The sequence below is a fragment of the Aphis gossypii genome, unplaced genomic scaffold (assembly GCF_020184175.1).
Source record: "Aphis gossypii isolate Hap1 unplaced genomic scaffold, ASM2018417v2 Contig00597, whole genome shotgun sequence".
NCBI lineage: Eukaryota > Metazoa > Arthropoda > Insecta > Hemiptera > Aphididae > Aphis > Aphis gossypii.
The window spans coordinates 16,532-88,620 of record NW_026083186.1 but is presented as its reverse complement, the minus strand read 5'-3'; the positions used below and the strand labels follow the sequence as shown (position 1 = coordinate 88,620).

At 25.7% G+C, this 72,089-nt stretch overlaps 7 protein-coding genes, 2 long non-coding RNA genes and 2 pseudogenes across 10 annotated transcripts; 4 read left to right on the top strand and 7 right to left on the bottom strand.

Annotated features, from left to right (window-relative positions):
* Positions 1 to 6,381: 6,381 nt before the first annotated feature.
* Positions 6,382 to 7,498, bottom strand: LOC126554773 (uncharacterized). The gene is made up of 4 exons (XR_007606727.1): positions 7,213 to 7,498; positions 6,944 to 7,108; positions 6,695 to 6,869; positions 6,382 to 6,613 (listed from the first exon to the last, which is right to left on the bottom strand). It is a non-coding gene; the product is annotated as an uncharacterized LOC126554773 (long non-coding RNA).
* Positions 7,499 to 8,634: 1,136 nt separating this feature from the next.
* On the bottom strand, positions 8,635 to 9,954 carry LOC126554771 (uncharacterized; annotated as a pseudogene).
* Positions 9,955 to 27,552: 17,598 nt separating this feature from the next.
* On the top strand, positions 27,553 to 28,127 carry LOC126554774 (uncharacterized). Its single transcript, XR_007606728.1, has 3 exons — positions 27,553 to 27,671; positions 27,764 to 27,923; positions 27,992 to 28,127. It is a non-coding gene; the product is annotated as an uncharacterized LOC126554774 (long non-coding RNA).
* A 228-nt stretch (positions 28,128 to 28,355) lies between these two features.
* LOC126554768 (uncharacterized) lies at positions 28,356 to 33,401 on the bottom strand (annotated as a pseudogene).
* A 104-nt stretch (positions 33,402 to 33,505) lies between these two features.
* On the top strand, positions 33,506 to 44,582 carry LOC114132911 (X-ray repair cross-complementing protein 5-like). The gene is given in 16 exon segments (XM_050209802.1): positions 33,506 to 33,747; positions 35,175 to 35,288; positions 35,381 to 35,613; positions 36,304 to 36,426; positions 37,014 to 37,077; positions 38,053 to 38,187; positions 39,420 to 39,603; positions 39,699 to 39,829; positions 40,574 to 40,606; positions 40,608 to 40,712; positions 40,882 to 41,021; positions 41,086 to 41,307; positions 41,386 to 41,525; positions 41,741 to 41,950; positions 44,125 to 44,255; positions 44,508 to 44,582. Coding segments are annotated over 16 exon segments (2,004 nt in total). The 5' UTR covers positions 33,506 to 33,726; the 3' UTR covers positions 44,526 to 44,582.
* Positions 44,583 to 51,093: 6,511 nt separating this feature from the next.
* LOC126554769 (uncharacterized) lies at positions 51,094 to 54,006 on the bottom strand. Its single transcript, XM_050209804.1, has 2 exons — positions 53,547 to 54,006; positions 51,094 to 53,354 (listed from the first exon to the last, which is right to left on the bottom strand). The coding sequence occupies exon 2, from the start codon at positions 52,912 to 52,914 to the stop codon at positions 52,135 to 52,137; it is 780 nt and encodes a 259-aa protein (XP_050065761.1). The 5' UTR covers positions 52,915 to 53,354; positions 53,547 to 54,006; the 3' UTR covers positions 51,094 to 52,134.
* Positions 54,007 to 54,894: 888 nt separating this feature from the next.
* On the top strand, positions 54,895 to 56,259 carry LOC126554764 (uncharacterized). Its single transcript, XM_050209799.1, has 3 exons — positions 54,895 to 55,511; positions 55,619 to 55,960; positions 56,042 to 56,259. Exons 2-3 carry the CDS (start codon positions 55,630 to 55,632, stop codon positions 56,257 to 56,259), a joined length of 549 nt encoding a protein of 182 aa, XP_050065756.1. The 5' UTR covers positions 54,895 to 55,511; positions 55,619 to 55,629.
* A 144-nt stretch (positions 56,260 to 56,403) lies between these two features.
* LOC126554763 (putative nuclease HARBI1) lies at positions 56,404 to 57,648 on the bottom strand. Its single transcript, XM_050209798.1, has 2 exons — positions 57,598 to 57,648; positions 56,404 to 57,045 (listed from the first exon to the last, which is right to left on the bottom strand). The coding sequence occupies exons 1-2, from the start codon at positions 57,646 to 57,648 to the stop codon at positions 56,404 to 56,406; spliced, it is 693 nt and encodes a 230-aa protein (XP_050065755.1).
* A 2,794-nt stretch (positions 57,649 to 60,442) lies between these two features.
* Positions 60,443 to 61,126, bottom strand: LOC126554770 (uncharacterized). The gene is made up of 3 exons (XM_050209805.1): positions 60,932 to 61,126; positions 60,717 to 60,855; positions 60,443 to 60,654 (listed from the first exon to the last, which is right to left on the bottom strand). The coding sequence occupies exons 1-3, from the start codon at positions 60,971 to 60,973 to the stop codon at positions 60,443 to 60,445; spliced, it is 393 nt and encodes a 130-aa protein (XP_050065762.1). The 5' UTR covers positions 60,974 to 61,126.
* Positions 61,127 to 62,979: 1,853 nt separating this feature from the next.
* Positions 62,980 to 66,809, bottom strand: LOC126554765 (uncharacterized). Its single transcript, XM_050209800.1, has 10 exons — positions 66,661 to 66,809; positions 66,139 to 66,216; positions 65,282 to 65,419; positions 64,980 to 65,189; positions 64,716 to 64,789; positions 64,507 to 64,651; positions 64,314 to 64,440; positions 63,600 to 63,760; positions 63,359 to 63,537; positions 62,980 to 63,293 (listed from the first exon to the last, which is right to left on the bottom strand). Exons 2-10 carry the CDS (start codon positions 66,160 to 66,162, stop codon positions 63,200 to 63,202), a joined length of 1,152 nt encoding a protein of 383 aa, XP_050065757.1. The 5' UTR covers positions 66,163 to 66,216; positions 66,661 to 66,809; the 3' UTR covers positions 62,980 to 63,199.
* A 330-nt stretch (positions 66,810 to 67,139) lies between these two features.
* Positions 67,140 to 68,708, top strand: LOC126554767 (uncharacterized). Of its 2 annotated transcripts, XR_007606725.1 has the most exons (5): positions 67,140 to 67,332; positions 67,423 to 67,530; positions 67,695 to 68,009; positions 68,162 to 68,418; positions 68,480 to 68,708. XR_007606725.1 is itself a non-coding variant. In XM_050209801.1 (4 exons), the coding sequence occupies exons 1-3, from the start codon at positions 67,299 to 67,301 to the stop codon at positions 68,404 to 68,406; spliced, it is 387 nt and encodes a 128-aa protein (XP_050065758.1). In that variant the 5' UTR covers positions 67,140 to 67,298; the 3' UTR covers positions 68,407 to 68,418; positions 68,480 to 68,708. The 2 variants fall into 2 exon arrangements, 1 of the variants encoding a protein (XP_050065758.1); XM_050209801.1 differs by lacking the exon at positions 67,695 to 68,009.
* The last annotated feature ends 3,381 nt before the right edge of the window (positions 68,709 to 72,089 follow it).

The window sequence follows — 72,089 nt, the reverse complement described above, 5'->3', positions numbered from 1 at the left end:
TTTTTGCTTTATTAGTAACAAAATTACCTAAACGTATAGTAGATCCAACTAAACAATTTAGTGAAACTCTTAAATAACCACACCATTTTAGTTACTTCAACTAACTTTATCAGTAGAATAATTATATTTTTTAACTATAAAATTCTGGTTCAGTTTACTATACCATTTAAGTAAATCTAACTAAAAATTAATTACTTCAACTAAATTTCTGCCAACTAAAAATATTTAGTTTATATTTTTTTCCGTGTGGGGGCAAGTGCCACCCCCCTTGGAAAAAAATAATATTAAAAAAAATTTTGGTTGGGGGAACTATATTAAATATTATATCATTTTTTTTCCTATAAAGTGCCCCGACCGTAAATACATGCTGGATCCGCCTTTGACACGAGCCATTATAAGACGAAAATCCGTCACATCATTTTATATACTAATTATATAGTATACATATACTGTTAAACATAAGTGTATACTATATGTATATACTTAATACAGTATAGTATATTATTATATTATACGCCGCGCTGTTTATATTATGAGGTTCCGGAGTTATGGACGTTTTTTCGTGTTATTTGTACTTATTTGTATGCGTTTCGAAAAGTCGTGATTTTAGAATTATCAAGTTTTCGATAGATCCTTTTGAAACTTGGAATTCTGATTGTAATTCGGTCGGTGATCATTATCGGTCCTATTTGATCAAAACGAGTAAGATGAGTATTTTCCGAGTAATCGGATTGTGAATTTTTCATATAATATACGAAAATATTTACGTATTACGTTCAATATCTTATCATATGGTAATTTTGCACTATTTAAACAATAAAATTACAGTGTATGAAATTATGACGTGGGTCTATTGTCATCGGTGTAGATTGATTGTTGTAATCAGATCATCGTTGGTTGTAATGATGGATTTTCACGGAACTCCGTGTAAATAATTTTTCATTTTTCCATCGTTTCATTCGTTTTTCGTCCATTTTTCGTTTGCTTGCGTAGCGAACGAGTGGATTGTCTACTTTTGTCTACATTTTAATTTTTTTGTAGCATTCCCGAAGTCTTTTTTGGTTTTATTTACTACCTGTCCAGTGACTCGAGTTACAGGTAAGTTATACTTCTTTATTATTTTCTCCCTTAATTTTAAGGACAAATTTTTACTCCATATAGTTAGCAGTAAGCTTTTTAAGTGCTGTTTTTTTATAGGCGTAAAAAACGAAATACATTGTTTTTTTTTTCGCGTTCCGTGTCTTATTGTTGTGTATTATAGCTGGTTATTTGTTTTTTTTTCGTACGCGATTTTCCGACGTCTAACCGTCGAGTAATGTCTTATTTTAGTTTCTCCGTTAGGTTTGTACGTGCTGTTTTTCTTTAGGCGTAAAAAACGAAATACATTGTTTGTATTTTCACGTTCCGTGTCTTATTGTAGTGTTTTATACCTGGTTATTTGGTTTTTTACGCGATTTTCCGACGTCTAACCATCGAGTATTGTCTTTTTTTATTGTCTGCCATTTTTTTTTACGGCCGCCCGAATGAAATATACCTGCTTCTTTTTTTTTGTTATCATACGTCGCGATGACTCGTATTTATTAAAGTCTAAAGCTTCGTTTTTCCAAAGTGTTTTACAAACCGCTATCGTATTATTATTGTATTAGTAGTGCAATTAGTTTTTTAAAATTAACTAGGTACCTATATTAACTTATGTTTTGTAGTGTGCAGGGTAACAACCGTACACGCATAGTGGCGTAGAGTCCCGCGATTTATAAAAAATAATTGCAAATACCGTATGACTTTTTTATTTGAGAGGTCTCTTGTCACGACCAGAGACAAGTCCGTACCATATTATATAATATGTACCGTTATTCAAAGTATGCAAAAAATACAACACTAAGTTTTCCATAACTTTTCCTTCAAGTATCTATAGAGAAAACTCGAAGCATCATTATAGGAAAAATTTTTAGTGCGTTTGAATTTTAAATTTTTACGAAATAGCGTAACAATAACGATTTATCCTCAAACGATTTTAAATATTTGTTATTATTCAAAAAGTATAAGTCGTAGATACTTGAAAACTTTACCAGTTATTAAGATTGTCATTTTCTTTACATGATTTAATTTTAAAAATATTTTGACTTTTTTTGAGCTATTTATAGACAACTGAAATTTTCATTTATTCTGAAAAATTTTGTTTGAAGTATCGATAAAATTTTTTGGCCCAATCAAAATAATTGAAAATTTAATACAAAGTTCCTCATAAGGTATTCTTAAAGTGATTTAAAAAATTATAAGAATACATAGGCACAATTTTTTTTTATTAGCATTTGAAGTTCAAATATCGACAAAAATTCGTCACAACCATGAATATTTGTTAACTATTTGGTAGTTAAACATTTATAAATATTTTACTATCAAAAGCTAAGAATTGAAAATTTAATACTATGCTGTCCATAAGTTAAGCTTGGAATAATTCAGGGGCGTCATTTGCGGTACGCGGGGTATACATTAGCGTACCTAAAATTCTAAATTGTAATTTTTGGCCCGCAAGGCACATGCACACGGCCCGCAAGGCACATGCACACGGCCCGCTCGGCCACATCACAAAAAAATAAAAATTATATTTATATTAAAATAATAAATTAATATGTAAATATTATGATAGTTGAAAATTGATTGATTGATCACGTCTTTATAATCACATACAACCGTTGTATGATTATTACCAGTGTTGTGCTTAGATAAAAATAAAATATCTAGATATAGATAGATAAAATAATTTTTATCTATAGTTACCTTAGTATATAAGGCATTACCTCAATATTTAAATTTATAATATTATTTGAAAATTAAAATAACTGTATTTTTATTACGATATTCCAATCAAGTAAAAAATAAAAAAATATTCTCAATTATGCTAAAAAAAGTATCTTGTTACACGCAACTGTATTTAATAAACTCTTTATTTTCACTCCCATTAAACTTAATATAAATAATAAATATAAAACAATACATGTGATTATATGAAGTGATAAATACCTAATTAATAGATAGGTTAAATGTTTTAATATATCCATATTTTCTACGAAGTTGAAGTAAATTCAAATTCACTATAATTATTGAATTTAATAAATAATAATACATCTTTTTACATTTTAAAATTTAATACACCAACTTGTGCTCATACTCATACTCAGTTCTAGTAGTTATAATATTATATTATACCAATTTTAGTTAGAGATAAGTTTTTTAGACTGGAAATTAGTTTTTTTTGGGGTTCTTCCTTCTTGTGTACAAATATAAATATATAAATTATAAATATATAATAAAAATTAATAAATATATAAATAAAATATGTATAATATTCTTTAAAGTAATTAAAAAGACCAGTATATTTATTTAATAATTATAATATGACATAGAAAAAAATGTATTAAAATGTATGTTTAAAAACTGATGTATTAGGTAACTAGTTAAGTAAGGATAATATGTATAATATTATCACAGATTAGATAAAATTATTTTTTATTTTTTTTTTTGTAATCTGTATTCTGTGATAATAGGTAGTGCCTGCCTGAGTATTAAACTACCAAGGTTGTTCAAGTTAACGATTTTTTTTTAACTCGTTAAGTTAGGTTATTTTAAAATAATAAAGTCAACTTGTTAAGTTAAATATTAACTTTGAAATAAAAGTAACATAACTTGGTTTTAAGTTAAAATTTTCTAATTTTCAAAATAAAAAATTCCTGACACATAATATTGTTTATTAGATAGTTTTTCTTTACGCTCATGAAAATTACTGGAGAAATTTAAAATGATACATCAAATTATTAACTAGCTATCAAAAAACTTACTTTTTTAAAAACCTTATTAAAAAGTTTGCATTATTCTTTGGACAAAAATTAACTTAATTTAGATGTTTTTGAATAAAATTTACTTGATGTTAACATGTTAATCTTAAAAAAAAAAAATAACTTATTAAGTTAAAAGTTAATTTGAAAAAAAGGAACGAGTTAATTAACTTAACGTTTAAACTTTTAATTCGTTAATGCCTAGCCTAGTAAACTACAGTAAAAATAACCACAAATTGCTATTGGTTTAATACTATAATACTATTGATTATTTTATGACAAATAAATTAGAAAAAATCAGAATTAATAATTACCATGTCTTTATTAATTTTTTTGAATGAACATCAACAATTTTGGTTTGAATAAAATTTGAGCTTTTCTTACTTCTGACTATTTCAACTTTTGGAATTAATAATGGATGTGAAGCTATAAACAAGTAATTTTAAGATTATTAATTAATAATTATATGTAGGTAATTGTTATAATTATAGGTGGGAACCAAGTACCTAAATCATAAGTATAAAATATTATGATACATTTTGACAATTTGTTCTTAATATTTAGATATACCTTGACTCCTTGTAAATTGTGATATATTATCATTTCTTATTGTTACCAATAAGAAATTAATGTTTAGATTTAAAAGAAATTTGTTTAAAAATCTTACTTTTATATGACTTAACAAGTTGCCACTCGACTAGGTTGACGCACTTAATATGTTTTTATGACAGTTAACACGTCAAGATGCTATTATTTTATCACCATTGATCGACACCAATTTGTAAAATTCAACAAATAAATATTGACATTTTGAATTTTGCTGTACATTTCTGTTGGTGAAACATCTGTACCAGGTATCGGATCATCAACGTTTTCATCCGTTTGAATACCAATACTTGTGGTAATGATTGAATCAAGAAACGATCCATTACAAAATATTTCACCAATAAAATTAAGTCATAGAGAAAACTATAAAAAATATGGAAACAGGAACACTGAACAAGTTGACTGTTGAGGACGAGTGTACGCTACGTACGATACGAGAAGGATATCTCACACCAGTTAACTATTTTGTTGTACAATATTATTAATTATTATGCACCCATACAAATTCGTATAATTGGGGTCTGTTAATAATAATTATTTATAGCACATGATTAGTGATTACATGATCAATGGACATAATTTATAAATACAAGCCTCTTATCATGGCCACGAATGTATGTACAAGAGGTAAAGACAAGTGCGGGGGGTCGCTATGTGTTCTTGAAGTTTTCAGCGCCATCTGTTGACTAAATATTTATTCTTTATACACATTACACTCAATGTCGTTTTCAAATCGAATTTTTTTGTAAAAAATTAATTCAACCTCATATCATAATATGTCTAATATAAAAATAAATTATTTATTATAAATAATATAAAATAGACTTGGTAGTATAGGCTGACAGACCGTCAGGTTCATAATAGTTTTTCACTTTTTCCTATACAATGATTTTACATCATTGAATTCAAATTTAACACATCCATTACAGTAACCCCTCTAGACACTCTTAACTACTTATGTTAATAAATATACTAATATTACCAATTACAATTTTTTATTTTCAGATATTTACAAGTTTCAAACATTTTTTTTTTTATTTGCATTTTTTTAATTTGGTTTATGTTTTTCATATGCGTATATTGTCGCGTTCTCATAATAATATATAGAGATATTATGAACATTAGTACTTCACTTTTATGATGAGTACATGGAAAGTATATTGGATCATAATTATCCAAAAAATGATCAATAGTTAAATCGAAAACATCAATGCTTTCAGAAAATTTCAAAAATGAATTCTCGACATTTGACAATATTTTGAATATGAATTTATTAGGATGAGTTAAACCACTTCTTGATTTCAAGTTTATAAGGGCAGCTTCTGGTTTTTCTGAATAACATCTTTTACCTAAAAACAAACAAAATTCCAACAGTTTATTTAGATAAAATGTATGTATAGACACAGTACCTATTACTGCAGTCCTGCATCTATCACATGTAATAGATTTTGAGAAACTTTTTGTGATATATCCCCACATATATAACAAATTACACAATCTTTTATGTCAGCTTTATAATAATTATGAATGTCTTCATAAAAAACAGTATTTATATCTGTTATTTTTACAGCTAATGAATCCAATTTACTTTCCAATGAGTTAAGCTTTGAAGTACGCTCAGTTGTATTGTCATTAAATACGGTTTTCAGATCATTAATTGTAATTTTGGGTGTTGTATCATCCAAAATCATACAATTACTGGTTTTAGGCGGTTTTAATATTGAATATACAGATAATGTCTTATAAATTTGCAAAAATGTGGTTGAACAGGGGTGGTCATTTGGCCCACTGACCTGTCTAGCCATACCAAAGAATTGCTAGTTAATAATAATATAATTATAATTATATTATAATTATTATAATATAATATAATATAATATATTATATATTATATTATTATTATTATTATTATTATTATTATAATTATAATTACTATTATATTAAAAATTCAGTTCTTATTTTACTTCTAGTCGGTCTTGATTAAATTTAGCAGACAAAACATATTTAAATTTGCATTCCTCCAATAAACATTTTGATAGTTCAATAGTTGACTTGATAGTGACCCTTAAACCATCTGCAGTTGATTTAGTTAAAAATTCATCTTTGGAAATATTTTGTTTATTTAGTTGATCTTCCCAATTATCAAGCCATTTAAGATTATCTTCTAAAATCTAATTAAATAAATAATATAAATTTATAATAAAAACATAACATTCGGGCTATTTATTATAATTAAATTTTATTTAGAAAACCTCAGTCTTTGCTATTTATTTGTATGCCCTCTGCAGGGTGTTTTCGATTTAAAGCATCAAACAATTTGTTAAATCGATCAGTAAATGATTGTGTTTCATAATTATTTTTTAAGCTCTCTATTTTAGCATACTCCCTGTAAAATTCAATTCCTCTGGCCATTGAGTTACTAAAAATCTAAATAAAACATAAATTTATTGACAATAATATTGATAAAACTGTTCAATAAAAATCTATTAAAACATATTCACTTGTGCAGCCAATTTAACATTCATCTTACTAAAACTATCAATTAATATATGTCTATGTGTGATTTTAGGGCACACTTTAGTTGGTGCATCAGAAATATTTTTCAAATCATTGTTATGGACTTCAACGAAATCATTCAATCTAATGTAGTGTTTTTTTGGTGATTCCTATAAATTATTTGAGAGTATTAGGTTTTAAATCATTTTTATAATGCATACAATTATAAGATATTTAGTCTTAAAATTTTGTTGTTGTAGAATCTATTCCGTACATTCTTGAGAAGATGGGGTGCATCAGAGAACACGTAAATATGTATTTTATCGTCCAAAGAATGGTTAAATTTGTTTGAAAGTATCTTTTTCACCACTTATTCCCAGTTCAGACAATAATTTTCTATTACTAGTTTCTCCGTCTGACACTAATCCATCCACCTTAGCACCAGCATTCTCAAGAAGGCAAATCGCTTTTATGACTAACTGAGCCAAAACTGTACCTATGATTATTAAAATGGTTATATTCAATATTTACTAAGTATTTTGAGAAACATTAATAACTTACTATTCAAACTGAAACCGCTTATTCAGTGTAGATACAATTTTGGTGCTCACAATACATTATAATATTTTCATGAAATTAGTTTATTTAATTTAATTTACAATTATAATAATCTCTAGAATACAAACATTTAGCATGCACCATAAATATTAAAATTAAAATTAAATATTAAAAACTATTATAGCGCTCACTGTTCAATGTGTAGTACAACAGAGCTACAATGAATACCCTCTATAATATTAAAAACAAACATAGAACACAACATAGAAATCTATTAACATTTTTGGTTTATTAATTTACTTTTAACAGGGCCTCTTGAAGCAAATATAGCTATCGCTTGTGAAAAATTTGCAGAAAAACTCTGAAAAAGAAATACTAACCCATGGTTAGCTTTTAAACCTGATGTTGGTATCTCACCACCAAAATCTAGACCTTTATAATTCAAATTTTGTGAATCAACAGTTACACTCTCACGAACAAATATTTCGTAAAATAATAATATCCCATGTCTTTGCTCTGGTCTTAGCATTTTAATTTTTTTTTTTTAAATAACTGGAAAAATTGATCATCAAAACCACATAGTTTTCACTAGTTGCAAATGCCTCCTTATTGTCCGCGTGGAAGGTAAAGGTAAAATATCTTGATCTCTTAAAAAAGAATATGTAGCAGATGATCTACAAATAAATAAAGATTAATTTATTAATCCCTAAGCCTACAACTATAATACTGTATGTATTATATAATTTAAACTTGCCGAATTTTTAACAAAACACATAAAAGTATCCAATCTTCAGAATACTTTCGATTTTGTTTTTGTCCATGTTTACTTGTATTTATTATTTCTTTGACTAAAATTTTTTGAGGATTACTTAACTTTTCGGAGTCTAAGATATTTTGTATAGAGTCATTTGATATTGTATTTGTTTTTGTTTGTAGTTCTTCTAATTCAAAGTTGATATCTTTAATAAAAGTCTGTAACCTGCAGATTATGAATCAATACCAGCCTTACAATAAATTCATATAATTTAAATGAAACCTAAAATTATACATCCTAATTATGTATTCAAATAAGTTTGAAAACTTACATAAGTGTAAATGCAATTTATTGAATGTTATATGTTACCTTGAATTTGATTTTTGCAAATTTCTTTTACTACTTTTAATATTTTTTAATATTCTACGCCTGGTTGGTGTTAAGAGTACATCCAATATATGTTGATTTTTTTTCTTTAATCAAAGAATTCTAAAACATTTAGTCAAGTTCTTACAAGCTGTACATTTTTTATTCTCAGTAAAAATTGTACATTTTTGGTGACGCCAGAATTGATTATTATCCAAGATTGCAGTTTTTATCCGAACTCCTAAATATCATATAATCAGCAAATGATCTATCAATTTTTGATTGCATTTTAATGGTAATATCAAAAAGATTAAAGAATAATGTTTACCTGGAAAATCTATTGATCTTGGACCACCTACACAAATTTTTTTTAGATCAAGTATCCTAATTGCTTGAGACAGTTTTCTTAAGGTAATTGGATATTTTAATGTGTTGTTTATTTTTTTAATTTCAGCAGTAAATTGGTGAATATTTACACATATTTCCAATGTTCCTTTAAAAACTGATTGTTTTTCAATTTTTATTTTACAATCATTGAACTGTTGTTTATAAAAAACAATTTCATGATGACTAAAATGTGTTATCCATCCTTCTGGTAATACGGCTTTTTTTAAATGTATTGTTAAGCCATTAATTGTGAATATCTCATTAATCGTATCATAAAGAAATAAAGTTTAAATGTAAAAATTGCTATTATAATGTATACACGAGATTTATTAAATAGCAAAATAATGACTAAAAGCATTACTTCAAATAATTTTAAACGTTTATTCGGAAGCTTTTCATCTAACTCATATGGTTCAATGAATAACTCTCTCCGAACCGATTTATCAACTTGATTACTTGAACACTTAGCATAATTGTGATCAGAATTTGAATTGTTGATGGAAGATAAAATATCATTACTTTTTTCTTGAACAAGAGGAAAAATGGAAGGAACAATCCCCCTTTTCAATCTATTGCGATCACTGTTTCCAAATTTCTATAACATAAAAAAATCAAATAGCTACGTATCAACAAAATTAAATAAAAGTATGTAGGTACATAATAAAGTAATACTTACATTGGGAATATCGTGTGGTACCTAATAGTTATTTAATATTTCATCAGCACGAAAATGTCAGCACATACATTTTTTACAACTGTCTCCTCACAATTAGCATTACTTACTGCTAATTTCCAAGCTAAATAATTGGCTTTTGGAGGTTTAAAAAAGGAAATCGTGGGATTGTTTTTTTTTACTAGTAAATCCTTTAACACTACAACTACGCATTTAAAAAAAATGTTTTAATAATCAATGAATATTACTCCACTACGCTATAGCCTATATTAGTATATTAGACAATGACTGAATAAATTAGTTAAATTGTATTAAATTTATTTAGTCATAATATAGTCATATCATATTAGACCATAATCCGTAGTTTGCTGTTTGCTATTAATGTTATATAACTTAAAATGAACCGCCAATTTAAACCACCGGTAGCGCTGAAAACTTCAAGAACACAGTCTGTTATCAGTGATATTTTTTGGTGGCCGTCCCCCGACCCCCGCTGACCATGTCGTTTCCAGTCGATTAGTATCTTAGACCTTAATTGTCTTAACTCTTAGTCCGTGGTGGTAATCGATAGAGAACGATCATTTTGCATAGGTTTACAGCGTATTATTAGATATTATAATATTGTTATTTTCTTATCGACAATTATTTCTGTATTTTAGTATTTATAAATTATAAACCATCCGCGATCGCCGATCCGTACCACCGCGCAGCAGCCTAGATCGGCCTGCGACAAATAACCAGGTTTTATCGGTATTCGTAATGTGGGCTTGAGATTTCCCGTACCTATTGACCGTACTATAAAATTATAAATAATTTCCATCTCTCATGTATATAATATCCCAACATAAACACTACGCCAAACCCCGTGTAAAAAAACGCTCAGTATAAAAAAAAACCACCTCAAAAAGTTGTGATATCATTTTATAGCTATGTATTTAAACTGGGTACCGCGGCAGTAATGTGCACTAATGCTAAAGCAGTTCCCGCGGCGTCGTCGATTCCAAACAGCAAAAAAAAAAAAAGCTATGTATTTAAACTATATAGGAATAGATATATTATTATCATTTATGAAAATTCACTGCTTATAAATTGAACTTAGCTGATGACATTATTTAAAACTCATAAGAATTCATTTCGTATTGAGTATACACTATACATGTTATCTTTGAAAATGAGACATACTAATTAAGCGTTATATAAATTAATTGTTATAAATTAATGTGTTATAATTTTAAAGTCACCAGCTAAGTTCAATTTATAAGCAGTGAATTTTAACATAAATGATAATAATATATCCATTCCTAATTCCTATATAGTTAAAATACATAGCTATAAAACTATATATTTAATATAATTTATTATATTAATATATAAATAATAATAAAATTTTATGTGCGTTTGAATTTTAAATTTTTACGAAATAGCGTAACGACAACGATTTATCCCAAACGATTTTAAATATTTGTTATTATTCAAAAAGTATAAGTTGTAAATACTTGAAAATTTTACCAGTTATTTAAATTGGCATTTTCATTACATGGTTTAATTTTATCTATTATTACTATTATTACCTATTTTTAAAATTATTAAATATTATATAAAATGCACTACTTACATTTCTTTTTACAATAAATGATGAATTATTATTAGGTAAATTATTAAATATTATAAAGAATTATTTATTATATAGAATAAAGGGTTAAAATGTATGACAGTATTATAATATGATATAACTGATATTAAATTGATAACTTATAATATACTTAGTGTAGGAACTTACATGTGTACCTGTTTTTTACTGTGTAGGAACTTACATATGTACCTGCTTTTTACTGTGTAGGAACTTACATATTATGTACCTTATTTTATCGTGTAGGAACTAATATATGTATCTTGTTTACCTGCTAGGTCTCGTGTAGGAACTTACATTCGCCCGGCACACGCACTGACCGTACGCGCGTGCTTTGTCGTTTCCACTCGGGCGAATAGGTTAGGTTAGGTTAATAGTGTTAACCTCCAGAAGTTTTCATGTATTTTACAAAGCTTTTAGCTCCTGACAGAAGTTTCGTAACGGGCTCCAACAATTTCCTATTACTTTCATCTTCAGCATCTAAAAACTTGGGATCAAAAACATGTCTCAATACGGTATTGAGCATATGAGCACAACAATTTAATCTGTTGTATGCTCCTAATCCACTTGAACTTGTCATGTTTGGTCCTTGGTCGGTTACAAATGTGATTTTTTCCATTAATTCATTAACATTCTGAGACTTTGTAGATTCAAAGCTTGTTAAAAAAGTACTAATTGAATTTTTTATATTTTCTGCCGTTTTTTTCTCTGATATTGGCCATTGACCAGTGTGTAGTATATTTTTTTGCAAAATCCAATTTATATCAATATAATGAACAGTAATAGTGATGTAGTGCCGTTTTTTATATTTATCGGACCACATATCCGTAGTCATAGAACAGCATTTGTCTTGTATAAACGGTATAATATTTTCAAAAAGTGTATTTCTATGATTTTCAGCAATTTTTATTGTGTTTTTTGACACAGTAGTTGGATGTGGCATTAAGTCATTTATATCTACATCCCCATATTGACGACCAACTTTTATTAAAAATTGTCCAAGTTCTTTGAAACCAGATCCATCTATTATAGACAGTGGTCTAATGTCCAAACTACAAAACTTAACTGATTTGTCTATGCATTCAGATTTTAATTTATCAGGAATAGTTTTTAATTTTTTAGAACAAAAGAATCCATACTGCAGGCTTGAGCACCGTATTTGGTATTAACAATTACACATTTATGCCTGCTTAATGTTGATGTGCCACTACTATGGTTGTACTTAAACGGCGCTTTACATTTAGTACATGCAACAAAACCCGTGAATACATTTTCATCATTATTATAAACCACATTTTTAAAAAACTCCCAAACGGCACTTGTACCTTTTTTGTCCATTAAAATACATTCTCCACTCAATATTTTTTTTTATCGTTATTTTTGTTTCAACTTGAGGAAGTATGTCTGCTTCACATTCAGAATTAGATCTCGACTTATCAACTTCCATTTTTTTGAAAATTAAATCTAATTAAAAAATAAATTTCCTCGTAATATTTGAAATCAAAATATAATTATAATTATAATATTATAAGTTTATGAGAGTAAGTTAAGGAATTATACGCCTAACTTTTGCAATATTCTATCTGTATTCACAGTCTTAGGATATTACATATTTTAGTGAATATTTAAGACATATTTTAACATTAGAATTGTGTATATGAAATATTTATAGAAAAATTGGAACTAAAATTGTACAAATGATAAACCTATAATCGTACATAATATTAACTGTAAATATAAAATATTATGTATTACCATTGATAGTACATTAGTACCTAATACCTATCCTATAGGCTATACGTTTGTTTTGTACTTCTATTCACTTAGGTATTCCTATTCTCTCGTTCTCAGATTATATATTTTAATTAGAGTAAGGAGTAAGGACTTGAATGCACTAAAAAAATTATCAAATATGCATTTAAAAACAATATGCACTATAGCACTTGTGCATCAAAAAATTAAAAATATGCATTAAAAACTTTGAGTACCTATTGTATAGGTACTTTGTTATTTGATTTTTTATGTACCAACAATAAATGTTAGTACAAATGAAATAACATGCTTTATTACAACATAGGTCTACTCACTAGCGTCTGTGGCTGTGGTGTGAGTAGAGTTCAGATATGACATATAATATGACATAATAACTAAAATATTACTAAACTATTATAGGTACCTACTACCTACTTATAAAAAACTTTATTAACAATAGTTTTTAGTCAAATTAAATATAACCTATGCAAATAAAACCTATAAAAATATTACTAAATAATAAAATCCTTAAATTTTATTCTATCAATGTAATGTTTAAAATGAAAAGAGTTATAAACTACTAAAAGTAGATAAATTAATTTTAAACCATGTGCACATTTTACAAAAAGGCAATAACGGATAAAACTTATTGAACTCAGTTCTCACTGTAAAAGTGTAAAATGTAAGGTTCATAATCCCAATTGAACTATTATATCTAGTAGCACAAGTAATTTATTAATTCCTTATAATTTAACATTAACAATAAACATACATATTTTTTTTATAATACAATGTATCCAAATTAAATAGACAATTCATTAAATTATTAAGATATTAAAATATTACTAGGTTATAGACTTGGTTTGAAAAATATAAATTTAAAAGTGAATTCATTGTAAACTTTAATTTATTAATTATTAATGTGATATGTGAATATAGTAAGCACTTCTTGAAAAGTGTATCCCATAACTTATCATGAACTGAACCAAACTTACACATTTTATAGTTTTTAATTTAAGTGATAATATATTTCTGAGTATACTGAAAAAGTAAAAAAAAATTTAGAGTACCTATTGTTGATATGATTAATCCCAACAAAAACACTACGCCAAACTCCGTGTAAAAAAACGCTCAGTATAAAAAAAATCCACCTCAAAAAGTTGTGATATCATTTTATAGCTATGTATTTAAACTATATAGGAATAGATATATTATTATAATTTATGTTAAAATTCATTGTTTATAAATTGAACTTAGCTGGTGACATTATTTATAACTCATGAGAATTCATTTCGTATTGAGTATACATGTTATCTTTGAAAATGAGTGATACTAATTAAGTGTTATATAAATTAATTGTTATAAATTACTAATTAAGTGTTATAATTGTAAAGTATATATTATATAGTCTGTGGTAATACTTGTAGCATTATATATATATATTGAAAGAACAATATTGATAAATGATAATATACGCGAGCCGTTACGTATTAACTGAAAACACCGCCACCGCAAGCGCTGTGACAAAGCACGCGGGTACGGTAAGTGTGTGTGTGTATCTCCTCAGTGGGCGGGGAACTTCATGCGGCCCGCAGGCCGCAGGGAATATTATCGAATAACATTTTCTTTTTTTGCCATAAAAATTCATAATATACTTGGCTATAACTCCATTAATAATGTTCAGATCGGATTAAAAAGTGCAGCATGCACTTCTACGGAACATTTCCAATAAGATTGGTGCATTGTCAAACTAAATTATTGTACAAGAAATTAGGTATGCATGGTCAACTATTTTTTTTCGTGATTTCAGATGCTTCCTGTAATTATACCCGGCAGTTGTCGCGCGTTGTGATTGCCGATTCGTTCATTTTAAGGCGTTTATTTTTTTATACTTAGCTCGACCCTGCCGGGTCGTTGGATACTCCATTTAAAATTTTGAAATATAAAAATATCTAAATGTTTAAATTAACTAAGTTTTTAAAACATGCTCCAACATTAGGTATTTTTTCTAGAAATTGAATTATTACACAGAACTAATTTATACTTGGACATATATCAATATACAATTTTTATTATTAATTATTTACGGACTTTGTGAATTATCTAGATGGCTCTAAATTTTATCTAGATGAAATTTAGATGTCAATTTTATTTTTTATCTAGATAAGATAAAGATATTAATTATTTTTATCTAAACAACCTATCTAGAAAAATTTAGTTATGGCACAACACTGGTAGTATATTTACTTAATATACAATGTATTAATAATGGTCTTATGACATAATTTTTCTTCTTAATTTAACCCATATTTATTTTATTTTTTACCAGTATATATACATAATTTTAGAGAATTTGAGAATCAAAAGTCAAATAAAAGGAAAAATTATTCTTACAAATATTTAATATTTCAATTTTACTAGATCTAATACTTACAAATTTCTGAACATATTATGTACCTACCTATAACCTATAGGTATATTTAAATAAAACACACACCATAATTTTATAGTACTGTATATATTTAATTAGTACAATATTAAACCATATACAGGGTGATTCATTTAAGTGGGTACACTAATTATCTCGAAAATTATTTGAATTTTTTTTTTTTTTTTTTTAACTTCCATGTTTATGTTTTTCTATAACCGTTATTTTAATAATATTTAAATTTTTTTCACTCTTATACTTATTGGTGAAACCACTATTAACTTTTGTTTTTCAAATGCTAACATATAATAAAAAAGTCATGAATTAATAATCCCATTTTTATTTTTCGTTGATTCGTTTGCGAGATACAGCTCCTCAAAGTATTGGTGGTTTTCAAAATGTTTTGAATAATTATTGTAAAGACCAGGAGCTAGTCATAAATTTGATATCGTAGAAACCAATAGGTATCAAAATAAATAACAATTAAATAATGATTACTATTGTACTTTGAACCCTAATTATGTATCAACTTATCGACTAATTGGACATACCGAATTACCCAAGAATGATAAATGAAAAACTGGAAATATATTATGACAAATTTATTTTAATCACAATTTCACAGATAATTATTTAAAAATTAAAATGGTTAAAATTTCAAGATTTAAGCATGAACTAAGATATCTTAGTTCATGCATTTAAGATAGTCCTATCAATTATCTTAATTCTTAAATAATTTTGATCTGTGATATTGTGAATGATATGAATGTTTTATGATAATAGTAGAAAATGGAATAAAATAATAGGTAGATATTATAATTTTACAGCACGATTTAAGAATTAAATTAATTATTTACCTATCTAAAATCGTGTTATACGGGATTTTATCGATTCCGCCGTTTTAATATCGATTCCGCCGAGCTTTTAGATTCTGAACGAAGTGATGAATGTATTGATTTTACAATGATGTGTGTTTTTTTTTTTTTTTTTGTGTCTGTGTACAGCATAACTAGTCGAAATAATGCTCCAATTTCAAACTATGGGGGTGGTTTCCGATGTAAAAGTGAATATCCTTGGTGCATTATAGAGGTAAAAAGTTAACATTTTCCAACAGTTTTCAAAAAAATCGATTTTTTTTTATGGTTGTAATTCAAAAACTAATCACTGAAAATACTTGAAATTTTCACCAAATGTTAATGTCAGTGGTATCTGTATATAGTATATAGCATTTGTAGTTCAAATTTTGACAAAAATTCGTCAAAATCATGAATATTTGCAAATTATTTGGTAGTTAAAATTCATAAAATTGTTTGTATTTATATCTAACGTTAAAAAATTCAACACTAAGTTTTCCATAAGTTTTGCTTCAAAAAGCTATAGAGAAAATTTTAAGAGTCATTATAGGAAAAATGTTTTGAGCGTTTGAGTTTTAAATTTGTATGAAATCGGAATATTTGTTTCAATATAGAATATATGACAATATTTAATTATAATATATTATAGACTGACAAATCATCTCCGTTCAGAATCGTTTTTCGTATACAATGATACTTATCATTGCATTCAAATTTAATCTACCCTAGTCCGAGGTCCACCCCACCCCCTAATGTACAGCAGAGCGGTACCCACTTGCCGACTTTTTTTATAATGTTTGTATTGTACAAGTATTGTAATTCATTGGTTGAATTAAATATATCAATATAAAAGAGTTTTTAAATTATTAAATAATAATATTTACCAAGTATAACTCTATTTGATTTTAATGTTGAAAATGTTTTTTTTCTTTTGCCCAATGTATGAGAACAACATCAGTAGGTTATCGTCAAACATTTTGTGGTAGTTGTTTATGTTTAATGATAGAAAAAACTGTTGTAAGTTAATCGGGGATTATTATATATTTCTAAATCTTTACTTATTAAATAATTATAACTTAATAGTATTATCTCTCTGATTCCTGTGTCGACTTGATTGTTGCAATCGCAGCTCGTATTCAAGATATAACGTGATATATTGTGATTGATTCATATATTAAAATAATTGCACCTTTTTTTTTAAACTAACTATTTATTTATACTCAACTTTATTTTGTAAACACATGAATTTTATTTTAACAATGTTTCACAATTAAATAATTGTATACGCCTTTTTGTATAAAGATCGGCAAAAACACACACACTGCCTGTCGGCGACTACCAGTCTCCTTATATAATATCTAATTCTTATACAGATAATAGTGTGTGCGTGTGAATATGTGCATTATGCATGAGTTTTATCGTATTTAAAGCTATCAATTATTATAATTATTATACATATGTTATTATTACAATTATTATATATATTATTGTATTTTATTGAATATTATTTATTATACATTTAAAATTTAAGATATATGATGGCTAAGCGCACATCATTACAGTGGTAACCAATAATTTTTAATAATTAAATGAAAAAACCTAAAGTTTTCAAACCGATAACCTTTAATTGTATTTATGTTTTATATATATACTAATGGAATTAAGAGACATTTTGTTAGAAAGTATTTTGGATAAAACTTAATTTTCTATAAGTTATACATTCTAACATTTTTTCGTATCTATTATTGTTTATTAAATAATAATATAATTGATGTTAAAATCACCCTCTTATGTCATATTTTAACATTGTTTCGGCACCAGAAGGGGTAGAGTTAGCGGGTCAACGTTTTATTTATATAAAATTTATATAATTTATTTATCATTTAATGATGTTCATTGCAATATTTAAAATATTTATTTCTAACCTAGATCCTATCATAAAAATGACTAACTTTTTATAAAACATTTAAGATATACATAATAATAATATGTATTTATATAATAGCTATATTTTATAAATCTTATATATTATAATATATTATTATAGATTAAATTACATTATTTATAAATATTTTTGAAAAATCTCAACAATATATTTAAAAAAAATTTTAACAACAATATTAGTAAAATATTTTTTTTTAATGACAATAAAATATATTTTAATCGTTTTCTCAGAAACATTTTCCATTAAAGTTTTTACATACATTTTAAAAATATTATTTTTTAAATGTTTTTTTAGAAATTAAATAAAAATATCTGTAAAATATTAATCTGAAAACATTTTGTCCTTTTGATGAGAAAATGTTTTAAAAATATTGTTATTTTCAAATTGCTGTATGGGTGTTTCACGAGTATAATCATGTTTTTTTATTTATATTTAATTAATTTTAATCATTTATTGTAAGTGTTATAAAAATGTCGTTTTTATCAGCATTTAATATTGCTTCTAATTCGGTTATTGAATAAATACCAATAGGTATTTTCTTAGTACCTATTATTTGAATATTCATCATTATTGTATATTGTAATTTTACTTTCTTTCTCTATATTAATATACTGTTTTAGATATTTTGTCGTTTTGTTCTCATCCAATTTATTTGTCATGGATCAAGGACCTTCAGTAAGTATATTTTATTTATTTTTTCATTGTAATTTCATGTGACTTCATGTATTTTTGTAATTCAGACTAGTGGTGCTAGTGCAGATCAAACTTTCGCCGGACCATCGCACGTAAGTTTATCACGTATATTTGTTATTTTTTGTACTTGATAGTTAATGTGTTATATTTGTGTTTCGAAATTTTTTTTTTGTTTTTGTGATAATTTTTTTATGTATTTTGATTCTTACAATTTTACGTTTTTGTAGGAACCCGAGCGCTCGCCAAGTCCCGGCTGCTTTGAAGATTGTAGTACCCCACTACCACACGTGAGTACACAAATTGTTTAAGTGTTATTTTTTTATTTATTCCGCATCACCGATATGGTAATTTATTTTGGTTATGATATTTGTTATTTTTTTTTAAATATTTGGTCTTTATGATTTTATGATTTTATGTTTATTTATTTATTTCAAGTTGTTTCCAAGGTATTGTTTGATATTTTAAAATTTTTTTAGATTCTGAATTTCTTCAAACCTAACCTAACCTAGCCCCTAGAACAGCCCCTTTTTTGTAGCCATTGTTCGGTTCGTGGATTAGGCTCATAGAGGATACCACGTTAAAAAAAATTATCGACGCAGGAGCGTCAGTGGATTAGGCCTCTTGGGGAAACCACTTAAAAAAACGCATCATTACACTATACCTCTTGGTGATGCGGAAATTAGTGTATTATAATGTGTAGTCATTAATATTTCGATTATGTTATGTATTCGATGTTGATTGTAGCTAGGTGAGACTTCTAAGGCGTTTTACGCTCGGCGTGAAGTATATTGGAGGAAACAGAACATACCTTCAACTTTCAACTTCGACGAACGGGTACATTACCCTATCGGTTCTGGTTTGGCAGATCGTACCAAGCCAGACATCGTGTACAGGAGTGTACCCGTTTACACTCCAGAAGTGCGAAGGTCGTTGAGTGTGGCTGTTGGGACTGCGGCCGCCGTGCGGAGACAAAAGGAGATGGTGGATGTAAGTGCCAGCGTCCCTAAGAAGCCGCGCGTTAGGGAGGTTTTTGTTGACGCTCTGACTGGCAAGCAAATCGGTGAGATTAGTATTTTTATTATTTTTTTTTTTTATAATGATAGACGTTTTTTTGCAGATCCATATGAGCAGGCAACCACCTCCACACTAGTTACATCTGCCTCCCCGCCCCTTGCCTCCCCTCTACCCGTGTCTCCAACAAGTCCTATTCAATCCCAATTTAGTACGCCAATCTATTTTGCTTCCTCCACTGGAAAACTGAACGGGACTTTTGAAACTAGCTGTGTAAAGACACCACCTAGGAAGAAGTTTTCGACCGAAGAGGTTAACATCCTCACGAGCTTGGTGATGACTAAATCTCCAATGTTGTCAAACAGAGAGGATCTATACGCTCTTTTGAGGACACCAGAGTTTCATCATCAACCTCCACGGACCTTAGAGTCCTTAAGAACGAAAATTCGGGATATTAAGAGCGACCTAAAGAAGCGGGGAATGATTTAATTTTTTTTTTTTTTGTAGCCGTTTTTCGGTTCGTGGATTAGGCCTATAGGGGATACCACGTTAAAAAAAACTACCGACGTGGGAACGTCAGTGGATTAGGCCTCTTGGGGAAACCACTTTAAAAAAAACGCGCTGTATCTGATACCCCGTGGGTAGTGTGGAAATTCAGCTAGTACGTGGGCATTGCAGCTGACACTGACAAGACTTAGACAAGACTAGACTTCCAGGGCGGAACACTGCGGTCGTTTAGGTTAGTTTCGCAAACTGTAAAAATAATTAATACAAATTGATGAAAAATATTTGGAAAATTATTTAAATTATTTATACAAAAAAACTACTTTATGATTTGAAAACTTTTAAAATAAACCCATTTAAAATATTGAATTTTATCTTTATAACTTTTTAAAATCACTTAATAAATAAATTGATAAATAAAATATAAATAAATATCTATAACTAAAACTAAATATAGCAATACCTGTCACAGAACTTTTCTTCTGCCACAGAATAGATTGATACAGTGGTGTTTTTGGTGATTGAACCTGATTTGAATCATTTTCATCTTTACTGTAAATATATATATATATATTATGTATAATTTTGTTTAAAATATTGTGATTTAAATAAATGAATAATAATTTTACTTTTTCAAAACATTTTGAGTTGGTACTGCATCATATACTAATTTTTTTTTTGAACCATGTACAAAATAATCCTGTGATTTAAAATGGTTTGAACAAATTTTATCCCACTGGCCAGCACTTGTCAAGTTTAATATACTTAGCCACAAGTTTTTTCTTTGATCTTTGGGAAACCTTTAATGTTGAGAAATAAATATTATAATGTCAAATTAAATTATTAAATTCTTAATTAGCTACTTACGAATGAAAAGACAGTTTATCATTATTTATCGATGATGACCCACAGTACAAACATTTAAAAACCATTTTAAAAAATACAAAAGTATCTACAGAGTACAGTTATAAATATTAAATTACAAGTTATAATAGACAAATATATAAACAACTATAATGACAAGTTCAATAACAAAATATAATTAATTATTTTAATTATTGATAAGCGAAGTATAGGTTAAAATTAATTTTGTGACAAACTCTTAGTTTAAAATGTATTTATTATATCAACTTGTCCAGTGTTTATAATTTATTTGTATATTTTTAAAAATTATTTTTTCTGATTAGTTGGAGTTTAAATGAGATTCACGTTTTATAACATCATTATTATTATATAAAATTATGTTTTACTAGAAGTTCAAACTCTTTGTCAGTATATAAGCCATAGTATAAGTTAAAGACTTTAACTTAACTTAAAGTTATGCTGTTAAAATGTGCTTAAGCTTATATAACGATCCAATAACTTGTTTTACTACTAATTGTTCTATTATCATTAGGTATTAATTGTTTTTGTTCATTTTCTTAGTTGTTAACAATTATTAAATAGGTAATACAAATCTATGTCAGACATTTTCAACACAATCCCTGCTTTCAAAAACAGAGCTCATGTTTAATTAATGTATCTTCTTTAAAATATTTTGATTTTATATCATTACTTATATGAAATACATATTATTATTATTATTATTGTTAATGCAATTTACAATAATTAGTTAATATAACTTGAAAAAGCAAAAAGTTTATGCATTATTTAACTCTATTCATTTCACCACTTTTATTGGATTTAAAAATATACTTCAGATTATGAGAAGTAAACACACATAGCTTTTGGGTACTGCCATCAGACTAGCTAGAGTGCTAGACTAGGTAGTTTATTCACTCAAATAAATACATAATTGTCAATTAGTTTAAAGAATACATAGTTCTATGTATAGTATTTTCAATACATAATAATGTGGGTATCCTTTGCTCCTTGAATAAAATAATAATATATAGACATTATCATCAATATTAAGAGACTATCAATATAACATGTACATGCATATTATGTGAGCAGTGAAATTTACTGCCCCCTTTTCAGAAATATAGGTGTAGGTTAAAATTGTTTAAAATATGAACAATGATTCCCTGTTAGTTTGCTTTTTTACTTTTCAAATTTTTCTAACATTGAATTAATTTTTAGTAAAAATAACCATGATGAGTAGGTATAAACTTATTTAATTTCAATACTTATGCTGAAAAAGTACAACATACTTTATTATATTTATTGAACATAATATATTTTTACAATACTATTGACTTTTTGTTGTTTGCTCTTCAATGTTTTTTCTGTAGCCAACTGCATGCTCCTTTTGCATCTCTATTGATGCGCTTCTTCTAAGTATAGAACTTAAGATTAATTTAAATTTGAAATCAGTGATGAATTGTTTCAATTGTTCAGAATGTAAAATCTCTAGGTAGCACTATCATTTTTGGAGTTGCAACTAAATAATGAATAAGTAATTACTAAAATCAATTCCATACAGATTTAACATATTTACTGAGTTTTTACAATATATTCCAAAATTAAAAAAAAAAACTATCAAGAATTTCAGAATATGACCTCTAGATAACATACTTCACCTCAAATAAGTTCAAATTTTTCAACCAAGAATGCAGTATTCATAAATAAACCGCCTTGAAATACAAATATATAATTATTTAGTATTAATTATTAGTTACTTGATTTTATGTGTAATGCTTGTGCTATGGTTACTGATTTCTTATTGTCTTGTTTTTTGCTTGTGTCTTATCTTAACAAAATAATTAATAATATATTTTTTTAATTACACCACAATTATTTTAAAACTAGATTTTTGTTATAAATGAATAATCATTTATACATGAAATAATAATAATATTAATAATAATTTAAAAAATATTTTATATAATTATGAATTGATATTTTTATAAAATAGACAATAATTTTTAACCATATACCAACAACCAAAATTTGTTATCCGGGACATTTCATTAAGACAATGGGTTGAAAATCAGTTGTGTCCTGGCAAATCTGTGACATATCACTCTAATCTATTAATTATGTTTGATTGTTTTGCCTTGGGTTCAACATTTAGTTAATTTAATATTTAGCATGATGTAAAATAAATTGTCTTTATTGCTGTAGTTTTATAGTATATCATATCAATTTTATATTATTTATATTTATAATTATATAAAATATATAATAATAAAAATATTTATATTTATAATAAAATATATTACATATTTTTTATTCATTATTAAATAATGGATAAATAATATAAAATTGATATGATATAATAACGTATGTAATATATAATAATGTCATCTTCTATTTCAGGAAAATTAACTTACATTGAAAATCAGTTTTCAGTTGAGTTTAATCAAGTACGGAATAATCTCAGGGTAAATGGTTAACATACTTAACTTGTTTTACTTAATTTAAAATATAATATGAATTATTATTTTTATTAGGTGAGAGACGGCATATCAAGATCGGAACGAGTTATTGCCACTCATATTATTGCTCAAAATGTCCAGCGCCTGAATGAACAACAAGACCTCTTGTTTTTTGCGGAATACCGGTCATCGTAATGATGGATACGTTCAAAGGGAAATTGGACCTTATGCGCAGCCATGAAGCCGTTGTAATTTAATTTTATCAATTCTTAATGTATTATATTTAGGTTATAATCATTAATTATTTTATATATATTATTTTGTATACTAAGTTATATTTTTAATTGTTATATAATTTATATAGGTATTGTATTTTCTTTATAATATTACCACAGTAATTATTTATAATATTAATACATAGTAAGTAACTATTTTTATTGTTTTATGTTAAATCATATTTTGTTTTAATTATTTCAAAGTGTTACATTTAATTACTTTTCTAATTTTTATCTCTAGTTATATATTTTATTTTTATTTTATATTATATTTTCCTTTTACTATTACCTAAAGCGATATTAGATATTACGTATATATTTTGTTTTTTTATAATAAAAAAAAATATTTTGTTTTTTAACATTTTTAAATTAATACATTTAATTAATTATTTACTTGCCTGTTGTACACTGTTACATAGGTTGTAACTATTATATACAATTGCATATACAAAATCTATTAGCTGATAAATTTGTCTAGTTTTTCAATATAACTAACTACCTATTTCATCATTAATTAAGTACATACTGAGTTTGAAATTTTCTAAGACTAAGTTAAACTGTTCAATGACTGGTGTTGTAAAACTTTGAATTTTGTGTAATTTTGAATGTGTATGATTCAGTATCCCTTCAAATTCTTCTTTTTTTTGTATTATTTGTATTTACTATACTATAATCAATATTATTCATATTCTCCACACAAAGTTTGTTCCAATATAATATAGCAAAAATCCTTGTGTTATAGTGGTGTGCTTATAGAGTAGGTATACTTCAATAGTATATAAAATCTACAGAATACACAAATGATAACCAATAGCCAATAACTATGAACGACTTACAAAAACCACATCTAAGGAGAACTGTTTAGATTTGAAATTTGTATACTGTACACTGTAGTGAATTTATTATTCAATTAAACAAAACAAAAAATGTAAAATACTTTAAATACTTAAAAATTAAATCAAAAATATCAAAATAGATAATAAATAATTAATAATCATTTTTTCTTTATCATGAAATTAAAAACAATAAAAAAAAAAAAAAAAAAGTCGGCAAGTGGGTACCGCTCTGCTGTACATTAGTGGGTGGGGTGGACCTCGGACTGGGGTAGATTAAATTTGAATGCAATGATAAGTATCATTGTATACGAAAAACGATTCTGAACGGAGATGATTTGTCAGTCTAGAATATATTATAATTAAATATTGTCATATATTCTATTTTGAAACAAATATTCCGATTTCATAAAAATTTAAAACTCAAACGCGCAAAACATTTTTCCTATAATGACACTTAAAATTTTCTCTATAGCTTTTTGAAGCAAAACTTATGGAAAACTTAGTGTTGAATTTTTTAACGTTAGATATAAATACAAACAATTTTATGAATTTTGAACTACAAAATAATTTGCAAATATTCATGATTTTGACGAATTTTTGTCTAAATTTGAACTTCAAATGCTAATAAAATACTCATCCTACTCGTTTTGATCAAAGGACCGATAATGATCACCATACACAACACTATAATTTCTAGTGGTTGGTGAAAAAGGTGGTTTATGTTTTAATGGCCTGAATACAACAAAATTTAAGTTCTTTTATAATAATTGTAAGTTAAACTTATGAAAAACCTTGTATTAAATTTTCAACTCTTAGCTACTTATACAAAAATTTTTATGAAATATATCTACAAAATAATTTGCAAATATTCATGGTTTTGACGAATTTTTGTCAATATTTGAACTTCAAATGCTAATAAAAAAAAATTGTACCTATGTATTCTTATAATTTTTTAATCATTATAATAATAACTTATGAGGAACTTTGCATTAAATTTTCAAGTATTCTGATAGGGCTAAAAAGATTTTATCGACACATAAAAAAACAATTTTCAGAAAAATTGAAAATTTCAGTTGTCTATAAATAGCTCAAAAAAAGTCAAAATATTTTGAAAATTAAATCACGTAAAGAAAACGCTAATCTTAATAACTGGTAAAATTTTCAAGTATCTACGACTTATACTTTTTGAATAATAACAAATATTTAAAATCGTTTGAGGATAAATCGTTATCGTTACGCTATTTCGTAAAAATTTAAAATTCAAACGCACTAAAAATTTTTCCTATAATGATGCTTCGAGTTTTCTCTATCTAAACTTTGAGTAAATTATGTGATTTATGATGATTAATATATTTTATATTAGTTAAACAAAAAATATTATAATTTTTCAATTCAAAAATTTCAAATTTAATTTTTGACGAATTTTCGTCAAAATATTTAAACATTCAAATACGAAGTCAAAAAATCAAACTAATAAAAAAAAGTGCCTATGTATTCTTATAATTTTTAATCACTATAAGAATAACATATGAGGAACTTTGTATTAATTTTAAAGTATTTTGATAGGGCCAAAAAATTTTATCGACACTTCAAAAATTTTTTCAGAAAAATTGAAAATTTCAGTTGCCTATAAATAGCTCAAAAAAATTCAAAATATTTTGAAATTTAAATCACATAAAGAAAACGCGAATCTTAATAACTGGTAAAATTTTCAAGTATCTACGACTTATACTTTTTGAATAATAACAAATATCAAAAATCGTTTGAGGCTAAACTGTTATTTAACGCGGTTTTTGTAAAAATTTAAATTTCAAACACTCATAAAAATTTTTTGTCTGAATCCGGTAGAGTTTTTTTTACAGATATTTGAAGAAAAATGTATGGAGAACCTTGTACCAAATTTCAAAACTTAGTTATAAAAGAAAAAAATTTTATGATTTTTCAACTTCAAAATTACTTGCAAATTTTCGCGTTTTCGTAAAAATTTGAACTAAAAACGCTTATAAAAAAAAATTGTGACTAACGATTTTTAATTTTTTTTAGCTACATTAAAAACAACTCATAAGGAACCTTGTATTAAATTTTCAAAAATTTTTGGTCATCCAAAAATTTTTTATCGACACTTTAAAAAAAATTTCTCAAAAAATTCGAAAACTTCAGTGGTCTATAAATAACTCATAAAAAGTCAAAATTTTTTGAAAATTTAACTATATACGGATACCACTGACATTAACATTTGGTGAAAATTTCAAGTATTTTCAGTGATTAGTTTTTGAATTACAACCATAAAAAAAAATCGATTTGGTCGAAAACTGGTTTTGCGTAAAAATTGCCGTTTTTCCGTCATTTTTTTTTTGTTTTTCTCGATTTTTTTGAAAACTGTTGGAAAATGTTAACTTTTTACCTCTATAATGCACCAAGGATATTCACTTTTACATCGGAAACCACCCCCATTGTTTGAAATTGGAGCATTATTTCGACTAGTTATGCTGTACAGACACAAAAAAAAAAAAAAAAAAAAAAACACACACCATTGTAAAATCAATACATTCATCACTTCGTTCAGAATCTAAAATTAATAACCTCATATATCATATCCTAAATTTATATTATCTTCATTTTAGATGACAATAATATGTTTCGTATGAATGATACAAGTATGAAAAAAATTATAAATTCACCAAAACATTGTAGTCATTCAAAAGTTATAAGACAACTTTATGATTTTAGCTTTTCTGATGAAGTCGGTAATTTATTATTTTTTTATGAATTATTTTAAATTTTTAGTATAATATTCCTTCTTTATAAATTTATAATCAACATTTTTAAATGTCAATAGAACTATCAACATATGAAATTTGTAGTACAGCTGTAATCAAATCAAAGAGGCAAAAAACTTAAACTACAATTATTTATTATTCTCCAACAGGTCAAATAAAAGAAATGCACTGAAAGAAAACCTGATGATCGTAATCTGCTATCATGTATGCAATATAAAGGTATATAATTAAAACAGATTATTAATTTGTCAAATGTATAATGCCACTTTAAATATGTCTGAATATAGAAAAAAATGTTGAAGTGTATCAAACTACATCATCTCCATTTAAAGTATCTATTATGGAGAATAACTTAAATAGATCTGAAATTATCGGGGACAACATGAATTTTGCATTTACATCAGCTATTACACAAAGTATATTATTATTAATATGGCATTTAAAATTAAATTAATTTTCTTTACATATAGTGTAAAAAAATAAATTAGATATTTAGTCTGGCCACACATTATTCGTTAAATTATTAATTATTAAATTATTTATTAGTTAAATTAAAAACAAATAGCAGAATGACAATAAAGAAATTAAAAAAAAAATCATTAAGTTGTTCTTTTACATACAAGTTTGTTTATATAATCATATAATAGACCATAATTACCTAAAACTTTTAATAAAAATATGTTGATATCATTTTAGGTTTTAATCACTTTATCTAAAAAGGACAGCTACAAACCAAAATAAATAATAGCTTATGTTATGTGTAAATTTTATTGTTAATGAAATTTATTAGGAGCTGTCTGATTCGGAATCATCCATTCGTTGTTCAAGGAATCGGTATTTTATAGCATCTTTTTCTTCCTTATCTATTTTTTCAATTTTTAAACTAAAATAAAATTTATTTTATTTACATTATATATATATATATTAAAAATAATAATAAGTCAGTACAAACCCTAGTCGCAATAGTTTCAAATCGTCTGGTGAAAGAAATGGAAATCTATGATTTCCTGATTTTAAATCAAATTTAATGTGTTTTAAATATCTTTGTTTCATAGATTGCCATGTACGATATTCACATACCTATAAAATAGAGAAATATGGTTTTTTTTTTACTAGTTACAAAAATATAAGACAATAAAAATTGTTATTATTTGATATTGTATTATTACATATTTAAATATTTAACAAATGAATGAATTTAGATTTCGAATTACATTAAGAGTTCAAGAAAGGTTAGTAAATATTTATATTTATTTGAAAAGTTAGTTAAATTTAAATACATACAAATACATTTTATTAGCTTACTCTGTCACGTTCCATTTTCTGCCACATTGTTACCCCGGCGACATTCAAAGCATAATTGTTTTTGATTATGTAATTAACAATACTTATCTCTTCTTTATGCGAATAAGACATTCTTGTGCTTCATAAAAATGATTTAAACAAAATATGATAATTATAATATTATGTACGCTAATAAATAAATGTGTAATATTTACTTTTTTATAATTTCCCGATCGTTAGACATCATAATATCATCAAAATCATCATTAGACCTAAATTAAAATAATTTTCATTCAATAATATAAAATTTAAATTTGCGTCATTAATTGAGTTATAACATTTTTTCATTTACATTAATATACAATTTGTTCCGGGAGGAGAGAGTTACCGGCCAATATTATATGAAAGTATTCCATGAAGTTAAGATATATTCTTGTATTTAAAAAAGATTTATATATCTAACTAACTACAAAATAAATTGATAATAATAAGATGAAAATAACAATAAACAAAACATTTTAATTTTATTGCCTAGCATTATCCTTATGTAATACGAATAATCATGATCATCAATCTGTATCTATGTTTGATATAGACATTTATTTTTAAGTTAATAAATTTCAATATATATAAAAAAAAAAGATAACTTGTAGTAAAATTTTTTAACAAAATTATATTTTTAACTAGCTGAATAACATTCTGGTCTATAGGCTGCAAAATGATGTAACATTGGATAGTAGGAACATGACATAGACAAAATCAGTTATGTTAGGTTAGGACTTCAGTGCCACTTGATAAAACCATTTTATATGTTATAACTAATATATATGTGGCACTAATAGGGCCAAGAGGTTAATTTTTGAATTCCTAGTTGACTATGTGTTCCTTTACATATCATAAATATGGCCTAAACCAACCATCCACCAAATGATGTGATAGGAAAATTAGAACCTCTCTTGCCAAATACCTCTTAAATACAAGTAATATTAAATGCATATGTATTAATGTAAACAATATTTTATGATTATAACCAAAAATAAATAAGTAAAATAGAGCCGGATTACTGGATATACTAGATTGCATTGTTGAAATAACTGAGTCTGTTTTGTATGTGGGTGTGTCAATGTGTTTCAATACATACCTTTTGGCTTGAGAAATGAGATTAGTAGATGACGAAATAATCGTAAGATTATTATTTTTGCTTCTGGAATTGAGACTAAATCAGACCATGATTTATTTTGATAGAGCCAACAATCAAAAATATCATTTTTTGTATAATTTGCAGGACTTGTGTTTTTAATTCTATAAAATAAAAATTTAGGCTAATAATCATTGTTATTGAAGCTATTCAAGTTTTAATATTAATAAAAACAAAAAATAAATAATTATCATAATTTTGAAAAGTAAACTTTTCTTTTAAAACACTTAATCAATATAATGATTTACAGTCTAACTTAAGATACAAAGTAGTACTTTTCATTATATTGACTACACTCTTCATGCAAATAAGGATATATATTATGTGTAATAATATAATAATACATGTCAATTGTCTTTTATTTATATTTTTAAGTATTGCTAGACTATGACATCCATAAAATGTTATAAAAACATTTGGATGAATTATAAATAGTAGTAACTACTAGATAGGACTAATAATATGGAGAAATTTGTATGCAAAAGCTATTGTAAAAAAAAAAAAAAAACAAGAATAAAAGAATTGGGTGACCCAGAACAGTTGTTTAAATTTATGAGAATTTTTTTCAAAGAGAAAAATTAATAACAATAAGTTGACCAGTTTTTATTCAACAATATGTTAAGTACACTCATTGTCTCATTAGAGAAAAATACTCTGATATTTATAGTTTCAGTAGGTACCAGTGATACCACAGTTATCTAATGAGCATCACACGTCATATTGAAGGTGTGATTACTGGTTGTAGATTAATTAGAAATTTTAATGTAGGTAATATTAAAATATACTTATTATTTACACATAAATCAAATAGAAATTCTATTATAATTATTATAATAGACTGACATGGTGGCATATTATTGAAACCGTTCAGAAGTTTATAAATGCTTGAGCATATTATTATTATTACTATAAAGTAATTAGAAAAATTGAGTTGTATGTCGTATCCAGCAATCACTCTCATACAGAAATTTATAATTAATAAACAAATATCAATGATGGAAATACTTCGATATACTCACAAATATTTGGTTGGATCAGGGAAGTCTTTGATTTTAAAGCAATCTTCAATGTATTTAATATCAAACGCTGGGATCTTTATGTGAAAATAACTGGTTTCTCCTGGTTTTGCGAGTACCATTGAATGACCATTTTGTACATTTAGTACATCTGCATAGGATTTCTGTTAAAATAAAATGTAATAAATAATAAAGATTAGAATTCTTATCACCTCATTGAATCAACTGGTATGTTTGGCAAAGAATATGCCTGTCGTCTCACGGACGTTAGAAAAAAACAGAGTACCTATCACCAAGTAGAATCGAGTTTTAATTTTTAAAATGAGTACGTTTTGTGTATTTTTACAAAATTCTAACAGCAAGTGCTATTAGTAATTACTAATCACTATTCACCATAGAGTATTTTCACTATGATAATGTCATTGAATTTTAATAATTTCTTATTAATGTTTTAAAAAAACTAAAATGCAAAAGAAAAACAATTTTAACTTGTAATAGGTATTATTATTATTTAATTGAATAATTTGAATTTTTTTTTCAATAATAATAAAAATGCATTAAAATATATTGTTTTATCAAAAATATATATACACCAAGGATGCAATGGGAATTCTAACACATACTGTATACAAATATTATGTGTAATATATACATACATATTATACATAATATGATTACCATGCATGTTCAATATCATTTTTAATTTAGTACCTAATGAATTTAATCAAACTCAGATTTTTGGAATTTTTAAATAATCTTAATGACTGTAGGTATATTCAAATTCTTTAAATTGTTTCTACCTTTTAAGAGACAAGCAAATATGTGATTGTGTCTCCATCTTACATAAATATAAAATAGTAAATTTGTGTTCAACAGAATCTATTTTATATTTTTGGCTTTAGTAAATTTAACTATTATCAAACTTAAAGGTAAGAATATTATGTAAGACATTTATTAATATTAAAATATTAAAATTTTAAAATTGTTATATTTTACATAGCTATATAACTCACTTCAAAATGATAATACCAATAAGACTGACTAAACATGAAGATGTAGCATCGACTTGAAGAATATAAAGTAATAATACCCTTCTCTTCCTTTAATTACTATTTTAACTCACTGATCATCCATCTTATGCGCATTGCAAATACTGATCCTTCTCTCTCTCTAATATTGAGCCTTGTTTTCCTCAGAGCTATTTTATTATTGTATTTCAAATAAAAACAATATTTTTTTAAATGAGAACCCACTTTTTTATTGTAAATTATTTCGTTCTTAATTCAAAAATCTAAATGAGTAGGTAGTGTTCAAACCATTAAAAATGTTAATAATAGATAATAGTCCTTAAAAATGATTTAGAAAATATATAAAATAAATGTAATATTGGATCTAGTGTTTATAATATTTGATTAATTTTTATAAATTATAAATATTGATAAATTAATATCAATTATTCATTTATTTAATTATCCATCTTTCAGACCCGTTATCATGGACCTAGCACACAAAATTAAATAACTCCAAAACTGTTCGTTCAATTTTGTACACATCTACATATTCAGAAAAATGATTTGATAAATAATTTATTGTAATAAGGAGAGTTCACATTTAAAAAAACAGAAGTTTGTAGTTGGTAAAGCCACATATGGTATGCCTTAAGTACTCATAACAAAAATCTCAAGAATTTTAAAATATGGTACCTATTTAAGTATGGCTTACTTATTAAAATGTCAATAATTAGAATTTGAACAATTTCTTCAACAAATTCATTAGTAAATGAAAAAATAGGGTTGAACTCGGGTTGAACATTCTTAGTAAATCATTCTGCATTATACCTAATATAGATATAAACCAAATAACGATACTTACACTTAATAATTCCGAATAGAATTTTTCTTTTGTATCCCAGTCTAGTACGAACGCCAAACTTTGTATCTCAGCATTGTGGAAATAAAATACGTTTTCTGCCAGATCAAAATCCGTTGACATAAAATCCATGTTCAATGGTACTTACGTTTAATTTAATAGAATCTAGGTATAGATTGAAATATAATGTAATAGAATAGAATATATTATATTTAAATATCGATTCTATCGGTCGGTGATTATTGAATCACTGGAAATTACTCACTCGTTACTTACTCGTTCAATCTTCACTCGTTCGCAGTTCAAATACTAAATACTAAATGTCTAAATAGTCTCCTTATCTTCTTCTTATATAATAAAACTTGAAGCAGTTGGTTTTTTCGCCATCGCCACTCCACCCGTATTATAGACAATTACTATTAATAATATTAATATGGAAAATTACAAATTTTTCCCGCCGCTGTTATCTGCGGCGTCGCGCCGTTATCGTCGAAACGAACGGTTCTCCCATGACAAATCACAAATATAATATAATAATAGGTATTGGACCTTGGACCATTGGTCATGTGTACTGCAGACTGCATTTACGATTTGCACGTGTACAAGGAAACTTTATAAGAAAAGTAAATTACGTAGAATACTTTTCCCATGAGCCATGGCGGCCAACAATAAAAAGGTTTGTATTCATAATTGTTATAACTATTAATTACGCTACAATAAATTACTTAGGTAGTTTAGAAGCCTTATAATAATTGAAAAATTAACTTTAGGGCACAGTGTTTAAATACTTGACATACTGACTTAGGTGTATGGTTATAAGCTACACATATTAAGTAATCATAACATATCAAATAGATTAAAAAAAAATTGTTAAGGTACCTATCTATACGTATATTATGGCCCAGAAAAAGCTTTATTTATTTATTTCAGCATCATTCAATTATAATACGATTACGATACGATTATAATAATAAGAGCTGGTACCTACGTATACTAGCTAAGCTTGAATAAGTTCGTGGTGCTCCTATAAATAAATATAATAATAATTAATCATATATAAAATTCCTTATAGGAACCTTTGTTGATAGTTTATTTAATTTTCTAGATATTCAATAGTATTGATTAACTTAAAACAGTAATATTAACACTAAAGTTTTATTAATTATTTATATTTAAATATATTTTATCCTCTTTTTGTTGCGTATTTATTAATAGTGCCAACAGAGTTAAAAATAATCGTAAACTATACTTTGTTTTGTTGATGACATGAAACTATTTTTGCAAATCAATTCTCTTGACAATTGCCTTAAACGTCAAGCCGACTTAAACAATTTTTTCAAATCGTTTCAAGCACTAGGCTTATCTCTGAATTTTAATAATTGTCTTACCACGCCATTCACTGAGAAACATTTTGTAATTATTTTAATAAATAATACTGAAATTTCGCCTGTTGAAACGATAGTCGGCTTATGTTTTAAGTTCAATATTTCTCTTTATCCTGGACCGCATATCAATATGATGTTTTGTAAAGCTTACAAGATGCTTGACTTCATAAAAAAATTAGGTTACAAACATAAGCTACGATTATCTTTAAAAATTATTTTTTGTTCACTTGTCAGTCCTATTATAGAGAATGGTACTGTTCTTTGGAATCCACACAGTACGGGTAACTCTTGCCAAGAAGTGGTTAATAATGGTACAAATTATGAATTTAACTAAAATTAAATGAATTAAACAAATATTGATTGAATATCGAATAATGAAGAAAATGAATTCCACAGGTCTAATAGTGTATATTTTGTGAAAGGTATTGAGGAGCGGGGATGAATTTATTGAAAGCCAATTTATAAATGAGAAGAAAGTAAGATATGTAAATGTTTATGTTTGAGTGGAGACTGGTAATAAGTTTAATCATGATTTTTTTTAAACATTTTATATACAACATATATTCATAAAATTTTCTGTTAGTTCATGTTTAATTTCAATAATAAATACCTAGCATTATTTATCTAGTACATCAATTGTATATAAAAAAGGTATTATTATGTATAAATATATCCATGTTTGTTATTATATTATATTTATAATTATTTTATACCTTAGGGAGCAATAGTACTTGCGATTGATGTAGGAAAAAGTTCCTCACAACTGGATTCAGATGGAAAAACATACTTTGAAAAATCTAAATTTTGTGTTTCTATGATTTCAAAGAGAAAAGTAATTTATAACCTATATTACAATTTTTTTTTTACATATAAATTACAATATATTTATTTTAATTAATGTTTATATTACTTATTATGTTTTAGATATTTGCTGAAAGTAAAGATTGTTTAGCATTAATATTGTTTGGATCCTCTCATACAAATAACCATCTTTCACACAAAGGAGGTTATGACAATATAGAAATAGTTACTAGCTTAGGTACAGTGACATGGGATTTAGTTAAACATATTAACAGTTTATCTTCAGCAGATATAACACCTTCAAATTGGCTTAATACTCTTGTCCTTGCAGCAGATATTTTGAAAAAAGAAACTGAGTATGTTCATTATTCTACAGTAATTGCTACTAGTTTTCGTGGTTAATAGACTTATTTATCTATTGGACTCAAACAGGCTGATCTCAATTCGCACATGAAATAAATATCTAATTGAATTCTCTAAATAAGATTACCTAGTTAATGGTGTCAATATGTTTTTTAAGGAAAATGTCCACATTTTTAATGCATATTACTGCACATTTTATTTGATTAATAATACTATTTCTTCAACTTACATCAGAAAGTACTTAGGATCAAGTAAAACAAATAGTAAGCCAAGGTTTTTTTTTTTTAATTAATTCCTATTTACCTTTTTTCTCCTACAATGTTAGATAGTAAATTAGTTACATTCTTTAAGTTATAAAATAAAAACATATAGGATGATACATTTTATTTATTTCAATGATCAAGATCAAAAAAATATTATTAGATTTGTCATATTCTCAATAACAATTAAGTATGGAGTTAATTTCAATTTCAAAACCAACTTGAGTTTGGTTTAAAATTAGATTAAAATACGACCTTAAATAAAAAAAATGAATGATATTATTCAAATTATTTTATTGAATGCACACAATGATAAATTATAATTTTAATCATAACAAATTCTATAATACCTACTAATTTATTTTTGAGATATTAATATTAATTATATAACATATTAAGCATAATATTTTTTTTATTTTACAGAGAAAAAATATTTAAGGACCTCCAGATTGTTATGTTTTCAAATCTTGAAGCTGATGTTTCATTTGATAAATTAAATATTATTGCAAGCTGTTTAAAAACGCAAAATATTAATTTAACCATAGTGTAAGTTAATTTAAAATGTATAAGTTGTATATTAAACAAAAAAATTACATTATTTTAAATTAAAATCTAGTTTTATGGTGTTTAATTAATACAGTTATTTATTCATTATTATAATTTAAAATCCCATCATTTTATTTGAATAGAAATAAAGGAAATGTCTAACCTAACCTATGAATTGATCTTCATTATTGAGGCAATTATGGTACAAAATTGAATTTAGTTTGAACTTTTTGTAAAACATCTAAGTATTTATTTAAAATATTTTTTTGTTTATTTTCTTCCTAATTTTATGATAATTTATTATTTTCTTGTTGTTACTAGAGATTTGAAATTTTCAACAAATATTTGTTTTTATTTTCAATGTGCATTCAAAAAAATTTTTGTTTCTATTTTTCGTGTATTGTATGATTCCATTCTTATCTGAAATTACATGTATTATTATTTTCTATAAAAATTAGCTTTTCAACATTTTTTTTTTGTAGTTTATGAAATACAGATCAATGTAGTACTGTTTGAAACAATACTGCTTAGTGCTTACATATTGAAGTATTATTATTTATAGTTTGAAATAAATTTTATGGTTTCAGATGTAAAGATTGTGAAGTTTTATCACTCAATCCTAAATTAAAAACATTTATCATGGAAACTGAGGTAAGAAAATAATATTAACTATATTGCATATGATTATGATTCATTATTAATAAGTAATTTTCAGTGAAACGTCTAAAATATCATGACTTATTTTTTTATTAATAAATGACTAAATTTATCAGTTATTATAATATTGTCTTAGTTTATTAAGAATTGTTATTATGTTATTACTGTTACAAATGTATTATATATTTTGTAATTTTGGAAACTTTTGGAACACCGACTCCTATGTCGATTGTGGATGTTTGCCTTTTGGCGGCACTACTGGCCACAGATTGACTGATCTGACGAAGTACGGATTCATTATATACAGGGTGATTTTTTTATTGTTGAACACTCATTATTTCAAAAAGTATTCATGTTTTTGAAAATATTTTTTTACATAGTTTCTAATTGTTAAAAAACAACATAAGAAACTTTGAATAAGAATAACTCATAAAGTACTCACCCTAAATTCGATTTTTATGTACCAAAATACTCAAAAAATTATTCTGCTTTGGAATATGAAATTAAAAATCTATGTTGTCATTCAAAAAAGTAAAAAACTTAAAAAACTATAAGGATAAAAAATATTAAAAAATATAATTTTTTTATAAAAATGTTGTTTTTTTAACAATTTGAAACTATGTAAAAACATGAATACTTTTGGAAATAATGAGTGTTTTACGCTTAATCAATCATCCTGTATAGGTACTGATCTATATATACGATGTCGGCCTCTGGTACGGAACTGCCAGCACCGAATGGATAATTCACTTTTGTGTCAAAGACATATGGCTTGACACAAATTTGCTTATTTTTCCACACTTCAGCCATATCTCTTGACAGTGTTTTAAGATTAAAAAACTTTAGATATTTTGAGGTATTAGAAGATTGTATTAATTTTAAGTTTAGAAAATATCCATACACTTGAACATTTATTTTAGAACAAATAATCCTAACCATATATTTTGTAATTAATTGTCTTATTCTTAGGCAACTGCTGTTAATTTTGATTCAGTTCTGCCACAATTAAGTCATTATAAACAAAAAGAAGTAACTCCAAGAGCTTGGAATATGCCTTTAAGCTTTGGAAATATTTTTAATATTAGAGTTTCCGGTTATAAGAAGGTATTTACTAAATTAATTTATGTGTATGTCGTAAGCATAAAGTAAAATCAGATATTGAACTAAATGTCTATTTCAAGTCAGGCAAATAATAAAAATGAAACATTTTGTATTATTTTAATAATTTAATTTTTATTATACAAAACAAAAACCATGTATTATTTATTTATATGTAAAACATGTAAGTATATGAAATATGTTTAATTTTGTGTCTATGGTGGCATTTGCTGAAACAATTAACATTTTTTTTAAAAACATAACTCACAACTCAATATAAATAAGGTTCTCATACAACCCAATACCTACATTAATTTTCCAAGGTAAAAACTAATGCAATTATTATTTTTATTTAATAAGAATATAATATGTTATTATTACTATTACTCACTATAGTTTATAGCAGGGGTGGCCAAACAGTTGATCGCGGACAATTTTAAAGTCAATCGTTAGAATTTTTTTTTAGGGCTATACATAATATGTTTCTTAATAATTATAGATATTTAACAATAATAAAAAAAATTCCATGGAAATCAATCCTCAGAGGTGAAGTATGTTTTTAGTAGATCGTGACTTAAAAAGTTTGGCCACCACTGTACTTAGGGTATATAATATACTCATACTATTGTCTACATCTATCATACCTAATTAGTAATTACCTATATATATTCGTGATTTAAGTTTTTAAACAATATTACCGGTGGACACTAAACTAAACATATTTCATATACCTATGTGTTTTACATATTAATTAATAATACATTGTTTTTTTCTATATTTATATAAAATAGCAATAAATAATTAATAGAAAATATTGTTAATTTTTTTAAACAATATAAAATGTTTCATTTTTATTATTTTCCAGACATGAACTAGGCATTTCACTAAATGTCTAGGCCAGGGGTCTCCAAACTTTTTTATTCAAGGGCCACAAAAAATATCATCATCTCTTAGCGGGCCAAAAGTTTATACACATACATTATAACACATTAAAACATACAATTTTTAATTTTTAAATGTTAAATATATCATCTTGTATATTTATTATCCTATGAGGACCGCGGGCCGTAGTTTGCAGATCCCTGGTCTAGGCGGATAGTAAAATTGCATAAAAATCAAATTCCTTGACTATATGCTTATGACATGTACAATAAATTTAATTTTGTTGATTAATATTATCTTGAGATAATAAACTTAGACAATAATTATTCAAATGTTTAAATATAAATAATACCTAGATAGATGAGTCCGTTAAAAGCTTAAAGTGGTTATTATGTAAGAATTATGATACAGAAGATTCAATTACAACAATGAAGAAACGCACTAAATACTTTTGTATTGAAAATGGTGAACAAATAGAAGTTGATTGTGAGGATATAATAGATGGATTTCGTTTTGGTGATACAATTATACCTGTCTCCAGTAAGTGCTTCAGAAACACTATTCAAATTTGACTATATTCGTAGGAATATATTATGTAATATATATATATATATTTTTTTTTTTTATATAAATAGATTTAGATACAGATGCATATAGTTATAAATCTGGTCCAAGATGTTTACAAGTATTGGGGTTTACAAAAGCTATAAATATACAAAGATCATTTTTAATGGACGGAGGATCATATATTTTTAAACCTCACAAAGTAAATTAAGATTTTATTGTTACTTATTATTTAATTTTTCTATTTTATATGTTATCTTAAAATATGATAAAAAATAAATTTCAAACAGATGATTGTCAAAAAACTATTTAAGTACTACACATTATAAATATATATTATTGTCGCCATATAAATTTAAATGTAATTTTTCTGCATTATAAATAAATGATTTGATTTCAGTAAATAGGCTAAAATTATAACTCATAATACAAATATGTTAATAATGTAAGAGTTGGGAAGGACCATTGTTGAATTAAAAAAAAATAAAAAAAAATTATTAATAATTATCATTTATTAACATGTTTTGATGTTAAATCAATTATTATTATTAGCTCATATAGCCATATGTTATATACTTAATTTTATCAATCAATACTCATTATTTCCTATGAACGTTTATGAACATTGTTTTTTTTTTAATAATCTAGTCTAAATAAAATAATATTTTTTATTTTTCGAACTTTTTACTTCTTTAAATGATAGCGTGCATTTTTGATTTCATGTTTTCTAAAGCAGAATATTTTTCTGAGTATTACAATACATAAAAATCAAAATTTAGAAGAGTGGTTCATGAGTTATAACTTATAAGTATTTAAAATGGAGTGATATGGTGATACTCAGCAAAATGTTAATATACTATTTATTTATTCCTTAGTTCTTCCATACAATTGTTTTGTTTACAGTAATAACTAATAATTAATTTAATATATTTATAATTCATTATAGGAAGATGTTGTTGCATTTAAAGCTATTTTTAATTGCTATGGTTGAAAGAGATGAATTAATGATTGTTAGAAAAGTTTATTTAAATAATTGTTTACCAACCATTTGTGTAATGTTTCCTCAGAGAGAAGATACTGAAAATGTATGTATGCTTTGATGTAAATCTATATTATAGTTAAATTAATTATTTCTTTAGATTGAACATACACTAAATGTGTTCTGCATGTATTTTTATTTTATGCCATAGTTTGTATATACATTTATTATTTTCTATTAATTATTATAATAAACATTAAACATTACTGTTTTAGTATTTTATTTGTGTTAATCTGCCATTTGCTGAAGATGAACATTTATTTAAACTTCCATCATTAAAATCATTTAAGCCAAATTATGAAGAAAAAAATGCTGTCCATAACCTTATAGATTCAATGGACTTAGATGAAGATGGGTAAATTGAAATATTATCTACTATCATACATTTTTGTTCATTTTACTAATTAATATTATTTAAGAAATGAATTGTTCATGCCAGAAACTACACATAACCCTGAATTACAATATGTGTATGATTGTATTGCTCAAAAAGCAATTAATCCAAACAAATTATTAACTAAAACAATTCCAGAGCCTATGCAAAGCTTACTTAACCCTCCTAAAAGAATTATGGAAAAGAGTAAACAAGCTATAAATGAAATTATAAAAATATTTTCACTTCAACAAGAAATATCTAAAAAGTATGTATTGAATATTAGTTCTGAAAATAAAATCAATAAATATTTGAAAAAAATAAATTTGTCATATTTGTTTAATAGGTTTTTAGTTGAAGATAATAATATTTTACAGTTAGATTGTGATGAAGAAGCAGACTTTTTAAAAAAATGTGTAATTACAGCATTTAGCCCAATAGAAGATTTTAATAAACTTTTAGAGAACGGATTAAGTTCTGTGACAGGTATTGCTATATTTAGTTTTAGTTATAGATATTTATTTATATTTTATTTATCAATTTATTTATTAAGTGATTCTAAAAAGTTATAAAGATAAAATTCAATATTTTAAATGAGTTTATTTTAAAAGTTTTCAAATCATAAAGTAGTTTTTTTTGTATAACTAATTTAAATAATTTTCCAAATATTTTTCATCAATTTGTATTAATTATTTTTACAGTTTGCGAAAATATGAAACGCATAACTCTAGACTTGATAGAATCTAGTACAAGTATGGAAGACTTAGAGAAACCAGCATTAAATTTGAAAGTTTTAAGAGATTTTTATATAAATAATAATGATATTAAGTCGTATAATAATTTTATGTATCTTGTAAAAGATGCGGTTCTCATATCTGGTAAAGAAGGAATGTGGTCACAGTTTGTTGATAGTAAGTATTCTACAAATGTTGATAAATTAAATAATATAATAGATGATTTCAATCAATAATTTTTAATTCTAATCATATACAGTGGGGTGTAGATTATCCACATTAATTGAGACCAAAAGGGTGTGGAAAATCCAAAAATGATAAGAAATATACAATGAACACAAATATAAAAGTTTAATATATTTAATAAAAATACTGTACTGTATAATTTATAGATATTATATGATAAGATAATTATATTTTTAAACTAACTTAATAATAGTCAAACAATGTTACTCTAATTATTAAATATTTTATAGATTCTGTATGGAGTGAGGAATGTACTGATTTTACAATGATGTATGTTTTTTTTTTTTTTGTGTCTGTGCACAGCATAACTAGTCGAAATAATGCTTCAATTTCAAACTTCGGGGGTGGTTTCCGATGGTAAAGTGAATATCCTTGGTGCATTATAGAGGTAAAAAGTAAAATTTCAAACAATTTAAAAAAAAAAAAATCGGGAAAAACTACAAAAAAGTGATGGAAAAACGCGATTATTTTTATGATAAACCGGTTTTTGACAAAATCAATTTTTTTTAAATAGTTATGACTCAAAATTTATTCACTGTAAATTCTTTAAATATTCACCAAATTTTTTTATTATCGTTATCTATATACGGTTAAACAACTAATTTTTATAAGTATTTGTTTTTTTTTTTTTTTGAAATGTCAATAAAATTTTTTTGAAAATACGAAATATGTGAATGAATACGAAAATTTGCAAGTAATTTTGTAGTTGAAAATTCTTTAAAATATTTTGTATGAGTAGCTAAGAATTAAAAATTTAATACAACATTTTCCATACGTTTGGCTTATAATTATTATTATTAAAAAAGTTGAGCGTTGTCCAATCAAAAATATTTTAATTTTAATTGGAAAATATATTCTAAGCTGACAAATCATCTCTGTTCAAAATCGTTTTTCATATATGATACCTATTATGGCATCAAATCTAACACATCCATTATAGCAACCTGCTCTATGTCCATTCGATACCTACTGTGCAGCAGAAAGTTACCCACTTGACCATCTTTTTATTTTTAGCTTGAAATGTATTCTATTCATTAACTACTAATTATGTTACCTATTAATTGCGGTATAAAAATGATTGATAACATATTTTTCTAAATTCATAAAATATAAACATCATTACAACCATATTTTTATTATTATTAGAATAAAACAATTTCTACCATATGTAGGTATATGTCATTTATACACATTGTCGATGTTAGAATTAATTAACCTATGGTATTTACTTATTCTATTACACTTACTATATTTGTATTGTTAAAACTAAACATTTGTGTATAATTCATGAAATAATTTAATAGGTTTATACAGCGGCGGATTGGCCCACCGGGATACCGGGAAAGTTCCCGGTAGGCAGGTAGTCGTATTATAACTCTAGGCCGATGTATTTGAATTAAAAATTATTTTATAAAAATAATATATTTAAGTATTCTGTATTTAGAACACTAGAACGCTTGTCTAATGTTTTATTAGTTATTTGTCCAGAAAATTAATAAATTGCCATGTCTGATAATAAACGAAAAGGTGGAGCTCAAAAATTAAGGGGAAAAAACAAAAGTTACTAGTGGATTCGGCTAAGTCTTGTCAAAATATCCGATCTATAGTTTCCAATCAAAATTATCTTACTAATTTAATTATTTTATTTATAAAAACTAAGGCTTAAATAATATTATTTGCACGCTTGTAATTTTGGCCACAATAGTAAAAGCAGTTAATACATCATTATAATATGTGTTAATTTATAATTTACTTTAACCATCTTATCTAAATTGTTATAGAATTTGTTTTAATATTTAGTTATTAATATTGTTTTATACGTGCATGATGCACATATAGTGCAAAAAGTAAAGGTAGGTGAGTGATATTAAGTTATCTACTCATATGTTAAACTTGTATATTATATTAAATAAAATATAATATAATAGGTATGTATTACGAAATAAATAAGACAATGACTGGAAAAAAATTGTTTTTTATGGAAAATTATTATTATTGGATGGCGGGCTGTTCATACGGTAATTTCCCGGGCCGAAATGTTTAGCCGCCGCTGGGTTTATACTTCCAACTGTACACGTGTAATTAAAATAACAATTTGTATTTAGGTGGAATAGGACTTATTACAAATCAAGAGATAGAAATAAGTGATATTTCACAAGAATTATCTGAACAATTTATGAAACATGAAGTTTTACAAGATGTTGCAGCAGAGATTATTATTGATGATGACGATCCAGTAAGTTAATTTATTTTTAAATAAAATATACAGGGTTTAAAAAAAATACAATAAAATATATTTGAAACCCGACATTCATCTCTTATATTCTATTGTTAAATAACTACGGCTGTAAAATGATAAGCTTTCAATATTGGTGAAATACTGTTATGGCAGTATAAACATTTACAACAAGTGGGATCCTGGCAGGTTGTTCAAATGCATACTATTTTAATTGTTATATATTTTTTTTTTTTTTTTTTTTTGTTTCAGCTGAAAGAATTTTTATAAATATGAACAAGTATAATTATATTTATATTATTTATTATTTACTTACAATTAAAACAAATCTTCTTATTATTAATAAAGTGTGATTCATTTTATTATTATTTATATATGTGTATATTTTTTTTATGAAATTATAATACAATTTTTAATATACCTAATATTATTTATTTTTATTTTTATTTAAATCAAAAAGATTACCTACTGGGCCTCACTGAGAGAACTTGTGTGAAGGCCCAGGGTTATCTAAGTATACAGAACTCTTAATAATGTATTACATAACTGAAATAAAAGACGTAATGAAATATAATAGAATACAATAAAATAACATGGTATTAGATTATAAAATATGATTTGAATGTTTTATACATTTTAAATTTTGCACGCATTTTATTCATATTGACGCCAAAGGGATATATGCTTTTTAAAAGATATCCCAGTAAACATGCCAATGTCTATTATATTATACCATTTATTAGATCAAAATATCTTTTTTTGACGTATAATAGTTGTTCTTTTTATGTTCAAAAATAAGTCTAAATGAGACAACTATTTAAAGTTTTAGTGAATATTGTTAATATACGTATTTAAGACTGTCTTTTATTGGTATACAAACTAGCATTTTAGATGTTTATAAAATATTTATTATTCGTGTTAGACATGACTGATTAATATAATTTAATTTAATATAGTCTTTAGACTTAAACTATAATCTTTATGTTAACCATTATTGACTTATAAATTCACTTATTTACTATTATACATTTAGAGGTAAATGTACATATTTACAGTTGGATAGGCATTAAATGTAATTAATATATTCAAAAACAAAAATGAATATCTACACAAAATTAATTTATTTTAATAAGTATAAATAAATAATTATTAATTACTAGAAAAGTGCGCACTCCCATAAAATACAATATATAATATGTAAATGATATTATAATAAAACATTTAAACATGTTAAGTTAAAATTTAATAAAATTTACATATTATATATTTAGTCAAATTAAAAAAAAACCGTTTAAATTAAAATACACTATAATACTATGTACTCTACCTACCAACCACAAAACCTACCATAATTATTTATTATTTTTATATTTGTCCCGGGTTGGTGCTAAGCGTAACCAGTTTTTTTTTCTGAATCGAACCACATCTTCCGATCCTGTTGGATGTTTCATGATAGTTACATTTTAAAAGGTTTAAATAATAGTATAATTAATCTGATAACTTTAATTTGAGTAAGTAACACTTTTTAGTTAAAAATAGTCTTACCAAGTACCATACTAAACATTATCAAATAGACAAATCAGTTTTCTATATAGGTAAATATAAATATTATTTAATTTTATAGATTTTGATGTTGATAAGTATATTATAACAGAAAACATAATCGAATTTATGCCAATAAGTTTACCGAGGTTCAGATGGATACCTAACTGAACAGTTAGAAAGTAAAATTAACCATGGCGTATAGGTACCTATCGTGTTATAAGAATTTCTGATAGAATTGAATTTGAAATATTACAAATAGCGATATCATGGTAGGTAACTCATTTTTGCAATACAATCATCATTCTAGATTCTGAACGGAGTGAAGAATGTATTGATTTTACAATGATGTGTGTTTTTTTTTTTTTTTTTTTTTTTTTTGTGTCTGTGTACAGCATAACTAGTCGAAATAATGCTCCAATTTCAAACTATGGGGGTGGTTTCCGATGTAAAAGTGAATATCCTTGGTGCATTATAAAGGTAAAAACTTAACATTTTCCAACAGTTTTCAAAAAAATCGAGAAAAACAAAAAAAAAATGACGGAAAAACAGCAATTTTTACGCAAAATCAGTTTTCGACCAAATGGATTTTTTTTTATGGTTGTAATTCAAAAACTAATCACTGAAAATACTTGAAATTTTCACTAAATGTTAATGTCACTGGTATCCGTATATAGTTAAATTTTCAAAAAATTTTGACTTTTTTTGAGTTATTTATAGACCACTGAAATTTTCGATTTTTTTGAGATGACCAAAAAGTTTTGAAAATTTAATACAAGGTTCCTTATAAGTTGTTTTTAATGTAGCTAAAAAAAATTAAAAATCGTTAGTCACAATTTTTTTTTATAAGAGTTTATAGTTCAAATTTTTACGAAATCTATCGAAAACGCGAAAATTTGCAAGTAATTTTGAAGTTGAAAAATCATAAAATTTTTTTCTTTTATAACTAAGTTTTGAAAATTGGTACAAGGTTCTCCATACATTTTTCTTCAAATATCTGTAAAAAAAACTCTACCGGATTCAGACAAAAAATTTTTATGAGTGTTTGAAATTTAAATTTTTACAAAAACCGCGTTAAATAACAGTTTAGCCTCAAACGATTTTTGATATTTGTTATTATTCAAAAAGTATAAGTCGTAGATACTTGAAAATTTTACCAGTTATTAAGATTCGCGTTTTCTTTATGTGATTTAAATTTCAAAATATTTTGAATTTTTTTGAGCTATTTATAGACAACTGAAATTTTTAATTTTTCTGAAAAAATATTTTTGAAGTGTCGATAAAATTTTTTTGGCCCTATCAAAATACTTGTAAATTTTATACAAAGTTCCTCATATGTTATTCTTATAGTGATTAAAAAATTATAATAATACATAGGCACAATTTTTTTTTATTAGCATTTGAAGTTTAAATATTGACAAAAATTCGTCAAAAGCATGAAGATTTGCAAATTATTTTGAAGTTGAAAAATCATAAAATTTTTTGTGTTTATAACTAAGGATTAAAAATACAACACTAAGTTTTCCATAAGTTTACCTTCAAGTATCTATAGAGAAAACTCGAAGCATCATTATAGGAAAAATTTTAAGTGCGTTTGAATTTTAAATTTTAACGAAATAGCGTAACGATAACGATTTATCCTCAAACGATTTTAAATATTTGTTATTATTCAAAAAGTATAAGTCGTAGATACTTGAAAATTTTACCAGTTATTAAGATTCGCGTTTTCTTTACGTGATTTAATTTTCAAAATATTTTGACTTTTTTTGAACTATTTATAGACAACTGAAATTTTCAATTTTTCTGAAAGTTGTTTTTTTATGTGTCGATAAAATCTTTTTGGCCCTATCAAAATACTTGTAAATTTTATACAAAGTTCCTCTTATGTTATTCTTATAGTGATTAAAAAATTATAATAATACATAGGCACAATTTTTTTTTATTAGCATTTGAAGTTCAAATTTTGACAAAAACTCGTCAAAATCATGAATATTTGCAAATTATTTTGTAGTTCAAAATTCATAAAATTGTTTGTATAGGTAGCTAAGAGTAGAAAATTTAATACAAGATTTCCCATAAGTTTTGCTTCAAAAAGCTATTTAGAAAATTTTAAGAGTCATTATAGGAAAAATGTTTTGAGCGTTTGAGTTTTAAATTTTTATGAAATCGGAATATTTGTTTCAAAATAGAATATATGACAATATTTAATTATAATATATTATAGACTGACAAATCATCTCCGTTCAGAATCGTTTTTCGTATACAATGATACTTATCATTGCATTCAAATTTAATCTACCCTAGTCCGAGGTCTACTCCACCCCCTAATGTACAGCAGAGCGGTACCCACTTGCCGACTTTTTTTTTTACAATTTGATCTTCAACACCAATATTATTTAAATTGCTGTTAAGAATATTATTTTTAAGACCATCTTCGTTAGCTGGTTCAAATACTTTGATATTTATTTTCCAAAATTTCTTAAATCTTGCGATGATGGCATTATTTTCAATCGATTTATTCTATTTACTAGACATCTATATGAATACCAATTTTTATTAAGTATCCGATTACCGACCAATTTAAAATAAACTGTTATATATTTTCCGCTATTACTAATGACAATTATATTACTGCCATGTTTGTTTGCTTATAAATTTCATTTGTATTGGCGTTGTTACGTTTTTTAGTTTATAATTTAGTCAGACACGTAGCTATACTGCTACGCCGCACAGTGCAGTACCTAGGTATAATATAAACTATTAACGCGCGAAACATCAAATATTACAACGTGTGGATGGATTTAACATTTCACCTATTTAAGCTACAAAAATATATAAATATACATATTATTTGTTGTAAATTATGTCAGCAATATTTTTATGTAGAGATATTTTTGTGATCAAATGAATATTTTTAAAAATAATTTAAAAACATTGAAAAATTGCACATAAAATCCAAGATGGCGGACACTTCTGGACCTCGGAGCGATTGCGATTTTTTTTTGGTTAATCAGGAACCCACAACCAATTTTTCTGCAAAGTTTCAAAACTTTCCGATTTAATTCCTAAAAACACCTTTTTTGAAGCTTAAATGACTGGACTATATGTATATCGGTTCGTATCGTGCGACACTAACGTTGTTTGGACGGAAATTTGTAAATTAAATATTTTATATTATTACTTAACTAAGTAAAATCATTGATTGTAAATACTAGTATTTTATTTGATCAGTTTTAATATTGAAATTCCACTATAGTTAAATAAATAATGGATTTAACCAATAATGGAAATTGTAAACCGAAAGATTCTGATTTTGTAAATGGTTCAACATTACTTAAAGAAAGACAAAAACTTTTTTTAGTCCAACAAGAAAATACTACTTGAAAAGGAGTTTACAGGTATAAACTTTAATAAACAGAAATATTTTTAAGTTTGATATCAATGTAATTATATTTATTTGTTATTTTATTTTTTTTTGCAGTTGGGTGTTAACAAAGCTAGCAATACTGTTTATTCGAAAGTATTAGAGAGGAACATATATAACTTATTGTTGTTACAAAGAGAAAAGAAATTATTGGAAACAAAATTACAAATAGTTTGTGAAACATTAGATAATATTACTAGGGCACTATAGAAGTAGACTTCTTTAGTGCCTTAATATTACCAGGACTGGAAGTGGTTAAGGATAATAAAAAGAGTGATTAAGTAATTTTAATCATTAAAGCGACCAAAAAGCAAGGCTGAGCATTAACAAGTTAAAAATTAAAATTAAGTTACAACGTTAAGTCAAATAACTCGTTAGTTTTTTTTTAAACTAATTTTTAACTGAATAAATTACATAATATTTAACATGTTAACTTCATGTTAATTTTATACAAATTTATTAAAATTAGGTAAAATTTTGAATTGTATCCTTAACATTTATTTATAATTTTTTTGCTTTATGAAATATTAGGTAATGCCATAATTCATAGAATATTGTCAACAAATATAATAGGAAATGCCTCATATGTGCAAGCTTAGAACGATTTCCAAATTCTTTATTAACTTTGTTTATCCATATTTTTCTTACAGATTCAAAAATTCTTAAATTTTATCTACTAAATATGTGAAAATATATATTAAAAAAATATGATTCACTGATTTTAATTATTAATTTCCTAATACGTTTAAATATTGATGTATCGACTTTCCAAAATAAAAAAAAAAAACAATTTTTGAACTACATAAGTATTGTAGATCTAAATAGTTTAGAAATTTAGTTTTATATATGTTATATTTTATCTAACATTTATTTGTAAATTTGTTTTTTATTTTTTCTCTTCATTAATTTTAGACTTTCATATAGTTTAGTATTAATAAAATATTATAAGTTATAACCAGTGGCGGTTTTGAGGATGAGGCAAGTGAGGCTGCGCCTCATTTAAAATTTTGTAGTAAATAATACTCTAAAAGTAGAATTCTTAGATTATGGTTTTATTTGAAAAAAATCTTCTTTATGAATTTTAATAATATGAATTATCATTTATTTTACTATTGTATAACATTATTCCGTGTTTATTACCAAAAATAGTGAAAAATCGATAAGAAATGCACGAAATAATTATTACGTAAACAAACCCTCATATTTCATCCGGCGATAATATTCCGATGACGTCGGAGAGGCACCGTTTAACGTCGCCTCTGAATTGTTACTTGTGTACATGAATTACACACACACGCGCGTAAGTACGCAAATGCACGCGACTAATAAATAAGTAAAATTACGCATGCGCAATGATCATCGTGAGGCTCGTTTTTCATCGCCTCTGAGTACTAAAAATAGATGAGTAGGTTATATTATGGTCGGCCCGCAGCTGTAATTGCGGCACGATCAACAACAATACAATATATAGATAATCCATAAACTGTTAGTTTAGTATTGTCACAGAGCCTAATGAAACCGATTTCAATATAAGTTTAATTTTTGTTATGAAGGAAGGGGGAGTAATACAAAAGTTACCTCACTAAAAAAATATAACCAAAACCGCCACTGGTTATAACTAATCATGTAAATTGTACTTTTAACTCATCCATTATCACAAGCTTGCTTTTTGGGACAGCATCATCAACATTTTTATATTTAAATATGTTTGTATTTTAAATTTATATACCTACTTTGTAACTATGAATATTATGGTAAATGATGGTTCAATAAATAAATTAAGGATTAAGCTGTGCAAAATAAAACAACTATTTTCAAAATGCATTTATTTTTTAATTTTAATATTTCAAACACAGTGTTAGTAACCCTTAACATAATAACAAAAAAAAAAAAAAATAATAATAACAATACACTTTATACTTAATACTAATCCAAACTACAACAAAAAACAAAGTTTTATAAAAATTACTGTTAAACAATTAAAATATGTATCGTTTTAAATTCTTATATTATTTATTTCCTTTTTTTTGGCAGACGCTGTGCCAAACATATTTTTCCTTTTTTCGGAGTTAACAGAAAAATTAACTGTTGAATACGATCGTACTGTAAAAAAGTGTTTTACAGTTCTTTGTTTGATATTACAGAATTTAATACATGCTGGGAATTCAATTGATAAATCATTAACAATTTTATTAATTAAATTATTAGACGAATTTTGTATAACATACATCTTGTACTTTGTATAAAGTAATTCACAATTACAAATAATTTGGAGTACTTCCCATGCAAGGATGCTTCAGTCCACTTTGATTTAAAAGAGTTGTGTATATTTTCATACTCCCGAATTGACTATCATTAGGTAGATTTTGCTGAAGCATAATTCGACACTCTTCACAACAATGTTTTAATAGTATATTAGTAGTACTACCAGCTAGGTGGTACAAATAATTTAAGTCAAATTCACTTATAAAAGTCGCTAAAAAATTAAAATTTTTTTGTTTCAAATGTATTACTAGGTAGGTTATAAGTGAGAAGCCCTACTTTTTCATTTAAATTCAAATTACTGGAAACACTTGCGTTGTTGGACTTATGAAAGAAATCTATTAAATATGTGTCACTGTCAGTTACATAACTTTCTTTCTATCAGAAATGAATTGAGAAACAGAAATAAGGCACTGAGACATGGTATTGCTGTTGCTCCAGATTTTCGGCGAACTTGAGAAAATATATTTTCAATAGCATCCTGGGTAAATCTATGACAAATTATGAAGTCAAAACCTGTAGTGAATAAAGCTTCTGCGATATCTATTATAGATAAAGATGAAAGTATGAAACCAACATTCAACGGCTTCCAACCATTTCTAATAGTTATATTTGCAAATAATATAATGATTTTTTCTAAAAAATCATATTTCAAATCTTTAACCTAACCTTCCTAACTTTTGAGGCTGTTAATGTGAACCATTCATAAATGAGTCGTATAAAGTGGGCTGTTGTTAAAGCATCTTGTGGTAACGTTTCAAATCTTACAGCTAACTCAAGAGCAACAGCAGTCTTCAAAGAAAAGAATCTTATAGCTGCTCCAACATTCATTTTTTGGAAGTTATCAGGAAATATATCATTACGATTCAAGTGGTGTAAACTTCTAAGTTCTTTTCCGGCATTTATTTCTTCACTCCACAACTTAAAAATATAAGAACCTTTGATAATTTGAGTTGGAAGATTATTACTTTCACAGTAAGTTACAGGTAAATTAATATCCCCCTTTAATGTAGCACTTTTCAAATTTTTAAGTAAATGACACACATCAGGGGTAATAAAAATGTAATGGCCATTGTGGCCGAACTTGTTTTCCCTAACGCCTTCTTTTTTTATTTGTATGCCCAATTCTGTCCATAGAACTCTATTGCAGTTCCCCATATCAGATGACAAAGATGTAACTTGTATACCACAATTTTCAACAAAATCAATGCATTCAAAAATGAATTTTTTGAATGATTCTTTATTTACAGCACCATCAGTTACATGAGCACCTACTATTTGCTTCCATGTGTGTTTTACACCTCTTATTAAAACCACTAACAATTTGTTCCCTTCTTTGGTTGAGTTTCCAAGAGTAATATTCCCAAACATTAAGTGGCGATTTGTATCAAAACTTATCTGGGGATTTATCTCCATTTCATCCATTGACATAACACAAACCGATCACCTTCCTCCATACAGAAAACTTTATGTTTCAGTGGCTCAAGCAAATCAGTAAATATACCAAAATTTAATTTAAATTGACGTAGCCTCCTTGTCAGTGTACTATATGCAGGAAGAGGATATTTAGTTTCCCTAAGATGCTCATAACCATGGACTCCTAACGCAAACCACATTTTTAAGCCCATTACAATAGTGTCATTAGCCCACTGCCGAGTGGGTGTACTTAAGGCCAATATTTGATCATCATTAAGGAATTTATGTAACAATTCATTACTCTTCTGAACTTCTTTTTTCAAGCGTTCAATCTCCAGTTGAGTTAATCTTTTTTCTTCTTCAATTTTTGACATTTCCTGAATAAATGTTTTCATATTTTCATTTTCGTCTTGAATACGTTTCACTTCGGCTCTTGTTTTTTCAAGTTCTTTTTCCTTGTAAAAAAAAAAAAAATAAACTATATTTATAGTGAATTTAATACTACTAAACTACCTAATTAAGATACCTTAATTGAATTGCTGTATATATAAATTAATAAAATTGAGCAAAATTAAAATAGTTTTATTTTATTAGTACCTACAAATGAATTGATTATGAAAATACATTTTTAATAAAAAAAAACTTACTATAAAATACGTTGACAATGTTTCATTGAGCAGCCAATATTAACGGGTGAATTTTTACTAATGGTAGTCACATCATTATTCATTACTTCCCAAAATCTAAAATAGACATATGAAAATGTAACATAACATCTTCAAACTAAGACATAACTTATAGCGTTTTCGATTTGACAAAATAGTGTGCACTGAAATTCCACTGGCACTGAACGAGTGTTGCACCACATTTGCACTAGTTTTTTACAAATCGAATACATTTTTATGTTATCATGGAAAACAAAATATAATCGACATGGAAAGAAAGAAAATTCTAAATAGGAGCGCCGGATTTTGTATTATTATTCACTGCATTAATATTTTATTGAAATTTGAAATTATTTCACATTTTTTTTTTTAATATAGTTTGTCAGCAGAAAGGTACTTCCAATAATAATTTCTAGAATGTCGTCCGATTCTGATGTTGAAACATTTGACGTAAGTAGTTTTCATATAGGCCCGAATTGAATTAGAGACTTACCGTGAAAATCTTGGTGGGCCGTGTAAAAATTGGTTTGGTAGCTAAAAATTGGACCGTTATTATTTCCAAAAAAATAAATCTAGTCTTTGTAGGTAGTGGAATAATAATATAGAATGTTATAATATAAATCAAAATGTATGGATAATAACAATGAACGCGTCAGTTGTATCACCGATTAAATAATGTATTATTGTATATTACAATGTACAAACTACATAGGTATTTAATCGTTTTTCGTATACAATGATAACTATCATTGGATTCAAATTTAACACTCCTATAATATATAATAATGATCCATACGGCACCTAATGTACAGCAGAGCGGTACTCACTTTTTTTTTATTTATTTATTTACTTTGTATAGGTTTGTCCTAAATGCTTTAATGTTTATGAAACTAGTACACTTCATGTTTGTCAATGCAGCCACACTACAGTAAGGTAATATTGAGTTATTAAATATTAATTTTAACCAAGAAATATTTTAATATAAAACTGTACAAGGTGATTTACCAAACATGTTCACCTCTAATTTTTCCTTTAGTTATGAAGTTATTGAAATTCTAATTCTTGAAACATTTAAATATACTCAAAGACCATATTTTGAAATTCTTGAATTTTTTTGTAGTTTTATACTACTTAAGGAATGTCAAATGGCGATACAAACTTCTAATTTTCTAATGAAAAAACCCCTTTTTACTGTAAATTATTTAGTGGATAATTTTTTGAACATTTTGATTTCCCTAATTCAAAATTCAAAGTTATTGAGTTTTTTAATTATTCAAATGTTTGTATTATGGATAATAGTCCTTAAAAATGGTTTTACATAAAAATAAAATAGACATAAAATTAGTTTAGTATTTATTATACTTGGGCCATTTACAAATTATTAATATTAATGACTACAATTTTAAAATCACCATAGCCCCCATATCTTATAAACCCATTACACCATGAATCTTTTATTCTTAGAACATAAAGTTGAATAACTCAAAAACTACCCATAGAAATGTTGTTTCTGATATATACGTCAAAAATTTCAGAAAAATTACCCACTGTATAATTTACAATTGAAAAAAGGTGTTCTCAATTGAAAAACTGAAGTTTGTATCTTTACAGGATACTCTTTAAGTAGTACAAAAAAATCTAAAGAATTTGAAAATATAGTTTTAAAATATATTAAAATCAGATTTTGAATAACTGCATTATTAAAGAAAAAGGGGTACGCATGCTTGGTGAATCACTCTTTATAATACTTTTATTTTGTACTACTGGTATAGATCTCATAAAATTGAAGCCAAACATTTACAAAGGTAATAATTAACTATAGAAATCTATGTGTAAGTTATTTTAAATGCTGATATTCTATTATGTAATGCTTGAACAGGTATGAGACTCAAAATTGTAAACAACGTAATGATAACTTGCTTGCAAATAATGCTGTACCGTTAACAGGTTTTTATTTTTAAAATATAGTCTTATTTGGTCTCTTGTTATATTCTATTTAATAAAAAATATTTATTTATAAGTTCATATTTAAAATATACATTATGTGTTTACAGAGAATATTACAATGCCTGTTGTAAATAGTGTTTGGACAGCAGAAAATACAAGTTTTATGTTAGAATGTTACCATCAATATTTGGAACAAATTGGTCCGATGAAAAAATTTAAAAATAAAAGATGTATGTGGATGAAAATTAAACAAGACATTCAAGACAAATTTAACTACTCATTCACAGATATACAAATTGAAAATCGCTATAAAACGGTTTTAAAAAGAAACAAAATGTCTACCAAAAATAATAACACTACTGGATCTTCTCCAAAATTTAGTACGGTTGATAATGAGTTCGCAAAAATTACTGCATTGGACGACTCTATTGAGCCGGCTGTCCAAGTTGGTAAGTTATTAATAAGCTTAACATAATAAATATAACATTTGAAGAGTAAGTTCTTACAAATAATTTATATTTCTTTTTAAGGTACATCGAGTTCTGGACTTAAACGATTGATCAAAGAAGATATTGTACCCAAAGATATGCCAATCGTTTCAAACAAAAAAGTTAAAACTTCTGTCACAGATGTTTTAATTGCTATGCTCAAAGAAAAAGAAGAAAATAAAAAACAAAGAGAACTAAACCGTGAAAGGCGCCATAATGAAAAAATGGATTTGCTTAGAACTCTTTTAAATAATAAGTGAAATTTTAGTTGTTTAAATTTTTTAATTGTTATAAATGTTATTTAAATTTCTTACATAAGTTAATTTATTTTAGTTTTATAATATTATATTATATGTTTTATTATTTAATAATAAAACAAATGTCATTCCTATTAAATGTATGAATTACAATGAGTTTGATAATATTAGGCGTTTTGTCATTCCTTTTGTACGAGCATCTAAAGATCTTGGATTTAAATCTGCTAATATTATATGCTGAGGTTCTTCTCGTGGTAGTTCTGTGATAATGATATCATCTGACTCTGAACACATATTGTGTAAAACACAACAAGCCAGAACAAAATTGGCATCTTTTTCAGTCAATGCAAAATCTAATTTTAATAATTGACGAAAACGCCCCTTTAAAAGGCCGAAAGTGTTTTCTATGACAACTCTTGTTTTAGAATGATTTTTATTAAACTGTTTTTCGGTAACAGTAAGATTACCATAATCTTTAAATGGAGTTATTATGTTCTCTTCCAAAGGGTAAGCTGAATCAGCTAATATATGGAACTTAGATCCACACACTTCATACAAATATTGGTCTTTATAAATAAATGACATTTGTAGAATCCGTGCATCATGCATTTTACCAGGGGTCCCAGTGAAAACATCAAGGAATTTTTTCTTAGCATCACAAATAGCTTGAAGTGTTATAGAACAATCATGGTGCCTATTGACATATGTAGATCTAATTTTATGTTTAGGTTTTCTTATGCTAATGTAAGTACCATCTATTGCACCAAGAATGTTTGGTATACCAGCAATCTAAAATAAAATGCATTTAAATTTTTATGGTTACACTTGGAATATTTATGTTTAAAATTATATAGTATACACCATAAAATGTTCTCAGATTCTTTAGATTCTGAGCAAAGCGTTAGGTTATTTTTACAATGATGTGTGATTTTACTTTCTAGATTTTTTAATGGTTAAATATGGTAATAGGAATGAACAAAATCTACATTTTGAAAATTTCAAGAGTGTGGTAAATAGGAAAATAATAATAATGTAACTCAGTTATAAAAAGTAGGGGGAATTAAGTTAGCTTTAATTTGAGACAAATGAAAATAGATCCAATATCATGCTTAAGTAAGGAAAACTTTGAAATTAAATTTAACACATCCATTACAAAGATCCCACGCAGCTGCACAACACCTAATTTATAGCAAAGTGGTACACACCCACTTGCCCACCTATTGTTGGTTTCTTCAAGCTATAATTTTAAGTGTAATAATATTATTTTTAAATAATAAATTTTAGCTACCAGAACATTATTGTTATTAACATTAATTAATTATTTATACATAATGTAAATACTTTTTTAAATTCATCAGATGTTTCTTTTTTTTTCTCATTTGTATTGGGCATTTTAATAATATTAGGCATAATATTTAATAAAAAACCAATAACTCTTTCAATTACATGAAAACATGTAGATTCACTACAATTAAACACCTGAGCTGTTATTCTAAGAACGGTTTTATTACCAGCAAACCTAAAATAAAAATGTACCTAATTAATAAAAAAAATACTAAGAACTGAAACTATATTTATATTTACAGTGGTAGTTAAATGGTTTTATAATGTGGAGGGAGGGGTATATGGTTGATTTTTAACATACACTAATAATTTATTAAAAATATAATTTATAGTTACCATTTTATACCTAAATGTAAGATATAGTAAAGGAGTTTTAATCTTTTATTAATTCCACCGAACTTTTTTATTTATTGATTCCGATGGCTATCAATTTTGCCGGATATTTGTTTATGTTGATTCCACTGACTGTATATTTTTTAATCAATACGATAAGATACACCCAGTTTACCATATGTATTTTTTTAAAATTTAAATATAAACATTTCAAAAAACAATTCAAACATTCTTGTAAGTAAAATGTATTAAAATAGTAAAATAATAAAAATAATATATTTTACAATTTATTTAGAAAACGCCAAAAAAGCAAAATTAATTTAGTAACAATAAAATAAATAATAATATAATGTTTAATAATTTGTTTGGTTAATGCCAAAAAAGCAAAAAAATTTAGTAAAAATAAAATAAATAATAGTAAATAATGTAAAATGTAATAATAAAATATAATAATAATATTAATTGATTTATTTTTCAGAACAGTGATTTGATGCCAGTTTTATATACTTAAATCTATCAATTTTTTATTTTAATAATCTTCAAATTTTAAATTAATTTAAGGCTTTTATATTTTGTTTTTATTAAAATAAATAATTTACAAGTATTAACCGGAGGAATCAATAAATAAAAAACTACGGCGGAGTCGATAGCCGGCGGAATCAATAGATTTTTTATAAGTAAAAAGGTCATTTCGCTGCAAATATTGGAAAAAAAAATGATGAATGGATCTAACTTCCATTTTACTTCCCCTGTATATTTAGAATAGATTAATATTCATATAATAAATGTTGTGTAACTTTCCATAGAAATATGAGTATATGTGCTTCAGCTGATACTGTTTTTTTTCCTGCAGTATATTTTGGATAAAAATCACTTATTTCAAAATCAGAAATTATTTTGTACACTGTAACCCGGGAAAGTCTAAAATTCTTCTTAAACTATAAAAAGATAAAATTTAAATCATAGAATTGTATATGTCAAAAAAATTTGAGAAACTAGGTACTGGTAAGTAGTCTACAAAGTCATACTTCATCATCTGTAAATTTATGAACAACCTTTTCTACAAAATTTCGGATTTTTGGTTTTGAATGAACGTAGTCACTAGAAAGTATAATACTAAACCATTGTTCATCGTCAGAGGAGTCGGAAGACGATGATGATGATAAAACACCCGATCTCACCAACATAGAAAGTTTCTTGTTATGATCCATAGTTAACTTCCAAGTAGGTATAAAGGTATACCAAATATAAATACTTTAAGAAAGCACTATAAAGACATACAAGTAACAAAATACAAAATATAATTCAATATTGAAGTTTAGAGATTTGGTTAAAAACGTATAACTTTTTTAAGTGGCCATTAAGTAAATAATAATTATTAATTATGATAATAATTAATAATATGATAAATAGGAAATTAGATAATAATGTTCCCTGTTATCGAGAAAAACGGTTCATATTTATATAATGCACTCATTGCACTGACAAAATCGGTGGTGCAAATAATGCGCACTGAGTGCACACCAGTGTTGTCAGTGCAATTAAATCGAATACAAAACACCGCACCAGTTCTCTGAATATTGGTTAAATCGAATACATTTTTGCACTGAGTGCAAAAAGTGCGTCAAATCGAAAACGCTATTAATGATAACCGATTTCATCGGAATATTGTTCCTGATAACGTTTGGAATATATTGACACTAGTACAATATGTGATACCCCAATTTGTTATCACTTATAATTTATTATCAAAATCTGATTTTTTTCGAGATTTGTGTGGTGCTGAAAAACTTCGTCAACTCTGCGTGTAAAAACTGAAGATAAATATGTTTGAACACTATATTTCATTTTAACACATATATTAATGAGTTTTTATGCTTAATTCATAAAAATCACATCATACATTTTGGAGATATAGGCAATTGAATTTGATTAGTCATAGTTCTCAGGTATAATGGGGTGAATCGGAACACTTGAAATAAATACATATAATTAATACTTACCTGCATATAATTATTTTTATATGATAAATAATATACTTTTAAATGTTTTATCCACGTTACATTCAGATAGCAGGCAATAATTACTTAAAAATTATTATTATTATAAATTATTTATAATTTATTATAATTTTTTATATTTTTGTAAATTATTTATTTATTTTTTTTTTTTTTTCATTAAATCTTATAAAATCTAATGTTTAACTATTTTTAAAAATATAAATCTTGTTCCTATTGATCATCAACGTGTAACAATAAGAAAATCTGGCTTTTTTAAACGGTGTTCCTATTCACCCCCAACTAAGGGTAAATAGGAACACTTTTTGATAAAAAATATAAAAAATACTTTTGAACATTAACTTTATTTATGGTATATTATATATTTCTATATATGTGATCTTTCTAAAACAGTTTTCGTGACATCGATATCATAAAAATTGTGCTCGTAATCTATAAAAAACCGTTAAAATCGTTCCTATTCACCCCAAATTACCGTATATTAAAATATCTTACCCAGCTAAATAATACACAATACAATCAAAAACAGCAGAATTTGAATAATTATGCTCAGTAAAAACATCATCAGCATCCCAGCATCCCTTATCTACAATATGATTAATTTTTTCTTTTAGTTTTTCAATCTTATTAATTCTATCAGAAGTATTAGTTGGGTCATTAATGATATCCTTTAAATCTGTGACTGTAATGATTGGAATGTTGTCTAAAAAAGATTGTGTATTATTGTAGGTGTTCAAAATAATGTTAGATTATAAAAAAATATACCTTCAAAAATTGTACAGTTACCAGTCTTTGGTGGTTTAATAAGTGAATATACAGACAGCATCCTATAAAGCTGGAGAAATGTAGGTGTGGACGGATGATCATTTGGTCCAGCTACCTGACGTATAATACCAAAAAACTTCTGTCAAAATAAAGTCAATAAATATTAGAATACTTTTTCCAAAAATGTTGGTAAGTATAATTATTTTTAAGTTTACTTCCAAACAATCTTGATTTAATTTGGCCGTCAAAACATACATAAAATTACATTTATTTAATAAGTAATCTACAATATCTATGGTTGACTTAATAGTTATTTTGAGACCATCAGCTGTGGCTTGTGTCAAAAAATCATCCTTTTTTATTAAATTATTATTTAAATTTGATTCCCCAGTATTTATCCACGTCAAAGCTTCTTTTAACACCTATTTAACATATAAATAATATAATTAATACATATACTTATGTTTTATATAATCCATATAAAATTATAACATTTAAAACAAACAATCTAAAATCCAACATGGTGTAGTATTTTCAATCATAAACATAGCATATTATGCTGGAAATCCTTAACACCCAACAAATAGGAAACATATATCACATCACAAACATATAACACAAACACATAACACAAAAAACCTCTATGTCGTGGGAGTTTTTTTTTATTCCTTCTGCACTAAATTTCCTGTTCAATGAATCAAACAGATTATTCATTAAAATGGTAAACTTCACAGTTTCATCAGAATCACTAAACCCATTCAAATTCTTTTTTTTATAAAATTCTATGTCTGTGGCCATTGACATGCTAAACAGCTAAATATTTTATGGAATAATATCATTATCTTTCGTATATTTTACAAATTTATAAATTGGTCCATTTACCTGTGCTGCATATTTAACTTTCATTTTAGAAAGATTATTAAGTTCAAAATGGTTCTTGTTTATTTTTGGACACACTTTAGTAAATGAATTGGCTTCTATTTTAAAAACATTATGGTAATGTTCCCATTTTATGGGAGATTTTGAAGGATGAATCTATCGTGTATGAAAAATAGATATATGTGGTTGTATTTGTTTGAAGTTAATGAATAATTAATAAATTATTATATAGGTTACTTACAAGTAATTGTTTTTTTTCGTATAAGCGGTTTCTGACAGTCTTTTAAAAGATGGGGTGCATCAGAGAATACAAATACCTTTCTGCTACTATCAAATGGATTTTCAAAATAGTTTTTAAAACTATCCAACTTTGCATTAATCTAAATTAATTTATCAAAAATAAATAAATGACTAATAATTATTATTTTTAATTTTTGATACTTATTATTGATTATTATATTTATATATACCCTAACAAATTCCACATAGTACGATTAGTAGATGCACCATCCGATATAAGACCTATAACTTGACCACCAGAACTTTCCATTAATAAAATAGCTTTTACTACTAATTTTGCTAAATCCACTCCTATTAAACATAATACATATTTATTAAAAATAATTTATAAATTGGATAAAAATAACTCTTTTTTAAGTGAATATAATATAAAAACCTTTAACAGTTCCATGTGAAGCAAATACGGCAATTGGTTGGACAAATTTTTCTGCTAAACTTTGCCACATAAAAACCAACTCGTGGTTTGCTTTTTGGGAACTATCTGTTTTATTTTCCAATTCAAGACCAAAATCTTCCAACCCCAAGTATGTTAATGAACGGCTATTAACACTGATATTTTCTCTTAGGAAAATCTCATCCAAAACTAAAACACCTTGTTTTTGCTGTTCGGTTTGTGTCAAACTTCTTTTTCAAAAGTTTGAAAAAGTTTGGATCAAATCCACAACCAATTTCTACAGCCAACAAATGTTTTCTAATGGTATTTACACATGGGAGTGGCAATATATTTTGGTCTCTTATAAATTTATAACCACTTGGAGACTATCTTAAATCGTGGTTCCAATTGGGACATTTGATAAGGATTTATAACATTTGTGACGTAACACTATCCGTCCGTAATAATATAACATAATTTTTATTACGATTTAAGAGGATGCTATACCGGCATGACGTGTTGTCACTGTCTTATACACGCGTAACATAGTTAAAAACTGTTTTGCATTATCATTGTTGATAAAATTATGAATTATTTGTCAAAAAAATTGATTTTATTTTGATTATTATTTTAATATAACATTTTTAATAGACTATTAGACTATTTAACATGTATAATATTATATTTCTTAATATTTAATATAATGTTGTTTTTAAAATTAAATAATAAACAAAGTAAATTATATTATATTGTATTTACTTGTTTGACAGTCAGATAAATAAAAAATTTATAAATATTTATATAACATCAAAATAGGTAAATCTATGTATCTTAAAACATATTACATAAAAAAATAATTCAACAAAAAAATATGATTTAATACAAAATACTACAAAAAAAGTAGTTATAACAAATCCAATTTCTACAAACATTAAACTTTAAATTGACTAGTTATATCTAACATTAAATTTGACAAATTTGGATATTCTTCCTTAATGCCTAAGTCATTCAATACTTTGTTGACTCTAAAACAATTAACAGGCATAAAAAAAAAAAATAATAATATAAATACTTTTCTTAAACTATTTACCCTGATCGAATTGAATGATTTGACAATAATTTCTTTTTAACAATATTATCTAAAAGTTTTCCAGCATAATTTCTTATGTTTTGATTTTCTTCTAGTGCCACAAGAATCATTGATACAACAAAAGTTATAGGATCATAACGAATCAAAAATTTGTTCATTTTTAATAAACGTATAACTTGCTGCAAATATAGAAATTACACATCACATCGGTAAACATTTTATAGTAAATATAAATACATACATCAATTTTCTTGTTGTCGACAAAGTCGAATAGAACATCATAACACTCATCATAAATCAACAATGCCATTATATTATATGATTTTAATGTATACATATTTTTCATTTCTTTTGGTAATTCACTAAATTTCGTATAAATGTTTCCAATATATTTGTTGGATTCTGTAAATACAATTAAAAATGTTATTAATATAATTTATGTAAGTAATAATGATTTAATATTTCTTAAATAACTATATATCTAAATTGTTGATCAGTATATTATACGGAGAATTTATTTATTGTGTTTAAAAATATAGCAATAAATTTATGACAATATTTTTTTAGTTGTTTATATACATTTATTTTAGACTTATGGGCTATTTAATTTTGTTTGCAAAAAACAAATAGTAAGCTGATATTCTTTTAATAAGAACTAGTAATGAAATAATATAATAATTAGTTAATATACGTAATTTGTTTAGCAAAAATACTATACCGTATTAGAAATAGTAAAGTAAATTACTAATAACAAATTAAATAAATTTATAATAAAATAGGTTTCTTAAAAAAAAAATGTAGGCTAAGGCTAACAGACAGATATTTTGTAATGATTTCATATAATTGTATAAAAAATAAATAAAATAAAATAAAATAATGATGATACATAATAATGAAGTATTGACCGCTTGATACCTACTTACTGTACAGATATTTTAAAATTAAAAATAATTACCCTCCTTTATCCATCCCTCAGAATGCATTTTTTGTACTTTGAGTATAAAACATTTTAATGTTGATGATATTTTGAATTTATTTATAGCAAATAAAAGTGTATCAATTTTTTCGTTTAAATCATATTCCTGGAACAAAATTAATTTTATACAAAACAATTTCTTCATTTCTGCATGGCACTTTTTTATAGTTACTTTTGATAATATTGGACCTGTTAATTGAAGTATTATACATAAACAATACAATTGTAATTCTTCATTTTCATAACTTAAGTCTGTAATGTATGACAATATAATTTTTTCTGGAAAAGCACCCTTTCTATACAGTTCACTGATAAATCTATCAAAATGAATACTTTATATAAAATAAATGAATAATCAATCTATATTAATTCAAAACACACCTGCAATTTGATATAACTCTTTTGCTAAATTCAAATTGATAACGATTTAAAGCGCCTATAAACATTTGTGGCTCCTGTTAATTAAATATTAATAATTGTATTATGTAATATTGAATTTAACATTTAAAAATGAGTAAACTTTATTAAATTATATATATTTTATTCGTATAGGAACAAAACAAAATATATAAGTATAATGTTAATGGTACCTAATAAATAATAATCATAATAAAAATAATTATAGATCATAACATAACTATTTACCTTTTTTTTGTTTTGCATTATCTGTTTTAATTCGTCTAATTCTCGTGGGTTATGTTTTGTTGAAGTACGAATAACGTCGGAGCATTTTTTTAACAGAACTTTTTGAAATGAAATTTCAGTATTTGTAATAAGTTTATTAAATTTTGAGTCATTAATCAAATTTACACACATATCGGCATATACGTGTGTGTAATTTTGTCTTTGTAAAGCCTAAGTAAATATAATGATAATACACAAGGTAAATTAGTCTATATTATTATTATATAATTTATAATCATTAATCATTATTAATGTATACAAACTCGATCGTATATTATATCGGTTACTTCTTCAAGTAGTTTTATATTATTTATTGGCAAAGCAATAATTTTTTGTGTCATGTTAGCCAAGTTGGTGATATTCAAATGATAAACAATTGATTTTACAACATTCAATATTTCCTAAAGATAAAATAAATTGTAAAAAGTATTGATTATAAATTTAAATATATAAAGAGTTTAATTAACATTTTATTCTATAAATTATTAAAAAAAACTATTCTATCTCTATTTGTATACACTTATACACTATTACAAGAATAATGAGCAATTATTATTTAATCTCTATACTGATTTTATGAATATAGTATGTATGTTCATTTAGGCCAGCGTTTCTTAAACTTTTTTATTCATGGAACCCTTTTTTATATTCACTTTAATCGTGGAACCCGTACGTTTGTTTAGATTTTTAACTACTTATATTAAACTTTCAACAATAAGTTATTACCGCTCGATAGTTAGACTCTGTACTTTGTTTCAATAGTTGTAACGCGTAAAACATTTTTTCCTGCTAGTCGTTAATCTTTAGTAAGATTTTTGAACATTTTGAAAAAAAGCACTTTAGTTTGGCGGAACCCTAGGGTTCCGCGGACCACAGTTTAAGAAATGCTGATTTAGGCAGAAGAAAGTAAAAAAGAGATCTAATATTTAAAGACATATTCCGTCTACAAGTTCTTACCATTTAATTTTGGTACTGATTATTCTTTCAGTCAGGTTGGATGGAAATATTAGAATATGTATTATAATAATCAAATTAACTTGTTTAACAAATGATAATTATAAATTTACAAACAAAAAAGTAAATACGGTTTTAATAATTATATATAACATTAAATACTTACAACTGAGTCATTTATTTGTTCCATGGTGTTTTTTTTTTGTATTGGATTGTTTATCTACCCGATTACAAAAAAAATCAACTGAAAACAAAATAAAATGAATTAGAATAAACAAATTTTAAGTATGCTTTGAATGTAGTTGGTGTAATAATATTTCACTCTTAAGGTACGGTTTCCCTGCTGTGTCTAGCGTCACTACCGGTCTAGAGGTAGGTCGCGTCTAGACGCAGCGTCCGACGCGGTCGTGCTGTTCCACTGTTCCACGCGTCTGACGCTGCCAGGGAAACCGTACCTTTATTCTATAACTTGAATTAAAGAAACTAGTTACAAATTACAATATATTAAAATATTTTTATAATAAATCATGTATTATAATATTTCATTTGTTTATTTTCCTCTCACGATTGGAACAAATTCAAACAAATTTAAATTGAGTACTTTTTATTTAGAAACTTATTACTCATAATAAAAATTAAAGTTAATCTATTAAATTAAAAATGTAATAAAAGATATTTAATTACTTACTATATTCTTTATGTATTATAAAAAATCGTAATTTTTATTATTACAATAACGATTGCATTAGTACATTACCGTTAACGAAAATGCATTTTTCAAGCACGGTTAAAGATATACAGGTTTGAGGTTAGCTGTCGCTGACCCGCCACTCGGTCAGATTGTGTTACCATTCAGTAGTTCATATTTTCACCATACGCGTAAGGCGCTAGTAGTAAGTAGGGTCATATTTTACTATAATGGTATAATGGTATAATCTGTACATCGTAATTCGTAGTATTTGACATTTGTACATACAACATTCCTACAAGAAATTCGTTCTACAAACCGGTGTAACTATTTTATGAAAGCGGTTTCATTTTTCTGAACCACATCGGTTAGTTATCGGTTATACCGATGCCGCGGATGCCCACCCCTTATTCAAACGTCTTATCACTGATAACAAGTTGAAAAATGAAAATATAAAATAATACAAATTTAAACTATACAGTATACAATTATATAAATATACAATTTCTATTTCAAAAAATAAAAGTATAACTTACAACGTCTAAATAATGAATGTTCTATAATAGCTGTTTGAATTAAAAATATTATTATTATTTAAAATTTATATTCAGTATTCACATGAGATGGCTCAATAGCAGATGTCTGAAACAAATATGGACAGTTATATTAAAGGTAAATTTATAATAGGTATTTACTGCTTATTGCCTTTTTGGAACTGACATTTACCAAAGCTTTGAATCCTATTATAAACTACACTTATAGAAATGTATGAAGATGAACCTGTATTAACGCAGAGAGAGATTATCCAACAAATGTATACAGAAATTCCTGATGAAGTAAATCATGACATTAGCGTCGAAGAAGATAAAGGTAAATTACTTACCTATGTAACAATATATATTATATATGTTTAAAAAAACTGATTTATGTGCATTATGTTTATTGATATTCTGAAATTTGACTCCAAACACTTTTACTGATTCTTGCGATACTGGATATTCCACACTGATCAATAGAAAAATTTATTTTTATAGACAGAACATGGTCAGTAGAATCTACCAAGTTGCTTATAACATTGCTTGACTCATATAGTACTCAATTTTTATCAGCCAAAAAAAAGGGTAAAAAATCTAAACTCTGGGAGCTAATTTCAAATGAAATGGCTAAAAGCCATTCGTTTTCGCCTAAAGTTTGTGATGAGAAATGGCGTAGACTATGCACTCAACATTGAAAATATTATGATTTATCAAAAAAATCAGGCAACAATGCAATTAAATGGCAGTATTATAAGTCAATGGATGAAGCAATCATACCTTTAGGAAAAAAACAATCCCTTTCTCCTCCCAAAGGTAAATTGATAACAATTCCTATTATTTTGAATTACTTTTTTTTTATAATTAATAAATGGTGTTTTAAACTTACTCTGTATTGTTGTGGATTAACTAAGTCTAACTTTTTGTACTGATCGTATAGTTTTCAATACTGTGATTTATATTTTTAGAATTACTGAATGAGTCATCTCAGCCATCTTACAGTGAGCCTTGTAGTTCTAATTCTACATCCACAACAATGACATCAAATATTCTAAATCCACCTTCACTTACAATTCCAACACCATCACAAATAACAATATCACCAACGTTGACACCAAATTATTCTTGCTCTACATTTAAAGCCAAGACACCATCATGGTTCGAAAAATATGAAAATATGAAAAAAAGATCAAATCAGTACACAAAGTATTGAACTGAACAAAAGGTGAGTTAAAAAATATTTATTTATTTAAGAAATTTTTGAACTAAAAATTGATATCATTCAGACTTGATAAATTGGAGAAAAGAGAACATGAAATGTTAGAAGTACAAAAACAACTAGTTGAAAAATTGAACACAGCCAATGACATTGAAATTCAAAAGTTGGACATGTTTAAAAAAATGTTTAAGATTGATTGATGAAATAGTAATTCAAAATAATATACCTATGCTCTGTTGTATTTTTAATTGTAATAAAGTAACTAACTATGTTTAACACACAATTATAAATTATTTTTATTTAGATGTATTCATTTATACTAACCGATGTGTTTCACAATTAGCCATATACCATGTAAACACCAGTATTTGTTTTTCAATGGAACACTTGAACTTTGAATTTGACAATAAAGGACCCAAATTGAAAATTAAAATCTAAAAACAAAACTATACATTATAGGTACCTAGTATAACTTATAAAATAAAAATATGAATAAATTAAACAGGCATTAGTTATATATGTATAATGTATAACCTCAATACTCTCTCTTGTCAAACGAAAATGAATTTTGAAGTCCTTATCTGAAAGGTTCAATACAGTTACTTTGGAAAAGTTTTTTATTTTACTTCTAACTTGTTTCTCAAATCTAATAAACACATTTCATCATCGTCATCTTTGTTATCATTTAAAGTCGATGTAATAATATCTAAAAAAAATATAACAGAGTTACTTTTAAGTACACACATATATATATAGAATAGAACATTAATTTCTAAAAATATTAGTAAGTATTGAAAATAAATGTTCTCATTTAGGTCTCTAAACTAAAGGAAAAATATATCTTGTAAAAATACTTACCAAAAAGTGTTCTTTTATGCGTAGGAAATCCTTGTACAATGTAAGAACTAAGTTTATTTTTATTTAACAAAAAATCTTTAAGTAATTGGAGTTTTAAAGAATCCAATTCTTTATGAGTACCCATTATTTTAAGTTAATTAATAATAAAATTTCAACCATAGTTAATAGAAGATTATCTATGATTAAATGATTTCAACTATTTCATAGAGTAATATTACTCTATGTATCAACCATTGTAATTTGTAACATTCAAAATGCGTGGGAACAACAGCATGAGATAATTTGATTTGGAGAGGGCATCTCGATCATTACAACGAATTTCTAGTGTAATTGGTATAAAATAATCAGTATCATAATAGTAAATTGGTAACCTTAAACCAGCATCGATATTCATAATACACACCGGTTTTGGTGAACGAATTTCTTGCTAGTTGCTATATAATAGATTATTAGAATTTATATGATCATAAATTTAATATAATTTATAAATAAAAAATATATTTATTTTAATAATCCTTAGGCCCAGCTAATAATTACCTAAGTTATTATTAATATTTTGTTTATGATATTAAAAAGCTATAATTGAGTATGTGGTCTACCTACCTTATATAACTAAAATTATTATAATTTTTTAAAAAGTTATACGTATTAAATAGTATTTTACAAAGAAATTTGACTAAGAAACAGGTTTAACCATTGTAATAGCTAATATCAACTAAACCCAAGTCCACACAATTCACGTATTCACTGTTATTGTGCGTCCATTTTATCTGAAACAAAAATGATTCAAATTAATATTTATCAGGATGTTAGTTTCAAATTTTTATTTTTAACTATCACTACAGTCTACAACAGCCGTCAACCGTCAATCAAGAAACTACAAAAGCATATAAAATTAAAATGCAAACTGGTGATAAATTTTATTAAATAATGCAATAAATAATAAAAGAACAAGAATATTACAAAATATTTAATAATTATGAATAGATAGCCAATAATAATATATAAGCAGATTATATATTATATATAGATAGGTTTTGATTATATATTATTATATATAAACATATTTTAAGTAGAGACCAATTTAGCAATTTTCTTCTTCTCTCTGCTACTTTTTTTTTCTTTGTGATTGTCTTGTACAGCAAAGTGTCGCATTCGCATGATTAAATAATTAGTTAAAATAGATGAAACGACTTGGCTTTTGTGTTCATTACAAGGGAATGAAATAGGAAAATTTAGAACATCATCTACAGTGAGATCAAATACATTTTTTTGTTGGCAATGTGTAGCAAAACTTTCTTCAACTTTAGTTAAAAAATGAAATAAATGTATGTTGGGATGAGTTAGGCCTCCTTTTGATTTTAAGTTCACCAATTCTGCTTCAGGAATATCTACATACTTCTGGTTATTTTTTAATGCGTTCAAGCAAAGAATGCAAGATGTATTTTTAATAATTCTTTTTGTCACATACCCGGTAGCATAGTAAATAAAACAATTTAATGCAGAAGCTTCATTGTAATTATGGTCTTCAAATATCTCATCGGCTTCCCAAGAACCTTCATCAATAAGTAAATCTAAGCATTTGTTGTCTTATAGTCGATTCAGAATGAAATATTTCTTTTAATTCAGACAATGCTATTTTCGGAGCCTTGCTATCAAGAATAGTGCAATTGCCTGACTTGGGTGGACGTAGCACAGAATATATAGATAAGATTCGATAAAGGTGTAAAAAAAGTAGGGCCTGTTGGGTGATCATTAGGCCCTGCTGCTTGTCGTATCATACCAACAAATTTCTAAAATTCAAACAGGAAAAAAATTATAATAAATGACACAAAATCATAGTTTGAGACAATAATATAGGTACTTCTAATGGATCTTGGTTCATTTTGCCTGTTAATACGTAATTGAATCCACAGTCATATAATAAATATCTGCAAAGTTCTATCGATGATTGTAGGGTAACACGAAGTCCTTCCACTGTAGAGCAAGTGAGAAATTCATTTGGACTTATTTTTGAATCATGTACCAATTGTTCCCAGTTATTAAGCCAAACTTCTGCATCTTCCAAAATCTGTCAATTAAAGATATAACACGTCATAATAAGTATTTCATTTCAATAATAAATAAAGTAATACTTATAAGGAATAAGAATGAATAGTAATAATAAAAAACAAATATATTAATGAAAAAAATAGTTAATAATTGTTATTCAATACCTTAAAGTCATTACTGGATTTGTTAATACCTTCAGAGGTATAGCGGCGATTTAAGGTGTCAAACAAATTGTTTAGAAATAATGTAAAATCTTGGGTTTCTTCATTACCTACTAAACCAACAATTTTCTTCTGCCTATAAAACTCTATACCGCAAGCCATCGATCGACTGAACACCTGAATAATAATTGGATACATTAATATGTAAATGTTAATAAATGGTAGTAGTTATTACTTCCCAATGTACAAACATTAGATCATAAGTGAGTTTTACATAAATAAATATTAACATTTACTATAAAACTAAAAGTACATTCAATAAATATTTTGAAATTTATTTAAGTTGTATTGAATTTTTTTTTACAACAATTCTTTTTTATTATTATTGAATATTTTAAAATATTTTACTTGGGTCATTAAACGAACTCGCATTTTCATTAAATTGGACGAATATAGATGTTCTTTAGTAACATTTGGGATGGCACGTGCATTGCCAGGATAAATTACATCTACATTATAGGCCTCAATATAATGAAACCAACTGACACATTTTCGATCAGGATTCACCTTAAAATAATACATTCAAACATTATAACATTATTCATA

Coding starts and splice junctions, on each gene's coding strand:
- LOC126554767 (XM_050209801.1), top strand. CDS start 67,299: ATGTCTGAAACAAATATGGACAGTTATATTAAAG. Junction 67,333..67,422: donor TATGGACAGTTATATTAAAG/GTAAATTTATAA, acceptor CTACACTTATAG/AAATGTATGAAGATGAACCT. Junction 67,531..68,161: donor TAGCGTCGAAGAAGATAAAG/GTAAATTACTTA, acceptor TTATATTTTTAG/AATTACTGAATGAGTCATCT.
- LOC126554764 (XM_050209799.1), top strand. CDS start 55,630: ATGCCTGTTGTAAATAGTGTTTGGACAGCAGAAAATACAAGTTTTATG. Junction 55,961..56,041: donor TGAGCCGGCTGTCCAAGTTG/GTAAGTTATTAA, acceptor TTTCTTTTTAAG/GTACATCGAGTTCTGGACTT.
- LOC126554769 (XM_050209804.1), bottom strand. CDS start 52,914: ATGTCAATGGATGAAATGGAGATAAATCCCCAGATAAGTTTTGATACA.
- LOC126554765 (XM_050209800.1), bottom strand. CDS start 66,162: ATGGAACAAATAAATGACTCAGTT. Junction 65,420..66,138: donor AACAAATAAATGACTCAGTT/GTAAGTATTTAA, acceptor TTTTATCTTTAG/GAAATATTGAATGTTGTAAA. Junction 63,761..64,313: donor TGAGGGATGGATAAAGGAGG/GTAATTATTTTT, acceptor TTGTATTTACAG/AATCCAACAAATATATTGGA.
- LOC126554770 (XM_050209805.1), bottom strand. CDS start 60,973: ATGTATGTTTTGACGGCCAAATTAAATCAAGATTGTTTGGAA. Junction 60,856..60,931: donor TAAATCAAGATTGTTTGGAA/GTAAACTTAAAA, acceptor TTATTTTGACAG/AAGTTTTTTGGTATTATACG. Junction 60,655..60,716: donor TAACTGTACAATTTTTGAAG/GTATATTTTTTT, acceptor AATCTTTTTTAG/ACAACATTCCAATCATTACA.
- LOC126554763 (XM_050209798.1), bottom strand. CDS start 57,648: ATGCCCAATACAAATGAGAAAAAAAAAGAAACATCTGATGAATTTAAA. Junction 57,046..57,597: donor CATCTGATGAATTTAAAAAA/GTATTTACATTA, acceptor ATTTTATTTTAG/ATTGCTGGTATACCAAACAT.